The following is a 70,998-nucleotide window of genomic DNA, read 5'->3' as shown; positions in this document are numbered from 1 at the left end:
AACATTTGTACAATGAGACGATTCACTTCATGCCACAGGTCTGATACCGCTGGGCAAGGCCACCAAATATGTCACACATCTCCTAGTAAATTGCATCCTCTGAAACATTTGGGTAAATGCTATGAAGATTTGCCGGGACATGGTCTGTTCTGTGGAGAACATTCAGGGAAGTCTTCACCACAGACGTCTGGGGGTCTCCTCCTGACAGTGTATCACAACATCGCTGTCAGCTCTCCAGATATAGTGACGCCCAAATCCTCCTCTCATTGCACCAGTTTCTTCTTATCATGTGGAGGGTTGATGGCTGAGTAGACTAATGATATTGTTCCCCTTCCCAGGGGGTCAGTAAGATACTTTTGTTGTGTTTTCTATTTTTAAATCATAATGACCAATCTCCCCCTTATAGCCACAGTTCCCCCATAGTCACCAGGTGCCCTCCTTATAGCCACAGTTCTCCCATAGTCACCAGGTGCCCTCCTTATAGCCACAGTTCTCCCATAGTCACCAGGTGCCCTCATTATAGCCACAGTTGCTATGGGAGCATTGTGACTATAAGGGGGGTCTTGGTTGCTATGGGAGCACTGTGGTTATCAGGTAGGCACCTTGTTACTATGGGGGCACTGTGGCTATAAGGGGGGTCTTGGTTGCTATGGGGGCACTGTGGCTATCAGGTAGGCACCTGGTTACTATGGGGGCACTGTGGCTATAATGGGGGTCTTGGTTACTATGGGGGCACTGTGGTTATCAGGTAGGCACCAGATTACTATGGGGGCACTGTGGCTATCATGTAGGCACCTGGTTACTATGGGGGCACTGAGGCTATAACGGGGGTCTTGGTTGATATGGGGGCACTGTGCTATCAGGTAGGCACCAGATTACTATGGGGGCACTGTGGCTATAACGGGGGTCTTGGTTGATATGGGGGCACTGTGCTATCAGGTAGGCACCTGGTTACTATGGGGGCACTGTGGCTATAATGGGGGTCTTGGTTACTATGGGGGCACTGTGGTTATCAGGTAGGCACCTTGTTACTATGGGGGCACTGTGGCTATAACGGGGGTCTTGGTTGATATGGGGGCACTGTGCTATCAGGTAGGCACCTGGTTACTATGGGGGCATTGTGGCTATAATGGGGGTCTTGGTTACTATGGGGGCACTGTGGCTATAACGGGGGTCTTGGTTACTATGGGGGCACTGTGGCTATCAGGTGGGTCTTGGTTGCTATGGGGGCACTGTGCTATCAGGTAGGCACCTGGTTACTATTGGGGCACTGAGGCTATAACGGGGGGTCTTGGTTACTATGGGAGCACTGTGGCTATCAGGGGGGTCTTGGTTGCTATGGGGGCACTGTGGCTATCAGGGGGGGGGGTCTTGGTTGCTATGGGGGCACTATGGCTATCAGGTAGGCACCTGGTTACTATGGGGGCACTGTGGCTATCAGGGGGGTCTTGGTTACTATGGGGCACTGTGGCTATCAGGGGGGTCTTGGTTACTATGGGGCACTGTGGCTATCAGGGGGGTCTTGGTTGCTATGGGGGCACTGTGCTATCAGGGGGGTCTTGGTTACTATGGGGGCACTGTGGCTATCAGGGGGGTCTTGGTTGCTATGGGGGCACTGTGGCTATCAGGGGGGTCTTGGTTGCTATGGGGGCACTATGGCTATCAGGGGGGTCTTGGTTGCTATTGGGGCACTGTGGCTATCAGGTAGGCACCTGGTTACTATGGGGGCACTGAGGCTATCAGGGGGGTCTTGGTTACTATGGGGACACACTGTGGCTATAATGGGGTCTTGGTTGCTATGGGGGCACTATGGCTATCAGGTAGGCACCTGGTTACTATGGGGGGCACTGTGGCTATCAGAGGGGAGACTGGTTACTATGGAGGCCCTGCAGCCATAAGGGGGCACTGTCTCTCAGCACACACTGTAGCTGCCGTCATTATCACACATAAATAAAATGGACAGCGGAGCCTGCGATTCAGTGCGGGGGGACTACAAGTCTCCGCTCCTCCGGCTCCACCCACAACACCCATCTCTTTGACTAGCTATAGCTAAGCTCATGTTATTGTCCACGTGACCAGACTACTATGGGGCCGTCCGGGGGCGGAGTCAGCTTCAGGCCCCCTGAACCGCTAAGCATCACGGGATTTGTAGTTTACTAAGTCTTTAACCAGCTACTGCCTGTTGCGGGCAGAAGAAAACCTCAATATTTTAAACATGAAATCATCCGCATGTCGCCTACATAATATATGAATATTGTCCAGTCAGACACCAGGGTGTAATGGAGGCCTAGAGAGCAATACCGGCGATAACGTGGGTGTTTCTGGATCAGGCATCGCTGAGGACGGCCTTTCTGGGGTCCTGGCAGCGGCTGGGTCTCTCGGTGGCTTCTGGGAATCGGTCTTTCCGCAGTCGGCCCTGAATCAGGCAGGATGGGTGAGTGAGGCTGCGCGGATGAAGCGGCTGCCGTGCGGCCGGGAGGGGACCGTGCTGTTCGGGGAGCGGGCGGCGGATCCCGGGTGTCAGCGGGAGGTAGTGCGGCCGGGGCCCGGGGAGATGAGGCGCGGGGATTGGTGACTCCATGAGGCGCAGTGAGGAGGCGCCATGACACCGCCGTGTAATGTGCGGGGAGGCCGCATGGCCTTTATAGTGGGGCCACAGTGATGAGGGGCGTGAGCCGTCACCGAGCAAATGTGATAAATTCACTTTTTTTGGGAGAGAATTACATTTTTGTGGTCTGAATTGGTGGCTTAGGCTAGGTTCACATTGAGTTAGGGCAGTCCGTTTAGCGGATACACTAGCGGATTGCGCTAACGCAATGTCCCAAAAGGGATTGCGTTTGGCGATCCCGCTAGCGCAGATACCCGATCTGCGCTAGCGAGAAACGGACCTCGGACGCTGCAAGCATCATCCGCTGTCCATCCGAAACTAACGGGACATCGCTAGCGCGTGCCAAAAATGGCATGCGCTAGAGATCCGTTAGCACATTGCAGTCAATGGGTGCGCTAACGGATCCGTTAGAGCGCTAATTGCGACAATTGCGCCATGTAACGGAGCCCGCTACCGGACACCCACTAACGCAATGTGAACCTAGCCTAAGGCCATGTTTCCACTGTCTGGATTCCTTCAGGATTAGCTGCATCCGCCCGCAGCGTCCAGACGTTACCGCGGAGGGGATTTTGTGACATCCCATCTCCAATATGCGTACGAGGACACAGGCGGCAGACTTGCGTATCCGGACATGCGGCGCGTCTCTCCAGACTGCAGCATGTCTATTTATCTTGCTGAGACGCTCTGTCCGTCCCCGTGAGATAAATCACTCGGTCTATGAATACAATGCGGTGATTCCAGATGTGCTCAATGAACATATCCGGAATCACCGCACGTACATCAGGGGGTGGTGCTTTGGGCGGAGCGGGGTATCTGCTACGTCCAAAGCGCAGGAATTCCTGATGGTGGAAACACACCTTTTAGAAGGTGGTTATTTCCCCCGCCCCCACCCCACAAGCAAAGAGAGAAAAAAAATCCAAACCCCCCCAAACTTGCTCAGTCACTGCTGGGTTGGAACATTCCCATCGCGATCCTCGCTGATGACTTGTGATGTGTGGAGTCTCCGGTCAGCGCTGGTGATGCTTCTGCCCGACCGTCTCCAGATCGGCTCCATCAGGGCCGCACATCAGACACATGAGGTCACCCCCCATCATAAACATTGCTGCCGGCATCATCACTTGTGGCTGCGGGCTGTCACCTCCCATCATAAACATTGCTGCCGCCACCATCACTTGTGGCTGCGGGCTGTCACCCCCCATCATAAACATTGCTGCCGCCACCATCACTTGTGGCTCCGGGCTGTCACCTCCCATCATAAACATTGCTGCCGCCACCATCACTTGTGGCTCCAGGCTGTCACCCCCCATCATGAACATCGCTGCGGGCATTATCACTTGTGGCTCCAGGCTGTATCTTCCAGCTGTCACCATCTAACAGCAGTGATCAGAGATGACTCTGATCTTGGCTATATTCTTTCATTAAATACCATGGGCCTGTCTGCAGGGGTTCCTTTACCATGGTGCCCAGCTAGTCTGCCATCCGCCCTGATGAGCTGCAGCCACCGTCAGGCTGCATCAGCCACATCAGAAGGCATTAGACCCAATTAGTGGGCAATGGGATGGAGGAGTGGTGGGGGGCGCAGAAGGTAAGTATTCGGTATATAAATGTGGCCTGAGAGATTTAGAGAGGGAAAAAAAGCTATGGGGGCAGAAAAGTTATTTACGATGTGTCAAAAATAAAAGCCACATAATTGGGGTTACTGCAAACCAAGTAAGAACTTAGTAAAGCAATGCACACAGCAGTGTCACCACAGCAAAACTGCGGATTCCCCCATTTCTCATTTACATTGGAAATGCTGTAATGTACGCCAAGAACATGCCCTCGCAGCGCTAGACCGGGGGAGGGGTGGTGTAGGAAGTTATTGCAATCACAAAGCCCTAAAATAATTCCTTATGGCAGTATACACTAACCTGTGATGCATTAAGTTGTGAAACTACAATTCCTAGCAATCCTGGGCAGCTGACATATATTTTACTAACCTATTTCTCTCTTCTCAGGTAAGTGCCGTGGTCTTCGTACAGCAAGAAAGCTGCGCGACAACCGACGTGAGCAGAAATGGCACGACAAGCAGTACAAGAAGGCCCACCTGGGGACCGCGCTCAAGGCTAATCCTTTTGGAGGCGCTTCCCACGCCAAAGGCATCGTCCTGGAAAAAGTGTAAGTGGCCGGACTCGTGTGTAGAAATTATCAATAACTTGGCAACGCTTTTGTGGTGTGAAAATGTTGCAGATTTCGGCCCAAGTCCTTTTTGTGCTATAATGTGATACTTTTCACTCTTTCAACAGTGGATTAAATCAAAGCCAATGGGGGCAGGACCACCGTTGTGCCGACATGTTTATTGCATGTGGGTTCTAAGCATTGACACTGGTTTCTAATCCTAGAATACGGCACGTATTCCACAATTTGGTGACATTTGTAGCACAGATCTGCACCTGCTTGTAGCCAGAGAGGCCCCCAAATACATTTATCAGGGTGGCTGGGTGTCCTTGTGTGCAGCAAGGAGCGACCGGTGATCACAATCCCGCTCTGTAGTCAGACTGCAGATGTGTCCGCAGCATTTATGCGCCTGTTACCTGCAGATCTGGGAAATTTCACTTTCCATTGCAAATGGTGAAATCTGCAGAATCCACAAAAACAATTGACATATTGTGCATTGCAGATTAGCTTCATGTGTTTTCTGCACTCAAATTCACATAGTGCGCCCTTCCTGCAGATATTCTATGTGAACTAAGCCTGACTGTGCGGTATTATTTTGCCATTTCAGTGTGCACTGTGTGATCCGCAGCCTGATCTTATTCTGCTCTATTCTTGTGTTTTTAGTGGTGTTGAGGCCAAACAGCCCAACTCTGCCATCAGAAAATGTGTTCGAGTGCAACTCATCAAGAACGGCAAGAAGATCACCGCCTTCGTTCCCAATGACGGCTGCTTGAACTTCATTGAGGTAATTTTGGTTGGGGGCAGCAGTCAGAGGGTCAGACTGGCTTCACACGATGTCAAGAAATACTAAAGGGATCTGGAGCTCTGTCTCCTGGACTAAAATGATCGGCTCCAAATCTTTGACCTTTGATAACTTGCTTACAGTGAACAAAATGGTTACCCTAACCAGGCAGGTTTTCTCAATCCGCAAGATGGGGGGGCAGCTTGCTAGTTACTGGGGTCTTACTGGATATACCTCTATTGATTCTGAGAACTGGGCTCTGATTGCAGCGGTCAGACCCCAGCAATCCATAATCCCCCATCCTGTGAGTAAGGGATAATTTGCCTGTTTGGAAAAAAACAAACCGGCGTTGGAAAAATCCTTCTCCAAATATATAAAACGAGAACAGTTTTATAAGTCACACGCCCTAATGTAACAGTGCCTGGTGGGTGAAATCTCACTGATGGGCTCCTTTCTCCAATTATTACATTTCATTGTTGCAAGACGAGTAAATGAAGGTTGGGCCTCGTCCTCCGGGGGCCGTGTGTAATCTGTATCATCAGTGATTCTTTGTGACACGTACATTTTCCCTTTTTCTTTTTCTCTTAGGAGAACGATGAAGTTTTGGTGGCTGGATTCGGTCGGGCCGGTCACGCTGTTGGTGACATTCCCGGTGTCAGGTTCAAGGTTGTGAAAGTAGCTAATGTGTCCCTGTTGGCTTTGTACAAAGGCAAGAAGGAGAGACCCAGATCCTAGATGTGTTCTGCCATCTCCTCGTACAATAAACAGCTATCTCACACTCGTACAATAAACCGTTTTCTCACACTCCAGGTTATCACTGTACATCTGTTTTTTGCGCTCGTGTGGTTTTTGGGGTTTGTTTTTTTTTTTTTTTACATTGGGGGTCCGACCGATCACACATGACTGCTTGGTGAGGAGGAGACCCTGTCCGCTGTCCTGTGTCGAGCTGCTCCCTGCAGTTTCCTCAGTGATTATTGGACCTGTGTACTAGTAGTGCTGTTACAGGATCAGCTCTGAGCTTCTTGCTGCATTTCTGTACATTGTAATGCAAGATTGTCTTCTATCCCCTTTAAAGTAAATCTCACTTTTTTTTTTTGCTGTCCGATGTGATTGTATTATAAAGTTGGGATAGAGATCCTGATTCTAGTGCTGTCTCCTATGAGGCTTCTTGCAGTAGTTTTGCTATATCAGTGATGAGCCCCTGTAATTGTGCACTTTGTGCCCGTCATCAACTGTCTCAATCCTTCCTATGTGCAGTAGTGTAGACAGAAACTTAAAAATTGTGAGGGTCACAGATAAAATGGAGATTTAATCAAAACTACAGCAAGAAGCTCAGTACATGATGCACTGCTGGTATCTGGGTCTATGCCGCTATCGTGCCCCAAAACAGATCTGGAGTCCAAACTATGGTGAAGTCCTACTTGTCCTTATAGGTGAAAGGAGCTGCGCTGGCTAGAAGGAAAACGCTTCCTAAATGAACCCCAGAATGGGCCTTAATGACTGGGTTTTTTTTTTTTTTGCCTGTCTTCAGCGGTCATGTCACTGTATGGGGTTTTGTTTATCCAGGACAACTTATAATTTTTTTTTTTTTTTGTGTGTGCTAGTTTGGGGTATATAATTTTTTTTTTCAAAAATACCAAACTTTTTGTTTTTCCCTCAATGTAAGTTGTGCATCAGAGGAAAGAGCCCGATCCAGTGACTGGTCGCAGGAAGGTCTGATCTGTGTCTGCTAGAAACAAGCCGCTCTGTCCCGGCAGTCCTGTGCTCGCAGGAAGGTCTGATCTGTGTCTGCTAGAAACAAGCCGCTTTGTCCTGGCAGTCCTGTGCTCGCAGGAAGGTCTGATCTGTATCTGCTAGAAACAAGCCGCTCTGTCCCGGCAGTCCTGTGCTCGCAGGAAGGTCTGATCTGTGTCTGCTAGAAACCAGCCGCTCTGTCCCGGCAGTCCTGTGCTCGCAGGAAGGTCTGATCTGTGTCTGCTAGAAACAAGCTGCTCTGTCCCGCAGTCCTGTGCTCGCAGGAAGGTCTGATCTGTGTCTGCTAGAAACAAGCCGCTCTGTCCCGGCAGTCCTGTGCTCGCAGGAAGGTCTGATCTGTGTCTGCTAGAAACAAGCCGCTCTGTCCCGGCAGTCCTGTGCTCGCAGGAAGGTCTGATCTGTGTCTGCTAGAAACAAGCCGCTCTGTCCCGCAGTCCTGTGCTCGCAGGAAGGTCCGATCTGTATCTGCTAGAAACAAGCCGCTCTGTCCCGGCAGTCCTGTGCTCGCAGGAAGCTCCGATCTGTGTCTGCTAGAAACCAGCCGCTCTGTCCCGCAGTCCTGTGCTCGCAGGAAGGTCCGATCTGTGTCTGCTAGAAACAAGCCGCTCTGTCCCGGCAGTCCTGTGCTCGCAGGAAGGTCCGATCTGTGTCTGCTAGAAACCAGCCGCTCTGTCCCGGCAGTCCTGTGCTCGCAGGAAGGTCCGATCTGTGTCTGCTAGAAACAAGCCGCTCTGTCCCGGCAGTCCTGTGCTCGCAGGAAGGTCTGATCTGTGTCTGCTAGAAACAAGCCGCTCTGTCCCGGCAGTCCTGTGCTCGCAGGAAGGTCTGATCTGTGTCTGCTAGAAACAAGCCGCTCTGTCCCGGCAGTCCTGTGCTCGCAGGAAGGTCTGATCTGTGTCTGCTAGAAACAAGCCGCTCTGTCCCGGCAGTCCTGTGCTCGCAGGAAGGTCTGATCTGTGTCTGCTAGAAACAAGCCGCTCTGTCCCGGCAGTCCTGTGCTCGCAGGAAGGTCCGATCTGTATCTGCTAGAAACAAGCCGCTCTGTCCCGGCAGTCCTGTGCTCGCAGGAAGCTCCGATCTGTGTCTGCTAGAAACCAGCCGCTCTGTCCCGCAGTCCTGTGCTCGCAGGAAGGTCCGATCTGTGTCTGCTAGAAACAAGCCGCTCTGTCCCGGCAGTCCTGTGCTCGCAGGAAGGTCTGATCTGTGTCTGCTAGAAACAAGCCGCTCCGCTCTGTCCCGGCAGTCCTGTGCTCGCAGGAAGGTCCGATCTGTGTCTGCTAGAAACAAGCCGCTCTGTCCCGGCAGTCCTGTGCTCGCAGGAAGCTCCGATCTGTGTCTGCTAGAAACAAGCCGCTCTGTCCCGACAGTCCTGTGCCTGCAGGAAGGTCCGATCTGTGTCTGCTAGAAACAAGCCGCTCTGTCCCGGCAGTCCTGTGCTCGCAGGAAGGTCCGATCTGTGTCTGCTAGAAACAAGCCGCTCTGTCCCGGCAGTCCTGTGCTCGCAGGAAGGTCCGATCTGTGTCTGCTAGAAACAAGCCGCTCTGTCCCGGCAGTCCTGTGCTCGCAGGAAGGTCCGATCTGTGTCTGCTAGAAACAAGCCGCTCTGTCCCGGCAGTCCTGTGCTCGCAGGAAGGTCTGATCTGTGTCTGCTAGAAACAAGCCGCTCTGTCCCGGCAGTCCTGTGCTCGCAGGAAGGTCTGATCTGTGTCTGCTAGAAACAAGCCGCTCTGTCCCGGCAGTCCTGTGCCTGCAGGAAGGTCCGATCTGTGTCTGCTAGAAACAAGCCGCTCTGACCCGGCAGTCCTGTGCTCGCAGGAAGGTCCGATCTGTGTCTGCTAGAAACCAGCCGCTCTGTTCCGGCAGTCCTGTGCTCGCAGGAAGGTCTGATCTGTGTCTGCTAGAAACAAGCCGCTCTGTCCCGGCAGTCCTGTGCTCGCAGGAAGCTCCGATCTGTGTCTGCTAGAAACAAGCCGCTCTGTCCCGGCAGTCCTGTGCTCGCAGGAAGGTCTGATCTGTGTCTGCTAGAAACAAGCCGCTCTGTCCCGGCAGTCCTGTGCTCGCAGGAAGGTCTGATCTGTGTCTGCTAGAAACAAGCCGCTCTGTCCCGGCAGTCCTGTGCTCGCAGGAAGGTCTGATCTGTATCTGCTAGAAACAAGCCGCTCTGTCCCGGCAGTCCTGTGCTCGCAGGAAGCTCCGATCTGTGTCTGCTAGAAACAAGCCGCTCTGTCCCGGCAGTCCTGTGCTCGCAGGAAGGTCTGATCTGTGTCTGCTAGAAACAAGCCGCTCTGTCCCGCAGTCCTGTGCTCGCAGGAAGGTCTGATCTGTGTCTGCTAGAAACAAGCCGCTCTGTCCCGGCAGTCCTGTGCTCGCAGGAAGGTCTGATCTGTGTCTGCTAGAAACAAGCCGCTCTGTCCCGGCAGTCCTGTGCTCGCAGGAAGGTCTGATCTGTGTCTGCTAGAAACAAGCCGCTCTGTCCCGGCAGTCCTGTGCTCGCAGGAAGGACTGATCTGTGTCTGCTAGAAACAAGCCGCTCTGTCCCGCAGTCCTGTGCTCGCAGGAAGGTCTGATCTGTATCTGCTAGAAACAAGCCGCTCTGTCCCGGCAGTCCTGTGCTCGCAGGAAGCTCCGATCTGTGTCTGCTAGAAACAAGCCGCTCTGTCCCGGCAGTCCTGTGCTCGCAGGAAGGTCTGATCTGTGTCTGCTAGAAACAAGCCGCTCTGTCCCAGCAGTCCTGTGCTCGCAGGAAGCTCCGATCTGTGTCTGCTAGAAACAAGCCGCTCTGTCCCGGCAGTCCTGTGCTCGCAGGAAGCTCCGATCTGTGTCTGCTGGAAACAAGCCGCTCTGTCCCGGCAGTCCTGTGCTCGCAGGAAGGTCCGATCTGTGTCTGCTAGAAACCAGCCGCTCTGTCCCGGCAGTCCTGTGCTCGCAGGAAGGTCCGATCTGTGTCTGCTAGAAACCAGCCGCTCTGTCCCGGCAGTCCTGTGCTCGCAGGAAGGTCCGATCTGTGTCTGCTAGAAACAAGCCGCTCTGTCCCGGCAGTCCTGTGCTCGCAGGAAGGTCCGATCTGTGTCTGCTAGAAACCAGCCGCTCTGTCCCGGCAGTCCTGTGCTCGCAGGAAGGTCTGATCTGTATCTGCTAGAAACAAGCCGCTCTGTCCCGGCAGTCCTGTGCTCGCAGGAAGGTCTGATCTGTATCTGCTAGAAACAAGCCGCTCTGTCCCGGCAGTCCTGTGCTCGCAGGAAGGTCCAATCTGTATCTGCTAGAAACAAGCCGCTCTGTCCCGGCAGTCCTGTGCTCGCAGGAAGGTCCGATCTGTGTCTGCTAGAAACCAGCCGCTCTGTCCCGGCAGTCCTGTGCTCGCAGGAAGGTCCGATCTGTGTCTGCTAGAAACAAGCCGCTCTGTCCCGGCAGTCCTGTGCCTGCAGGAAGGTCTGATCTGTGTCTGCTAGAAACCAGCCGCTCTGTCCCGGCAGTCCTGTGCTCGCAGGAAGGTCCGATCTGTGTCTGCTAGAAACCAGCCGCTCTGTCCCGGCAGTCCTGTGCTCGCAGGAAGGTCTGATCTGTGTCTGCTAGAAACAAGCCGCTCTGTCCCGGCAGTCCTGTGCTCGCAGGAAGGTCTGATCTGTGTCTGCTAGAAACAAGCCGCTCTGTCCCGGCAGTCCTGTGCTCGCAGCAAGGTCTGATCTGTGTCTACTAGAAACAAGCCGCTCTGTCCCGGCAGTCCTGTGCTCGCAGGAAGGTCTGATCTGTGTCTGCTAGAAACAAGCCGCTCTGTCCCGGCAGTCCTGTGCTCGCAGGAAGGTCTGATCTGTGTCTGCTAGAAACAAGCCGCTCTGTCCCGGCAGTCCTGTGCTCGCAGGAAGGTCTGATCTGTGTCTGCTAGAAACAAGCCGCTCTGTCCCGGCAGTCCTGTGCTCGCAGGAAGGTCTTATCTGTGTCTGCTAGAAACAAGCCGCTCTGTCCCGGCAGTCCTGTGCTCGCAGGAAGGTCCGATCTGTGTCTGCTAGAAACAAGCCGCTCTGTCCCGGCAGTCCTGTGCTCGCAGGAAGGTCCGATCTGTGTCTGCTAGAAACAAGCCGCTCTGTCCCAGCAGTCCTGTGCTCGCAGGAAGGTCTGATCTGTGTCTGCTAGAAACAAGCCGCTCTGTCCCGGCAGTCCTGTGCTCGCAGGAAGGACTGATCTGTGTCTGCTAGAAACAAGCCGCTCTGTCCCGCAGTCCTGTGCTCGCAGGAAGGTCTGATCTGTGTCTGCTAGAAACAAGCCGCTCTGTCCCGGCAGTCCTGTGCTCGCAGGAAGGTCTGATCTGTGTCTGCTAGAAACAAGCCGCTCTGTCCCGCAGTCCTGTGCTCGCAGGAAGGTCTGATCTGTGTCTGCTAGAAACAAGCCGCTCTGTCCCGGCAGTCCTGTGCTCGCAGGAAGGACTGATCTGTGTCTGCTAGAAACAAGCCGCTCTGTCCCGCAGTCCTGTGCTCGCAGGAAGGTCTGATCTGTATCTGCTAGAAACAAGCCGCTCTGTCCCGGCAGTCCTGTGCTCGCAGGAAGCTCCGATCTGTGTCTGCTAGAAACAAGCCGCTCTGTCCCGGCAGTCCTGTGCTCGCAGGAAGGTCTGATCTGTGTCTGCTAGAAACAAGCCGCTCTGTCCCAGCAGTCCTGTGCTCGCAGGAAGCTCCGATCTGTGTCTGCTAGAAACAAGCCGCTCTGTCCCGGCAGTCCTGTGCTCGCAGGAAGCTCCGATCTGTGTCTGCTGGAAACAAGCCGCTCTGTCCCGGCAGTCCTGTGCTCGCAGGAAGGTCCGATCTGTGTCTGCTAGAAACCAGCCGCTCTGTCCCGGCAGTCCTGTGCTCGCAGGAAGGTCCGATCTGTGTCTGCTAGAAACCAGCCGCTCTGTCCCGGCAGTCCTGTGCTCGCAGGAAGGTCCGATCTGTGTCTGCTAGAAACAAGCCGCTCTGTCCCGGCAGTCCTGTGCTCGCAGGAAGGTCCGATCTGTGTCTGCTAGAAACCAGCCGCTCTGTCCCGGCAGTCCTGTGCTCGCAGGAAGGTCTGATCTGTATCTGCTAGAAACAAGCCGCTCTGTCCCGGCAGTCCTGTGCTCGCAGGAAGGTCTGATCTGTATCTGCTAGAAACAAGCCGCTCTGTCCCGGCAGTCCTGTGCTCGCAGGAAGGTCCAATCTGTATCTGCTAGAAACAAGCCGCTCTGTCCCGGCAGTCCTGTGCTCGCAGGAAGGTCCGATCTGTGTCTGCTAGAAACCAGCCGCTCTGTCCCGGCAGTCCTGTGCTCGCAGGAAGGTCCGATCTGTGTCTGCTAGAAACAAGCCGCTCTGTCCCGGCAGTCCTGTGCCTGCAGGAAGGTCTGATCTGTGTCTGCTAGAAACCAGCCGCTCTGTCCCGGCAGTCCTGTGCTCGCAGGAAGGTCCGATCTGTGTCTGCTAGAAACCAGCCGCTCTGTCCCGGCAGTCCTGTGCTCGCAGGAAGGTCCGATCTGTGTCTGCTAGAAACCAGCCGCTCTGTCCCGGCAGTCCTGTGCTCGCAGGAAGGTCCGATCTGTGTCTGCTAGAAACCAGCCGCTCTGTCCCGGCAGTCCTGTGCTCGCAGGAAGGTCCGATCTGTGTCTGCTAGAAACCAGCCGCTCTGTCCCGGCAGTCCTGTGCTCGCAGGAAGGTCTGATCTGTGTCTGCTAGAAACAAGCCGCTCTGTCCCGCAGTCCTGTGCTCGCAGGAAGGTCTGTACACTACATGGCGCTAGCTGAGCGCTGTGTACTTGCCAACATGGACAATAGAATAGGTCGTCAATATCTGTTCAGTCAAGACACCGGCACCTCCAAGATCAACTTACGGTGGCGGCCGCTGTCTGGTACTGTAGCTCGGCCCCAGGATGGCATTGATGGACTATATAATATACTAGATGATGGCCCGATTCTAACGCATCGGGTATTCTAGAATATGCATGTCCACGTAGTATATTGCCCAGTCACGTAGTATGTAGTATATTGGTCAGCCATGTAGTATATTGGCCAGTGACATAAAATAAAAAATAAACATATACTCACCTTAGTCCCGGCTCCTGTGTACGCTGCACGCAGCAGCTTCCGGTCCCAGGGTTGGTATGACTATGAGCGCAGGACCTGTGATGATGTTGCGGTGACGTGACCGTGACGTCATGGCAGGTCCTTCTCCCTTAGCACCGGAACCTGCCGGTGGACAGGACGCGACGTCGGAGGGTGAGAATAAGGTTTTTTTTTTTTTTAAATTATTATTTGTAACATTGGATCGTTTTACTATTGATGCTGCATACGCAGCATCAATAGTAAAAACTTGGTCACACAGAGTTAACAGCTGCGTATCTGGAGTGTTACACCGCGCTCCGGTAACGCTGGCATTAACCCTGTGTGAGCGCTGAGGGGAGTACGGAGTGGGCACTTACTGTGAGGAGGAAGGAGCAGCCATTTTGCCGCCGGACTGTGGCCGTCGCTGATTGGTCGTGGCAAAACGCCCACGACCATTGCCACGACCAATCATCGACTTGGATTCCATGACAGAGGCCGCGACCAATGAATATCCGTGACAGAAAGACGGACGGAAGTGACCCTTAGACAATTATATAGTAGGATATTTTTAATCCTGACTGCAGTTCTCCTTTAATTATAACCCATGCATTTCGCACCAGACACAACTCTTCATCTATTATCTCAAGTTTAAGGTTCTTTATTTTGACAATTTTATAAAATAAAAAATTGAAGACCTCATCAATGTTCATCAACACAGCAGTGATCAGAAGCTGCGGCAGTGCGGAGGATAGGACGCGGTATGACCAGCGTATATGTGCAGCTGCATGGGCACAGGATGCGGTGCCGGGGGGATATTGGTAATTAATCGGTCCCCAATGGTCCGTCCTGCCTGCTACATGTTACACATCAGTGATGACGGCGAGTAGTAAATATTCCTGAGCCCCCGGAGTCTGGGCAGGGTGAGGGGCTCCTGCCCCATCTGTGCTTATAAGTAGAATTGGGCAAATTTTCAATATTCAGTTCTGATTATGATCAGAATATAGTTTTTGCAATATTTGCCAAACAAATATGAATGTCAATGGGAGTAGAAATGACCAAATCTGTTAGGAAGTGATCATCAAACAAATTCTGCACAAATATGGAACTGATACGGCAAATTCAGACTCGGTGGCCGATTCCGCACACATTCGCTCAGCCACATTCACACCCGTCTGCTGTTTCTTGGACGATGCACGGACCGGTCGTGCTTCCATTTGTTTTTAAAGCATTAAGAGTTGAAGGATAAAAAGGTTTGTAACTTCAGTTTATAAAAAAGGATGCAATATTGAGGCACAACGGATGGCGAGTCAGGAGGAGGGTGAATGTGGCCTGAGGCTGCTGTATTTGGGGCACGACACCTGCAGCCGGTCTGGACATTGGGGTCCGTACTTGCACCATGGATGTTGGAGATGTGAGGTTGGCCTTATGTTCTCGGCACTTTCTGGAAACCAGGAGAATCTGAGCTGGGGCGTGCTCCAAACACAAGTGGGGGCATCGGCAGAGACCCTCTGTGTTATAAAAGCTGCAGTTCCTCTTTAAGAGCCCAGCACAGAGTATTGGGGCTGTGAAATGTTTGGAGCAGACAGAACATCGCGCTCTTTGCAGGACGGGCCGGCCCAGTATATACCGTAGGCAAGTTTCTGTGACTGGTTCTGGGACATCTGACGGAACGGCACCAGTGCTGGACCTCGCGCCACTAGAGGGCGCCGTGCTTGTGCTGCCGCAGGGCCTGGAGGAAGATCTGCTTCACCTGGGTGATCATGTCCTGGCAGAGCCGCAGGTCGTCCTCCTTGGTCTTCAGCGCGCTCCTCAGGGCCGTTTTCAGAGCTTCGTTTTCATCGACCTGAATGTCGAGCCTGAAATACAGATGTGACGGAGAGGACGATTATTGAGCTGCTCGCGGGCACCGCTGTGTATGGGAACTAACACTGCCTCTATTACAGCTCATGGTCATACAGAGTCCGTCACAAGGCCGATATCCAGGAGCAGGCAAGGGATTACAGATCAATGCATTTAAAGGGGTTTTCTAGGATTTAGAAAAACCAAGAGCAGAGAGTAGGGTATAAAAAAAAAAAAAATCCCCCTTATTCACCATTTCTCACCCTCTTGCTGCAGCGTCGCTGCTCTGGTCACAGACAACAATCTGCTCACTGCTGTAGCCAATCAATAGCCTATGTGGTCATGTGACTGCTGTAGCCAATCACTGGCCTCGGTGGTCACGTGCCACACATGCAGGCCTGGGATTGGCTGCAATAACCACCTGAACACACACGATTGTAGCAAGAAAGTAGAGAATAGCAGAGGATTGAAAAGCCGAGGTGGTTTGTTTTTTACTGCACAAATTCCCACCTTTTTGCTTAAACCCCTTTAACTAAACACCCTGTACTAGGCCTTGTCTCCTGCACTGGATGCCGCCTGCTCCAGAGATGACCTCTACATGGCGGGGTTTTCAGTTGCAAAATCTACAGAATCTCGGCTGAGGTTTTCCCGATGGTTAAGGGGTTGTTCACAGAAGGCAATCCCTTTAAAACACTCCATAATTAAAATAGATCGGGAAGAGATGCCACAGAGCGCGCCTGGGCGGAGGGCGGCCTCACTGTGCGCGGAGGGCGACCTCACTGTGCGGAGGGCGGCCTCACTGTGTGCGGAGGGCGGCCTCACTGTGGGCGGAGGGCGGCCTCACTGTGCGCGGAGGGCGGCCTCATTGTGCGCGGAGGGCGGCCTCACTGTGCGGAAGGCGGCCTCACTGTGTGCGGAGGGCGGCCTCACTGTGTGCGGACAGCAACTTTAGTGTGTGCGGAGGGCGGCCTCAGTGTGGGCGGAGGGCGGCCTTACTCTGTGTGGAGGGCGGCCTTACTCTGTGTGGAGGGCGGCCTCACTGTGTGCAGAGGTTGCCTTACTGTGTGCGGAGGGCGGCCTCAGTGTGTGCGGAGGGCGGCCTCACTGTGCGGTGGGTGGTGTTGTGAGTTCTGTTTTTGGGCTCCCTCTGGTGGTTACTGATGGCACTGGGTGACTTGTCTTTTCTGGGTTTCTGGGTTCCACCTGTTCCATCAGCATATGGGAGTTTCCTATTTAACCTGGCTTTGCTGGCATTTCCTCGCCGGTTATCAATGTATCCAGTGTGTCTTGTTACCTCTGCTCCCTGCTCCTAGAACCTTCTGGACAAGCTAAGTTTGGATTTTCCTGTTTTGTGTTTTGCTTAATTTGGTTTTTAGTCCAGCCTGCAGATATGTGATTCTCTGCTGCTGGTTGCTCTAGTGGGCTGAAATTGCTTTTCATGTACCATGAGTTGGCACATGAGTTCAAGTAATTTCAGGATGGGTTTTTTTAAGGGTTTTTCGCTGACCGCGCAGTTCACTTTTGTATCCTCTGCTATCTAGCTTTAGCGGGCCTCATTTTGCTGAAACTGTTTTCATACTACGTATGTGCTTTCCTCTCATTTCACCGTCATTATATGTGGGGGGCTGCTATTTGCTGTGGGGTATTTCTCTTGAGGCAAGAGAGGTCTGTGTTTCTTCTGATAGGGGAAGTTAGATCTTCGGCTGGAGCGAGACGTCTAGGATCATCGTAGGCACGTTCCCCGGCTACTTTTATTTGTGTGTTAGGTTCAGGGTCGCGGTCAGCTCAGGTTCCATCGCCCTAGAGCTTGTTTGTATCTGTGCTTGTCATTTTTGTGATCCCCTGCCATTGGGATCATGACAGTATAACCGGCCCACAAAGTGTTAATTGTATTGGCTGAAGTAGGAGGATAAGTAGTCTGAGGAAGTTTTTTTTTTTTTTTTCCCCTTTCCCTCAGAGTTTGCTGCCTAGCCTTATTGCAGCCTGGCTACTTCCTCCTCCTCTTAATCTTTGAATGGCTCTGATCTCAGCTGTTTATCATGGACGTCCAGAGTTTGGCTTCCAGCCTGAATAATCTTGCCGCTAAGGTTCAAAATATACAGGATTTTGTTGTACATGCTCCTATGTCTGAACCTAGAATTCCTGTCCCAGAGTTTTTTTCTGGAGATAGATCTCGTTTTCTGAATTTTAGGAACAATTGCAAGTTGTTTCTTTCTTTGAAATCTCGCTCCTCTGGAGACCCTGCTCAGCAAGTCAAGATAATTATATCTTTCCTGCGGGGTGACCCTCAGGATTGGGCATTTGCATTGGCACCAGGGGACCCTGCGTTGCTTAATGCGGATGCGTTTTTTCTGGCATTGGGTTTGCTCTATGAGGAACCTAACCAAGAGATTCAGGCTGAAAAAGCTTTGTTGGCCCTCTCTCAGGGGCAAGATGAAGCAGAAATTTGTCAAAAATTTCGGAAGTCGTCGGTGCTTACTCAGTGGAATGAGTGCGCTCTGGCTGCAAAGTTTAGAGATGGCCTTTCTGAGGCCATTAAAGATGTTATGGTGGGGTTCCCTGCGCCTGCTGGTCTGAATGAGTCTGACTATGGCTGTTCAGATTGATCGGCGTTTACGGGAGCGCAAACCTGTGCATCATTTGGCGGTGTCGTCTGAACCGTCACCTGAGATAATGCAATGTGATAGAATTCAGTCCAGAAGTGAACGGCAAAAGTATAGGCGGAAAAAAGGGTTGTGCTTTTATTGTGGTGATTCAGCTCATGTTATATCAGCATGCTCTAAACGCACAAAAAAGGTTGATAAGTCTGTTGCCATTAGTACTTTACAGTCTAAGTTCATTCTGTCTGTGACTCTGATTTGTTCATTATCATCCATTTCCGTCGATGCCTATGTGGATTCAGGCGCTGCCCTGAGTCTTATGGATTGGTCATTTGCCAAGCGATGTGGGTTTAGTCTTGAGCCTCTGGAAGTCCCTATTCCTTTGAAGGGAATTGACTCTACACCTTTAGCTATGAATAAACCTCAGTACTGGACACAAGTGACCATGCGTATGACTCCCGTTCATCAGGAGGTGATTCGCTTCCTGGTACTGTATAATTTGCATGATGTTCTAGTACTTGGTCTGCCATGGTTACAAACTCATAATCCAGTCCTTGACTGGAAATCAATGTCTGTGTTAAGCTGGGGTTGTCAGGGGGTTCATGATGATGCACCTCCGATTTCTATCGCTTCATCTTCTCCTTCTGAGATTCCTGTGTTTTTGTCTGATTATCGGGATGTTTTTGAGGAGCCTAAGCTCAGTTCGCTTCCTCCTCACAGGGATTGCGATTGTGCTATAAATTTAATTCCAGGCAGTAAATTTCCTAAAGGTCGTTTGTTCAATCTGTCAGTGCCAGAGCATACTGCTATGCGGGATTATGTTAAGGAGTCCTTGGAAAAGGGACATATCCGTCCATCTTTGTCCCCTTTGGGAGCAGGTTTTTTTTTCGTGGCCAAAAAAGATGGTTCCTTGAGGCCTTGTATAGATTATCGTCTTTTGAATAAGATTACCGTAAAATATCAGTATCCTTTGCCATTGTTGACTGATTTGTTTGCTCGCATTAAGGGGGCTAAATGGTTCACTAAGATTGATCTTCGGGGTGCGTATAATCTTATACGAATAAAGCAAGGTGATGAGTGGAAAACCGCATTTAATACGCCTGAGGGCCATTTTGAGTATTTGGTAATGCCTTTTGGACTTTCTAATGCTCCTTCAGTCTTCCAGTCCTTTATGCACGATATTTTCCGTGAATATCTGGATAAATTTATGATTGTGTATTTGGATGATATTTTAGTTTTTTCTGATGACTGGGAGTCTCATGTTCAGCAGGTCAGGAAGGTGTTTCAGGTCCTGCGGGCCAATTCCTTGTTTGTAAAAGGCTCAAAGTGTCTCTTTGGAGTCCAGAAGATTTCTTTCTTGGGGTATATTTTTTCCCCTTCTACTATTGAGATGGATCCCGTCAAGGTTCAGGCTATTTGTGACTGGACGCAGCCTACATCTCTTAAGAGTCTACAGAAGTTCTTGGGCTTTGCTAATTTCTATCGTCGTTTTATAACTAATTTTTCTAGTGTTGTTAAGCCTTTGACGGATTTGACTAAGAAGGGTGCTGATGTTGCTGATTGGTCTCCTGCGGCTGTGGAGGCCTTTCAGGAACTTAAGCGCCGGTTTTCTTCTGCTCCTGTGTTGCGTCAGCCAGATGTTTCGCTCCCTTTTCAGGTTGAGGTTGATGCTTCCGAGATTGGAGCGGGGGCGGTTTTGTCACAGAGAAGCTCCGGTGGCTCAGTGATGAAGCCATGCGCGTTTTTTTCTAGAAAGTTTTCGCCGGCTGAGCGGAATTATGATGTTGGTAATCGGGAACTTTTGGCCATGAAGTGGGCATTTGAGGAGTGGCGTCATTGGCTAGAGGGTGCTAGACATCGTGTGGTGGTCTTGACTGATCACAAAAATTTGATTTACCTTGAGTCTGCCAGGCGTCTGAATCCTAGACAGGCTCGTTGGTCACTGTTTTTCTCTCGTTTCAATTTTGTGGTTTCATACCTGCCAGGTTCAAAGAATGTGAAGGCGGATGCTCTTTCTAGGAGTTTTGTGCCTGACTCCCTTGGAAATTCTGAGCCCTCTGGTATCCTTAGGGATGGGGTGATTTTGTCTGCTGTCTCCCCAGACTTGCGACGTGCTTTGCAGGAGTTTCAGGCGGGTAAACCTGATCGTTGTCCGCCTGAGAGACTGTTTGTTCCGGATAATTGGACCAGTAGAGTCATCTCCGAGGTCCATTCTTCTGCGTTGGCAGGTCATCCTGGAATATTTGGTACTAGAGACTTGGTGGCCAGGTCTTTTTGGTGGCCTTCCTTGTCGAGGGATGTGCGTTCTTTTGTGCAGTCTTGTGAGGTTTGCGCTCGGGCTAAGCCTTGCTGTTCTCGGGCCAGTGGATTGTTGTCACCTTTGCCTATCCCGAAGAGGCCTTGGACGCACATTTCCATGGACTTTATTTCGGATCTCCCTGTCTCTCAAAAAATGTCCGTCATCTGGGTTGTGTGTGATCGCTTTTCTAAAATGGTTCATCTGGTACCCTTGCCTAAGTTGCCTTCCTCCTCCGAGTTGGTCCCTCTGTTTTTTCAGAATGTGGTTCGTTTGCATGGGATTCCTGAGAACATCGCTTCTGACAGGGGATCCCAGTTTGTGTCTAGATTTTGGCGGACGTTCTGTGCTAAGATGGGCATTGATTTGTCCTTTTCGTCTGCATTCCATCCTCAGACGAATGGCCAGACTGAACGAACTAATCAGACCTTGGAAACTTATTTAAGGTGTTTTGTTTCTGCTGATCAGGATGACTGGGTTACCTTTTTGCCGCTGGCCGAGTTTGCCCTTAATAATCGGGCTAGTTCTGCTACCTTGGTTTCTCCTTTCTTTTGTAATTCGGGGTTTCATCCTCGTTTTTCCTCTGGTCAGGTGGAACCTTCTGATTGTCCTGGAGTGGACATGGTGGTGGATAGGTTGCATCGGATTTGGAGTCATGTGGTGGACAATTTGAAGTTGTCCCAGGAGAAGGCTCAGCAGTTTGCTAATCGCCGTCGCCGCGTGGGTCCTCGACTTCTTGTTGGTGACTTGGTGTGGTTGTCTTCTCGTTTTGTTCCTATGAAGGTCTCTTCTCCTAAGTTCAAGCCTCGGTTCATCGGTCCCTATAGGATCTTGGAAATTCTTAACCCTGTGTCGTTTCGTTTGGATCTCCCGGCATCGTTTGCTATTCATAATGTGTTCCATCGGTCGTTGTTGCGGAAGTATGAGGTACCTGTTGTTCCTTCGCTTGAGCCTCCTACTCCAGTGCTGGTGGAGGGAGAATTGGAATATGTTGTGGAGAAGATCTTGGATTCTCGTGTTTCCAGACGGAAACTCCAGTATTTGGTCAAGTGGAAGGGTTATGGTCAGGAGGATAATTCTTGGGTGGTTGCCTCGGATGTTCATGCTGATGATTTGGTTTGCGCTTTTCATAGGGCTCATCCTGGTCGCCCTGGTGGTTCTCGTGAGGGTTCGGTGACCCCTCCTCAAGGGGGCGGTACTGTTGTGAGTTCTGTTTTTGGGCTCCCTCTGGTGGTTACTGATGGTACTGGGTGACTTGTCTTTTCTGGGTTTCTGGGTTCCACCTGTTCCATCAGCATATGGGAGTTTCCTATTTAACCTGGCTTTGCTGGCATTTCCTCGCCGGTTATCAATGTATCCAGTGTGTCTTGTTACCTCTGCTCCCTGCTCCTAGAACCTTCTGGACAAGCTAAGTTTGGATTTTCCTGTTTTGTGTTTTGCTTAATTTGGTTTTTAGTCCAGCCTGCAGATATGTGATTCTCTGCTGCTGGTTGCTCTAGTGGGCTGAAATTGCTTTTCATGTACCATGAGTTGGCACATGAGTTCAAGTAATTTCAGGATGGTTTTTTGAAGGGTTTTTCGCTGACCGCGCAGTTCACTTTTGTATCCTCTGCTATCTAGATTTAGCGGGCCTCATTTTGCTGAAACTGTTTTCATACTACGTATGTGCTTTCCTCTCATTTCACCGTCATTATATGTGGGGGGCTGCTATTTGCTGTGGGGTATTTCTCTTGAGGCAAGAGAGGTCTGTGTTTCTTCTGATAGGGGAAGTTAGATCTTCGGCTGGAGCGAGACGTCTAGGATCATCGTAGGCACGTTCCCCGGCTACTTTTATTTGTGTGTTAGGTTCAGGGTCGCGGTCAGCTCAGGTTCCATCGCCCTAGAGCTTGTTTGTATCTGTGCTTGTCATTTTTGTGATCCCCTGCCATTGGGATCATGACAGGGTGGCCTCACTGTGTGCAGAGGTTGCCTCACTGTGTGCGGAGGGCGGCCTTACTGTGTGCGGAGCTCCTCCATCTGTGTCTCCAGGGGGACGTTGGACGACAGCTCGCTCATTTCACTGAAATTCAGGAAGTGTCTGGAGTTGTTGAGAGACGGAGCTGCGGAGAGAAGAGACGGATTCAGTGGGTGAACGCTCCACGCTTGGCTCGCTGTGTATGTCTATGGAGCCAGGGGAGCACTGAACCAGCAGGGGGCGCCAGGAATACATGCGTGATTGGAGTACATCCTGTGAATTAGGATTTATGACGCCCATATTAACCCTGGGTGAGTTCACACCACATATATAATAGTTGGTTACACAACAGCCCCCTGAAATTCCCGTACTTTCCTGGCTTTTTTCCGCACAGATTTTGGGTACGTACCGGCCTTGCCGCGAGCAGACGGCTTTTGCGTACTTCCGTTCCTGCCTGCCTCCATCTTCATCTTCTCCAGCTGCTGTTCCAGCAGGACGCAGCGTTTCCTCTCCTCCTGAAGCCTCTTCTCTGCCTCCAGGACCTTCATGTTACTTTCCTCCACCCTCCGCTGCAGGACGGACACAAACTCCACCAGGCGGTCCCTCTCCACCTCAGCGGCCTGGCACAGCGCTCTGAATTCTGCCGCCTGTGCCCGCCAAACCCGCAGCTCCGAGCTGTCACTGAGAGAGACAACACAATTACTGCATGACACGTCATCACGTCAACTAGTAATGCCTGCAATGTCATCATGTGCACTAGTCATGCCTGACATATAATGTGCACTAGTAATGCCTGATGTGTCATCATGTGTACTAGTCATGCCTGACATATCATATGCACTAGTAATGCCTGCAATGTCAGGCATTACTAGCACACATTATGAAATTACTAGTCCCTGTGATGACATTCCAGGCATTGCTAGTGTACATGATGACATGTCAGACATTACTAGTGCATATATGTCATGTGCACTAGTAATGCCCTCATGTGTACTAGTAATGCCTGCAAAGTCATCATGTGTACTAGTAATGCTTGGCACATTGTCACACGCACTAGTAATACTTGGCATGTCGTCATGGGTGCACTAGTAATATCTGGCATGTCGTCATGGGTGCACTAGCAAGGCGCTTACTCTGGGTGTGATACAATAATGACTCCGTCTACCTGTGAGGTGCGGGTCCGGAGCGTAGAACCGCGGAGGAGGCCGTCGCTGTCTCTATTAGTTCATGTCCCAGTTTTGATACCGTCCTGCATGGAATAAGGAGACATAACTAACGTCACGTATGCGGCGCATGTTCACTTCTCGCTCACATTACTGAGTGCAGGGGACTGAGGCGCAGTAACGGCAGCAGCACCGACCATCCTCATCATCGAGGCCGGAGTCACGCTGCGACCATGACAGCAGTGCATAGATGGAACGACTGGACGGCGACATGATACACTGCTGTGGGCACAAGGTGGCTCAGTGCTAGCGCGACTCCGTACAGCGGGGCACAAGGACAGGACGTTCTGCTCCCTCCATTACTTCCAGGTTCAGGCAGTCTGGAGGTGATGTCCAGCAGAGATCTTCCTGCAGGATGGGGGTCCCTGCCCCAGAGGTGGCTGCCATCAGAGGCATAAACCCCAGAAGGTGGAGCAGATCCCAGGGGTTGTCACCGATCCTGTAGAGAGTACATACATTCCCGACTGATGGAGGCCTGAGCTCTCCCATGATAATCCAACATAGTAAGAAAGGATTGCAAATGCACTCACCGACTGCAGTTCAAAGTGTTTATTCCAACAACAAGTGAAACATCTTCACGGCACGGGGGAAAGGAAATTAGCCAGGGAGAGTGCGGCAGACGAGACGACGGCCGTTTCGCGCTGCACAAGAGCGCTTCTACGGGTCCATCCCATGATAATGAATGGGAGCGGCAGTGAGCATGATCCACCACCGCTTCATTCATGCTTGATTCTCAGGATCAGTGGGGGCCCCAACTGTCAGAGCCTTAACGATTGGGAGGTTCTCCTCTATCCCAATGATAGAGACTCGGGATGGAATCGATCGATCACAGATCTGCGTAATCCATATCATAGAAAAGTCCCTGACCCTGATAACGATCACTATCAGGCCGGCGTCACACTCAGCGTATAAAAATACGGTCTGTAATTTACGGCCATAATACGCAGAAAAGTCCCCAAAATAGTGGTCCGTATCTCCTCCGTAGGCAGGGTGTGTCAGCGTATTTTGCGCATGGCATCCTCCGTATGTAATCCGTATGGCATCCGTACTGCGAGATTTTCTCGCAGGCTTGCAAAACCGACATACGGACATACAAGGGATCCATGTGCTCAAAAAATAATAAAAACATATATATATATATGTCATTGAGACACACATATATATATATATATATATATATATATATATATATATATATATATATATATATATATATTAATATTTACTTCAGTGCGATATAGCAGAAAGCCGCTAATTCAATTACCGGCTTTTGCTATCTCCTTCCTAAACCCGACATGATATGAGACCTCGTTACATACAGTAAACCATCTCATATCCCCATTTTTTTGCATATTCCACACTACTAATGTTAGTAGTGTGTATGTGCAAAATTTGGGCGCTCTAGCTATTAAATTTAGCGGGTTAAATGGCGGAAAAAATTGGCGTGGGCTCCCGCGCAATTTTCTCCGCCAGAGTAGTACAGCCAGTGACTGAGGGCAGATATTAATAGCCTGGAGAGGGTCCACGGTTATTGGCCCCCCCCTGGCTAAAAACATCTGCCCCCAGCCACCCCAGAAAAGGCACATCTGTAAGATGCGCCTATTCTGGCACTTGGCCACTCTCTTCCCATTCCCGTGTAGCGGTGGGATATGGGGTAATGAAGGGTTAATGTCACCTTGCTATTGTAAGGTGACATTAAGCCTAATTAATAATGGAGAGGCGTCAAGTGTGATTTTACTGTACACCGCACTGAATTGCCGGCTTTTCTCTCTAACACCGCTGCGTATTTCTCGCAAGTCACACTGCTGGTCCGTGTGTAATCCGTATTTTTCTCGCCCCCATAGACTTTCATTGGCGTTTTTTGCGCAATACGCTGACAAACGCAGCATGCTGCAATTTTCTACAGCCGTAGAAGACCGTATAATACGGATCAGTAAAATACGGCTGATAGGAGCTGGGGCATAGAGAAGCATTGTACCGTATGCAATCCGTATTTTCAGCGCCTCTCTTACATCCGTAAAACACGGTAGTGTGAGGCCGGCCCCACCCGGGTGTTGTATGTTACCTGGCTGAGCCGAGGGAGTCCTCGCTGTCTGATGGTGACCGCACCGGGCCGCCGCTCCCACGTCTCATCCCCTCTGCCGCCTTTATGGTCTCAGCGCTTTTACTTCTCACTTGCTTGTCACTGGGGCTCTGTAAATGGAAAACCTGACATTATTTATAGATATACACAGGTGCTTGTCACAAAATTAAAATATCATCAATAAGTTAATTTATTTCAGTTCTTCAATATAAAAAGTGAAACTCATATATTACAGTGCCTTGCGAAAGTATTCGGATCAATGGAACTTTTCAATAATATTGCACGCCCCACTTTTCAGTTTTTGTGAATTTCCACAAAAATTTAAAATAACCAATAAATTTCATTCAACTTCACAATTGTGTTCCACTTGTTGTTGATTCTTCACCAAAAATTTACATTTGGTATCTTTATGTTTGAAGCATGATATGTGGGAAAAGGTTGGAAAGTTCCAGGGGGCCGAATACTTTCACAAGGCAATGTAAATAGAGTCATTACACAGAGTGATCTATTGTGTTTATTTCTGTTAATGTTGATGATTATTGCTTACAGCCAATGAAAACCCAAAAGTCATTATCTCAGTAAATTAGAATACTTTATAACACCGGCTTGAAAAATTATTTTAAAATCCGAAATGTTGTCCTACTGACATGTATGTTCAGTAAATGCACTCAATACTTGGTCGCGGCTCCTTTTGCATCAATTCCTGCACCAATGTGGTGTGGCATGGAGGCGATCAGCCTGTGGCACTGCTGGGGGGTTATGGAAGCCCAGGTTGCTTTGATAGCAGCCTTCAGCTCATCTGCATTGTGGGGTCTGGTGTCGCTCATCTTCCTCTTGACAATACTCCATAGATTCTCTATGGGGTTAAGGTCAGGCGAGTTTGCTGCCAATCAAGCCCAGTGATACTGTTGTTTTCACACCGGGTATTGGTACTTCAAACTAAATAAAAAAATATAAGTCTAAGGGGGTCAGATCAGGAGACCTTGGTGGCCATTCAACTGGCCCATGACGACCATCATGATGATGTGTTGCCCTCTTTATGCACTGAAGATGGCACGTTCCCTGAGTTTTTCCAGCAAGATGGTGACCACCACATTATGGGCGTCCGGTCCGAACATTCCTACATGAACAGTTTCCTGGAAAGTGGATTGGTCGTCGTTGGCCAGTTGAATGCCCACCAAGGTCTCCGATCTGACCTCCTTAGACTTTTATCTTTGGGGTCATCTGAAGGCAATTGTCTATGCTGTGAAGATACGAGATGTATACAACGGATACTGGAAGCCTGCGCTAGCATTTCTTCTGCGGTGTTGATATCAGTGTGTCAAGAGTGGGAGAAGAGAGTTGCATTGACAACCCAACACAATGGGCAGCACTTTGTACACATTTTATAAGTGGTCATAAACTTGTAAATAACTCATGAAAGAATAAAGTTACGTTAAAACCAAGCACACCATTATTTTTCTTGTGAAATTCTCAATAAGTTTGATGTGTCACATGACCTTCTTCCCATTGGAAATAAAGTTGGATCCAAAAAGGCCAAATTCAAAATGGCCGCCATGGTCACCACCCATCTTGAAAAGTTTCCCCCTCCCATATACTAATGTGCCACAAACAGGAAGTTGATATCACCAACCATTCCCATTTTATTTAGGTGTTTCCATATAAATGGCCCACCCTGGACATTCTGACTATAAGACGCACCCCCGTTTTCTCCCTAAATTTTTAGGAAACAAAAAATGTTTCAGTAGGACAACATTTTGGATTTTAAAATCATTTTTTCAAGCCGGTGTTATAAAGTATTCTAATTTACTGAGATAGTGACTTTTGGGTTTTCATTGGCTGTAAGCCATAATCATCGACATTAACAGAAATAAACCCGTGAAATAGATCACTCTGTGTGTAATGATGCTATAGAATGTAGGAGATTCACTGTTTGCATTGAAGAACTGAAATAAATTCACTTTTTGATAATATTCTAATTTTGTGAGAAGCGCCTGTATATAAACAAGTGTACAAACACATTATGTGGAGAAAAGTAGTGTGCCGCACATCCCGACCCCCAGTGTATAACCTCCGGCTCCCTCCCGTCTGCCTTTACTACCATGTGACAGGTCCTGTAATAGGAGCCTCCGGGGTAACAAGTCCGTCCATGACATTTCTTCCTCCTAAATCTTCCCCATCACCTGTGAGTGATATTATTGATAACTGGAAGGAGCCGCAGCAACTCAGCCACAAAGTGGAGACCCCATAATGTTACAGAGCGGGGGGCCAAGTACGGAGGGCAGAAAAGAGTCCAGACCTCCTCTATTATCAGCACAAACACTGCGCCCCCGCCGGGAGCTTCATGGCCGAGCAGCTGCATGCAGCCGTACATCACCAAGCACAATGCCGAGCGTCGGATGGAGTGGTGTAAAGCCGCCACCGCTGGACTCTGGAGGAGACGTGTCCTGTGCAGTGACGGATCGCACTTCTCTATCTGCGTCTGATGGAGGGGTCTGGGTTTGGTGATTGCAGGAGGACGTTGCCCCCTGACTGCATTGTGCCCGCTGCGGTGGAGGAGGATGATGCTCTGGGCTGTTATCAGAGCAGGAGCCGCTATATCTGCAGAGGAGCGACTCCATATTGACATCTAAGAATATGGATGGGAGGTCAGCTCAGCTCTAGGAGATGGATGTGTGTGGGGGGCACATACTATAATTAGCCGGACGTCTCACCTTCAGGGTCAGCTGCTGCACCTCCTTTTCCAGGTCCTTCACCTTCGCCTCTCTCTCGGCCACCATCCCCTTCAGTTGGGCGACCAGAGCGTTCTGCTTTTGGCTCTCGCTGTTGAGCTGCAGGTTCAGGGTCTGCTGGGAGTCTTTGTGCTTTTCGTCCTGCTGACTGAGACGACGTAAGATCTCCTGCATGTTCTTCTGCTGGTCCTGGAAGGAGATGCTGGTTACTACCTGTGTGAGGCACGGCATTACAGGCCTAAGATGTTCTCCATGGTGGGTATGTGGTGAAAAGTCTCAGTGTCTGAGAGTGTGGAGTCGTTTATGAAGACCACCAGGTAATTCAATCTGAAGCACCCTCTCTCCTTAAACCACCAGGTATTAATGACTTCTGCTACCCTAGACCATCAGGTAAAAAAACATTACCACCAAGGAATAAAATATCTGAGGCCCCTCTTTTGGCTTTAGACCACCAGGGAAAATCTGACTCGCTGTCGTCAGCCAGTGTCAGCCATGTTGTGCCGAGTAATGACTGGGGCGTTACCAGTAAAGCGTCGATCAGCTCGTCGTCGTGCTTCCCCTTCTCCAGCAGCGTCGCCGCCTGCATCTTCAGGGTCTTCAGCTCATTACACAAGGACTTGTTCCTGGCTTTGGAGCCATCAAGCTTCTTTTTCAGTTCCTCGTGTTCTTTCTTCAGAGCGTCGTGTTCTCCGGTCAGCCGCTAGGATCAGACACAAGAATGGAGTCTCCGTGCTGCAGAGACAATGTAATGTGCTGCCATATTGTGCCACGCTGGCGGATCACTCACCTCCAAGGTTTCCTTCCTTTCTTTCTCCAGGTTGCGGATCCTGATTAGGTTCTTCTCCTGAGCAGCGAATCTCTTGGGTACAGAAATGCCCAACATCTCCTCTTCTAGGCTGAGCTCAGAGACCGGACTCCTCGCCTGCCCCAGCTGAGTCTCCAGCTCCCGAACCTCGGGGAGAACAAGAATGGAGGTCACATAAAGGGAGAAAGGAAACGCTCTAGATCTTCATGGAGCACTCATCACTTTTGCTCCTTGAAGACCTGACTGGTAACATCTCCCCCTTCTCACAGCTCCACTCATTCTTTATGGGGGCTGCAGAACACTGTTCACCTAGAGAATGAATAAAATGGTGGCCAGGCGTCCGACCTACCGCCCCATTTTGTAACGAGTATACCTATCCTATTAATAGGCTATCACTTGTTTTAATCCCTTAGAAGCAAGAGCTCAAAAAAGAATAAAGAAACACAGTGAAAAATGCTTGTGACAACACAGCATTTTATCTTAATTAACCAGACGGCTATTTTCAGTCAGCCAGGAGGAATAAACCAATATCTATTTGTTAACTTTTGAATGCATGAGTTTCTTTCTTTTTGGTCAAGAAAACAAAGGCTTTTGTTCGTATAAGCCTGTAATATTGACTTTTTTGTAACATACAGTATTGTGCTGTTATCCTTGATGACAGAGAAGCCGGTTAATTGAACAAGGATGTTTGCTGATATGTTGATTACACATTGTCCAGGCCAACCAGTTTGTTGACTTGCAAACATTGAAGGATAAACTATAAATAATCAACCAATGCTAGTCAACCTTATTACATCTTTCTCTTGACTTCTAGATGCTTGCTTGAAGGATAAAAAAGAGGATATGCCCCTCTGCAACCATACAGATCTACATCCAGAGATCCAAAGAACCAGACTCTACAGGACAGCGCGCAAGACATCATTGCTCCATCACGAGTGACACATTTGTTATTCTACAGGATGCCAGCTTAGGGGACCACGGCCCCGATTGAAAGAATACAGATCTGCTCCATTAATCATCACTGAACCCATGGATACATTTAGGGTAGTTTGGATTTAGACCCACCGGTCCATGGATACGTTTGGAGAAAGCCAGGATTGGGACCCACCCTCCAGTCACCTGGCCATGCTCCTGAATGGACTGTCAGCTTCCTCATCTTCTCGCTACCTCCTCTCTGTACTTGCCATACATGGAGGTAGTTGGCTCTGGAAGATCTGAAGTCACAGCTGCTCTTCTACCGGCGAGTCAGTGGAGGGGTGAGACTGTAATGTGCACCATATTGGGTATTGTGCCGGGACTGTTCTATGTGTTATCTGCCTGTTTTATGGTACAATAAAGTATTGTCACATCGTTTTACCCTCACCCTGTGCTGTCTGACTAGTATTATGCCTACGGTAAAAGGAAAGGAGAGCGGGTGTTCGGCGGGATGATCCCTGGTCCACACTGTTTCGACTAGCGGACCAGGGCACCCGCTGACCCCCCCCCCTCCCCCGTGTCTCCATAGTGCCTATTCCCAATACCTGGTCACAATACCAGTATAATTGCAATATACTGCAACCAGATATTGGTAATCAGACTTTTTTCAGTGATTTTTTGGGGGGTTGATGTCCTTTTCAGTGAATACTTGCCAGAGCTGCAGTTCACATTACAGCTATTAGGAAGCAGCACACATTGCAGCCATTAAGTGGCGATACACATTGCAGCCATTAGGAAGCAGCACACATTGCAGCCATTAAGTGGCGATACACATTGCAGCCATTAGGTGGCGGTACACATTGCAGTCATTAAGAGGCAGTACACATTACAGCCAGTAGATAGCAATACCCACTACAGCCATTAGGTGGAGGTACATATTGCAGCCATTAGGTGGTGGTACACATTGCAGCCATTAGGTGGTGGTACACATTGCAGCCATTAGCGGGAGGTACACATTGCAGCCATTAGGTGGAGGTACACATTGCAGCCATTAGGTGGCGGAACACATTGCGGCCATTAGGTGGTGGTACACATTGCAGCCATTAGCGGGAGGTACACATTGCAGCCATTAGGTGGAGGTACACATTGCAGCCATTAGGTGGTGGTACACATTGCAGCCATTAGGTGGAGGTACACATTGCAGCCATTAGGTGGCGGTACACATTACAGCCAGTAGGTAGTAATACCCACTACAGCCATTAGGCGGAGGTACATACTGCAGCCGTTAGGTAAAAGTACACACTGCTGTTATTAAGTGGCAGTACACATTACAGCCATTAGGTGGAGGTACACATTACAGCCATTAGGTGGCAGTACACATTACAGCCATTAGGTGGCAATACACATTACAGCCATTTTTTGGCAGTACACATTGCAGTTGTTAGGTTGCAGTTCACACACCGATTCCTCCTCTTATCTGCACATATCCCTGATTCTACTCACCCGTCCTTGTAACGCCAGTATCTGTTGTGCTCGCCCCCTCCAGCCGCCCGCTGAGGAAAGCAGCTGAGAAATGGTCACCTCTTCACCGACCTCGCTGACTAACACCTGTAGGTCCATGTGACAATAAGAATCCTTCATTCTTAGGAAGCGCAAACATTAAAGGGGTGTTCCAAGGATGACAACATATTACTCAGCATTAGAACAGGTGATAAGTATCTGTCCGCTGGGGGTCCGACTGCTGAGCCCCTCACTGGTCACAAGTCCCCAGTTTCAAGGCAGCAGCGGTTGCACATGATGCAGATCGGGGAGCGCCATCTATCAGTCCTTTACACTTAGCATGCACATCCGCCACTCCACTGACACCTCACGGACCTCCATTCTTCAGATCAAGACCCCCAGTGATCAGACAGTTATCAGCTACTCTGTGGATAAGTCCAGTTTACAGGAACGCACCTTTTACGGGAACCTGTCACCAGAAACATGCTGCAGATAAGGGGTTAATCTGCAGGTTAATAGCGTTATGATGCTGCCCGGTGCCTGCACGTAGCCGAATCCAGCGGGGATAAAGTTACCTTAATTTTCCCCGCCAGCATTCGGTTTTCAGTCATGGAGGCGTGGGCGGGCTGGTTCAGTCACCGCTCTGCCGCTGAAAATGCGCCCCCGACCCTGACTGATGGCTGATCCCCGCTGCACTCGGCTGCTGGACAGCATCAGAACGCTGTTACCCTGCAGACTAACCCCATATGTGCTGGTGAACAGCGTTATTCCTGGTGACAGGTTCCCTTTAAGTTACATCACATGTACCTTGTGCGCCATCTTCAGCTCCTGCCTTGTGGTCTGGATTTGGTTACGATATTCGGACAGTTTCAGGTTGGCCGCCGCCAGCTTCTCTTGCACAGCCTTCAGCTCAGAGCTGTCCTGCTGCAGACATATAAAAGGTACATTAAAAAGTAAAGGACCAAAGATCCTTCCCTTTCTCCATTCTGCTTCACAATAGTCAGAGCTCAGCACCCCTGACACAGGCACGAACTACGGTAAAAATGGCCTTTTGCAGCCACCACTAGGGGGAGCTGACTACATACAGATTTATACAGTCACCACTAGGGGGAGCTGACTACATACAGATTTATACAGTCACCACTAGGGGGAGCTCACTACATACAGATTTATACAGCCACCACTAGGGGGAGCTCACTACATACAGATTTATACAGCCACCACTAGGGGGAGCTCACTACATACAGATTTATACAGCCACCACTAGGGGGAGCTCACTACATACAGATTTATACAGCCACCACTAGGGGGAGCTCACTATATACAGATTTATACAGTCACCACTAGGGGGAGCTCACTATATACAGCTACATACAGATTTATACAGCCACCACTAGGGGGAGCTCACTATATACAGATTTATACAGCCACCACTAGGGGGAGCTCACTACATACAGATTTATACAGCCACCACTAGGGGGAGCTCACTATATACAGATTTATACAGTCACCACTAGGGGGAGCTCACTACATACAGATTTATACAGCCACCACTAGGGGGAGCTCACTACATACAGATTTATACAGCCACCACTAGGAGGAGCTCACTACATACAGATTTATACAGTCACCACTAGGGGGAGCTCACTATATACAGATTTATACAGTCACCACTAGAGGGAGCTCACTATATACAGATTTATACAGTCACCACTAGAGGGAGCTCACTACATACAGATTTATACAGCCACCACTAGGGGGAGCTCACTACATACAGATTTATACAGTCACCACTAGGGGGAGCTCACTATATACAGAATTATACAGCCACCACTAGGGGGAGCTCACTATATACAGATTTATACAGCCACCACTAGAGGGAGCTCACTACATACAGATTTATACAGCCACCACTAGGGGGAGCTCACTATATACAGATTTATACAGCCACCACTAGAGGGAGCTCACTACATACAGATTTATACATCCACCACTAGAGGGAGCTGACTACATACAGATTTATACAGTCACCACTAGGGGGAGCTCACTATATACAGCTACATACAGATTTATACAGCCACCACTAGGGGGAGCTCACTATATACAGATTTATACAGCCACCACTAGGAGGAGCTCACTACATACAGATTTATACAGTCACCACTAGGAGGACCTCACTATATACAAATTTATACAGCCACCACTAGGGGGAGCTCACTACATACAGACGTATACAGCCACCACTAATCAGATGGCATTAGGCTATGTGCCCACGTTTCGTTTTTTCAGCATTTTTGCCGCTTACCAACAGCATTATTTTCTAATGCATTCCGCAATTTATGTGCCCATGATGCGTTTTTTTTCCGCGGGGGAAACGCATCGCTGAAAAAAAAAAGCAGCATGTTCATTATTTTTGCGAAATCGCGGCAATTCAGCACCCATAAACATGCGATTTACAAGCAATTTTGTAATGCATGCAAAACGCATCAATTATGGGTAACAGATCAGATCTGTAGAAATGGATTTTCCTTTTACGTGGAAGGATATATCTTTGTACTGTGTTAGCCAGAACAATAAAATAGAGACATCCCTGTACCAGAAGCCAATCGACCGTCCAACATACTTTAAATGGGACAGTTTCCATCCAAAACACATAAAAAACTCCATTGTCTACAGCCAAGCCATCAGATACAATCGTATATGTTCCACCCCATGGATAGGGATGAACACCTTGGTCGCCTCAGAAAGACCTTTTTGAATCAGGGCTACCATCCAAGAACAATTGAAAACCAGATTACAAGAACCACCAGAATATCAAGGAATCACCTGCTACATTACAAATCTAAAGAAGAAAATAACCGGGAGCCTCTAGTAGTTACCTACAATCCAAATCTGGAGGTGCTGAGGGGGGCTGCACGGAAATTACAACCTTTACTACAAAAAGATGCCCGCTTACAATCCATTTCTCCAGACCCCCCACTACTGTGTTTTAGGCAGCCCCCAAATCTAAGAAGCATCATTGTCAATAGCTCCCTGTCCTCTCCAACAGCTGCAGGAACCTTTCCCTGCAACCAGAAAAAATGTAAAACCCATCCATTTATAATGACCACGGACAAGATAAAGATCCCAACTCACATCAGGACTACAAGATCCCAGGTACTTTCACCTGCGACACTTCTAATGTGGTGTACTTAAAGGGAACCTGTCACCCCCAAAATGGAAGATGAGCTAAGCCCACCGGCATCAGGGGCTTATCTCATTCTGGAATGCTGTAGATAAGCCTCCGATGTATCCTGAAAGATGAGAAAAAGAGGTTAGATTATACTCACCCAGGGGTGGTCCCGCTGCGGTCGGGTCCGATGGGCGTCGTGGTCCGGTCTGGGGCCTCCCATCTTCTTACGATCACGTCCTCTTCTTGTCTTCACGCTGCGGCTCCGGTGCAGGCATACTGATCTGTCCTGTTGAGGGCAGAGCAAAGTACTGCAGAGCGCAAGGAAAGGTCAGAGAGGCCCAGCGCCTGCGCATTGCAGTACTGCCCTCCACAGGGCAGACACAGTACGCCCGCGCCGGTGCCGCAGAGTGAAGACCAGAAGAGGGCGTCATCGTAAGAAGATGGGAGGCCCCGGACCGGACCAGCAGCGGGACCGCCCCTGGGTGAGTATAATCTAACCTCTTTTTCTCATCTTTCAGGTTACATCGGGGGCTTATCTACAGCATTACAGAATGCATTCCAGAATGCTGTAGATAAGCCCCTGATGCTGGTGGGCTTAGCTCATCTTCCATTTTGGGGGTGACAGGTTCCCTTTAATTATTTGTACCAAATGTCCAGCTGGGGGTCTGTATGCTGGGGAGACAGGGCAGAAACTGAGAACAAGGATAAATTCTCATCGCCACACAATAAGAGAAAAAAGAATAGATCTAGCTGTGGCAATACATTTTTGTCTCCCCAATCATAACATTATGGACATGAAATTACTTGTATTGAAGGGTAACTTCAAATCTAAGAGAGACAGGAGAATTTGGGAGTATAAACTTATGACAACCTTTGACACTCTCAGTGCAGGAATGAATGTGTTGCATGGATTTATGCCTTTTTACATCAATTAAGGAATTTGCACTTTAGACCTTATGGGCCATCATAACAGAACCAGACCCCAATCAGAAGACAACAAAACATTCACTCCTTATCTAGGAACTGTTCCAATATTTATGGACACAACTGTTTATCACTCTCCCATAATCACAGTTTTGTGCTTTGTTGTTTATAAATACGTGATTCTTCAGATTTTGCATTAGTCTCTGCCTGATGAAGAGGCCTGTGTAGTCTCGAAAGCTGCAATTTGTTACCATCTTTTCAGTTAGCAATTACAAGGTATCAACTAGTGATGAGCGAGTATACTCGTTGCTCGGGTTTTCCAGAGCACGCTCAGGTGGTCTTCGAGTATTTATGACTACTTGGAGATTTAGTTTTCATCACCGCAGCTGAATGATTTACAGCTATTAGCCATGTTGATTACATGTGGGGATTCCCTAGCAACCAGGCAACCCCCACATGTACTCAGGCTGGCTAATAGCTGTAAATCATTCAGCTGTGGTGAAAACTAAATCTCTTAGCAGTCATAAATACTCGGGGACCACCCGAGCATGCTCTGGAAAACCCGAGCAACGAGTACACTCGCTCATCACTAGTATCAACCACTGAGGACTCTCAATTCTAAATATTTGGTAAACTCACCGGAGTGACTTCTGCAGAGTGGGAGACTTTGAGCCCAGGTCCTGCGTTCTTCCCAAAATTTTCTGCAAGATTTGCATTCTGAAGCTGCAAAAAAAGTTGACACACCTCAAGTGACATTCACTGTATGCGCTCACCCCCCATAATAAGGGAGGAATAATACGAGTACAGAGACAGTGGTCAGACCCTGCAATGGTGTCTTACCCCACACCCTTCAATAGATGGCAGGAGAGGAGACAAGGAGGGTGAGGGAAAGCACGTCTGCGGGATCACACTGTATACGGTTAATCTGTAACTATGAAGACACATTGGTCTGCATGGGAGCTGTATACACAAAACAGTAGGAATGACTAGTTATGATGGAGATGTGGCCTGTGGTATTCAGACTGGACACTCTGTGCTTTCTCATCCGCCATGTTGTTACCTCTCTCTCCAGCGCCTTCACTTTGTTATTCAGCTGTCTCACTTTGCTTTTCTCGCTTTCCATTTCGGAGCTCAGTTCTCGATTCTTTTTGGACAATTCTACGATTTTGGTGGCTGCGACATCTCCAGCGAGGCCGGCCGTCCCTGCAGGCAGACGTACAGAGGTGTGATTCCATGTGGCTAGTAGTCACAAGAGGTGGCCAGGTTGCCGGCATTACACTGCCGCCCTGATCTCGCTGCCATGGAGGACTATACTGGTCAAAGCTATTAACCGTTATTAGTAACATCTATTCTTTCCGGTGGGTTTGGATGTGGAAGGGGTTAATGCCATTCTCTGCAGTGGTCTACAGAGGAAGGATAAAGCCCAATGGGATCGTGCTGGTTTCCTGAACTGTGGCGCTCTGGACCACCCACAGAGGAGGGTCCACAACGCTCAGGATCAGTGACTGATAGTGACACTTTAACCACAGAATACGCCATCTGCGCTGTTACGTTACTGTGGCCAGGGAGCAGTCACCTGTCAGCGCCATCTTGCTTTCTTCTACTTTCCTCCTGAGATGTCGGATCTCGAAGTCTTTCTCCTTGAGGAGTTTGTGGAGCCGCCCGTTCTCATCCTGCAGCTCCCGGATCTGGCCCTGCAGCTGCTCGTTCTCATCTTCCAGGAGCCTGTAATGTGGGGAAGGGTTAGTACACGGGGCACATAGACAGTGGGCTCTGTAGGATAAATCAGCTTCATGCAGATGAGTCGATAGGTGGCGCTGGAGAGCAGAGGCGTGAAAGGGCTTTTACATTTTTGTTATGGTACCTTGTGTGTAAGAATAATATCAGTGCTACTTATTGTCTGTCGCCCCCGCACCATCTCTCCACCACTGACGCATTTCAGCACATTTTCTTAACCTGCCACATATTTTGTGGGGACGATATGTGGAAAGACAGAGGATTAGCCCCAGTGAATGATCAGAGGGTCAGCCTTGGATTTCAGCTGGAGGATCCACATATATGCAGCAGGGCCGAGAGGGAGGTCGTACCTCTCAGGAGAGGGGGAAATGCATCTAAGGCCTCCTTCACACGTCAGTGTGTCCGGTACGTGTGGTCACAGTTTTCACATATACAAGAATATGTGTGAATGAGTGTGCACGTCAGTGTGTTTCCACAGATTGTGTGTCCGTGGGCAAAGCATGCTGACCGGTCCGTTTTTAACAGCAGAAAGGGCTGCAAAATGTCCTACATACGTGCACACTGATGATATACATGTGTCATCAGTGTGACATGTACCGGTGCCTGGGAATCAACGGTACCGTTCACGTTGTTCCCCAGCGCCGGGTGCTGAAGACGGCTCACATCATTGTCCCCTGCTCTGCCTGTGATCAGCCGTAACCCATTTCTGCGATAAATAGTTTTCAACGTGGACGGTGCTAAGATGTCACCATCAAGGCTGAGAATCACTGGAGAATGAGCTGCTGCGAGCGCAGCGTCAGTGACCAGCGGTGATCTCAACGAGGTTACTGCAGGTCACCGAGTCTGCTTTCCCCAGTGAAATTCTCATGGGGAACTGCGGTGAACTCGCTGAGCTCAGCTCTGCACAGTTAGGCTTTTTCTCACGGTGCTAGCAGTGATCTCATTGTGGTCACCACAGTTCACCGTGAGGCCCGGTCTCACTGCAGCGAGCCATTCTCCCCAGCTCTTCAGCGTGAGCGGTCGCCTCCGACCTCCAGTCATACTGATGAGCAAATGTTGCACAGGCGAATTACGACGTGGGACACCATGGATTCTTTCAACTTCAGACAGGTGAGGGATATTGTTGTTTATTATTTTTATGTTTACAGGGGACAATGTGATTTTTCATTTTATTCTTAATTTTACACTTGAATACAACTCTCAACACTGTGCCCTGCTCACGCTGATCGCAGGCGGACCAGGGGACAATGATGTGAGCCGTCTTCAGCACCCGGTGCCTGAGAACAGCACAAACTGAGCAGGCTTTTCTCAGGCACCGGTACGTGTGACACGGTTGCCGCTTGTATGGAACACACGGACACTGATATCTCCGGTACTAGTTTTTCCAGTACCAGAAATATCCGGATGTGTGAAAGAACCCCAAGAAAGGCAGATTCTCATTACTGTGGGTTGGGAGGAAAGCACAAATAAGGCAAAGATAAAGCAAAGCATCTGGGGCAGACTCTGCAGGGGACGGATGGGAAATCACTCCAGGAATGAAGCTGTGCTGATATACGGGGGGATGGTGAAGGCAGCAGAAGGCAGGAGCCGGGTTTGGCAGTGATGCTCACTGACATGTCCTAACGTTACAATAGTAATGTCGCCGCACACTCCAGCGATGCCACCATGCATGCAGGATCACCTCTGGAGGGACTGCTGGAGAGGTGGCATCCAGCCGGACGGTCTCACCTTCTCCCCAGCTCACCGGAGGCCTCGGCGTCAGTCTGCAGCAGGTTCATCCGGTCCTGGACTCCGAACGTGTCGGCCTTCTTGTCTTCCTCGCTGAGTTTCTCTCTCTTTCTCTCCATCAGTCTCTGCAGACGCTTCTGCTGCTGTTCCTGCAGCGCCCGGAACTGCAGCCGCAGGTTCTCGTTCACGGCGGCATCCGACTCCATGATGATCCTGGAGGGAGAGAGAAAAAACAGCAGAGATTCACTAGTTACAGAAGACCCCAAAGCCTAGAGGAAGCCTCGGAGGGATGGGGAACCCCCGCCTATCACCGCTAAGCTGGCGGGAGGTTGTCAGCTGTTGTCAGCAGCTATTCTTCCATCCTCCAACTGTCTGGGCCCATAACAAGTCGTCTGGGCCGGTCCTAAAGGGTCCAATATGGCAGGGGGGCTGGACACGGGCACAATAGGGGGGCTGGACACGGGCACAATAGGGGGGCTGGACACGGGCACAATAGGGGTTCTGGCATCTGCCCAAATCTGATGATGTCAGAGGACAAATATATGTCCAATCCAAGTATAGGGTACACGAGGCTCCTATGGGGGCACTGGATTATTATGGGGGCTCCTGATTATTATGGGAATCCTGATTATTATGGGAACACCTAATTATTATGGGGGCTCCTGATTATTATGGAGGGTCCTGAGTTTTTCCACTATGGTGGCCCCTAATTAATAAGGGGGCTCCTGAGTTTTTCCAATATGGGGGTTCCTGATTATTATTGGGTCTCCTGATTATTATGGGGGCTCCTAATTATTATGGGGGCTCCCGGGTATTATGGGGGACATATTATTATTATTATAGGGGCTCCTGATTATTAAGGGGGCTTCTGATTATTATGGGGACACCTGATAATTATGGGGGCTCCTGATTATTATGGGGACACCTAATTATTAAGGGGGCTCCTGATTATTATGGGGACATCTGATTATTATGGGGGCTCATGATTATTATGGGAATCCTGATTATTATGGGGGCTCCTGATTATTATGGGGGCACCTGATTATTATGGGGGTAATGATTATTATGGGAATTCTGATTATTAAGGGGGCTCTTGATTATTGTGGGGGACTCCTAATTAATAAGGGGGCTCTTGATTATTATGGGGGACTCCTAATTAATAAGGGGGCTCCTGATTATTATGGGGGCGCTTTAGTTTTTCCACTATGGGGGTTCCTGGTTATTATGGGGTCTCCTGATTAAATACGGGGCTCCTGACTATTAATGGGGTTCCTGATTATTAAGGGGGGCACCTAATGAAGGTGCCAGAGTAGGATCCCACACTGTTAGCATATAACAAGAAACTCGGCACTCAACTTAAGTGATCAAACGATAATTTAACCCCTTAGTGACCGAGCCAAATTTTTGAAATCTGACCAGTGTCACTTTATGTGGTAATAACTCTGCAACGCTTCAACAAATCCCAGTGATTTTGAGAATGTTTTTTCGTGACACATTATACTTTATGATAATGGTAAATTTAGTTCAACATTTTTTGTGTTTATTTATAAAAAATATAAAAAATTTGAGAAAAATGTTAAAAAATTAGCAATTTTCTAAATTTGAATGATTATCCCTTTAATCCAGATAGTCATACAACAGCAAACCATTAATAAATAACATTTCCCACATGTCGGCTTTACATCAGCACCATTTGTAAAATGTTATTTTATTTTGTTAAAATTTTAGGAGGTTTAAAAATGTAGCAGCAATTTTTCATTTTTTCAAAGAAATTTACCACATTTATTTTTTTTAGGGACTTATCCATGTTTGAAGTGACTTTAGTGGTCCCATATATTGGGAAACCCCCAAACGTGATACCATTTTAAAAACAGCACCCCTAAACATATTGAAAACTGCTGTCAGGTAGTTTATTAACCCTTCAGGTGCTTTACAGGAATTAATGCAAAGTGGCATGACAGAAATGAAAATGTGTATTTTTACCACCTAAATGTCGGTAACTTCTAAACAGATTACTACAGCCGTCAGACTCTAAGGCCGCTATTTGGCCATGAATTGCCATCGCAAACATCAGGACAACAAAATCATGATCTGAGGGCACCGATTGGGATAAAGAAGAAGCCCCCACACTCTGTTAACCATTTATAATAATGTAGTCACTATTGACAGCAGCATCTAAGGGGTTAAACAGATTTAGATGGTGCAAATACTGATCGTGGCTGGTACAGCAAGTTGTCAGCTATAGTGTACAGCCGACAGATGCTGGATTGTCACCTGTATGGGGAGGCTATTCTCTTATATCTCAGGTCAGTTAAAAGACGTATTGGCGGTCATTAAGGGGTTAATGTTGTCCGCTGCCGTAGTAAACAAAACGTTTCGGTTTGACATCAGACCTTCAGTTACTGATTAAAGTGAGTCTATAGGTCAGGTGGACCAACAGATACAGATGTAGATCACTAGAGCAAATGACTTTCCGTCATGCAAAAAGGAAGTGGATAATTATGGGGGCCCTTGAGTTTTTCCACTATGGGGGCTCCTGATTATTATGGGGGCATCTATTATGGCGGGCTCTGGATTATTATGGTGATTCCTAATTATTATGGCGGCTCCTGATTATTATGGGGGTATCTGATTATTATTGGAGCTCCTGATTATTAAGGGGGCTCCTCATTAGTATGGGGGGTTCCTGAATATTATGGGGTCTCCTGGTTATTATGGGGGTATCTGATTATTATGGGGGATCCTGAGTTTTTCCACTATAGGGGAGGGGGATGGATGTTTACACTCTTTATACCAGCCTTCATCCTCACACACTGTCCCGCATCCTCAGCGGTGTAGTCACTGCTGTACAGAGGCTATGACCGGTTACCCCATCTCCTCCGATCACTCACCCGTTCCCCAGTTTTCACCGTCCTTAGGAGGAGGACGCGTATCCAAGGTGACCGGCTCCATAGAAACGGCGCCACAACGTCATCATCCAGCGCCTCTCCTCTGGGCCGCGTGAAGGCCGCGACCGCGGACGTCGCATTGTCACGAACTGTAAACAGGCAGTAAAGAGGACACCTCATCCGGGGTCCTGCTCTCTGAGGGAAGTTCGACCGTTCTGCGCATGCTCTTTCCTTTCCTCATCAGGCCTCCAAGAAAGCAGCAGAGGTGAGTTTCAGCCGGCTCCCGGTAATCCAGTGTACGTGGCCGCCATCCGGTGCTGCTCGGTGTTTATTGACGGTGCAGTGTGTATAGGAGCTAGGGAGGGAGGGGAGCCGCCGTATATGTGAGGATAACGTGGAGTGGGGTGATAATGGAGAAAGAGTCTGCGGCCTCCCGGACTGGCGGCTGAGAGCCGGGGGGGAGCAATCCTGGGTATGTGGATCGGGGGTCTGCGTTTTCCTGGCTTGTTCTGGGGAGGGGGGGGGGTCTGCGTTTTCCTGGCTTGTTGAGGGGGGGGGGGGGGGGGGTCTGCGTTTCCCTGGCTTGTTCTGGGGAGGGGGGTCTGCGTTTTCCTGGCTTGTTTTGGGGAGGGAGGGGGGGGGTCTGCGTTTTCCTGGCTTGTTTTGGGGAGGGGGGGGGGGTCTGCGTTTTCCTGGCTTGTTTTGGGGAGGGAGGGGGGGGGGTCTGCGTTTTCCTGGCTTGTTTTGGGGAGGGAGGGGGGGGGGTCTGCGTTTTCCTGGCTTGTTTTGGGGAGGGAGGGGGGGGGGTCTGCGTTTTCCTGGCTTGTTTTGGGGAGGGAGGGGGGGGGGTCTGCGTTTTCCTGGCTTGTTTTGGGGAGGGAGGGGGGGGGGTCTGCGTTTTCCTGGCTTGTTTTGGGGAGGGAGGGGGGGGGGCTGCGTTTCCCTGGCTTGTTTTGGGGGGGTCTGCGACCCTGGCTTGTTTTGGGGGGGGTCTGCGGCCCTGGCTTGTTTTGGGGGGCATTGTCGGTCCGCGGCCCTGGCTTGTTTTGGGGACGGGGGGTCGGTCCGCGTTTCCCTGGCTTGTTTTGGGGGGGCATTGTCGGTCCTGAGGCTCACGGGATTCTCGCAGTGTGACGAGTATCAATGGCGCCATATTGGGGTCACCTGTAATGTTGATGGGCAGAGGGCGGCATTGTGGGGGTTTCTCGCCTTTCTACCTTCTCCAGCAGTGACGCGCTGCTTTCTCCTTTTATGCGATCGCTGTAGAGCTTCTTTGATAGATTTTTCCCTTTACACTTTGGTTTTTTTGTCACATTACTCTGAGTCTCGATCTCTTTTTTTGCTTCGATACTTTGTGATACTTTAGACTTTTTATTGTTTCTGGTGAAGTAACGCCACCATTATTTGTTGGGATCACTGTGCGTTACCATTATTACTCGGGACGTTATGGATAATTTAGTTTTTTTGATGTAAAAAAAAGTGTTTGTGCTTTTTAACCGCTTTAAAGGGGTTGTCTAGTGAAAATGAGGACTGATGTAAAAGGTGTCCAACTATTGGCACTGGCACCGATTCGCAGAGTGTAACATCCCTGCTGCAGGTTGGACGCCTGACCGCTGCTGCAACTATTCCCTATGGGGCTGACGGTCACAGCCGAGCACCAGGGGAATGAATGGAGCTGCACTCAGAGCGTGTGATTTGCTGCTCCATGTTATAAGGGGGTTAAGTTTCCCATTCTGCTTTCCAGAGCTTCTTCCAGCAGTTGGACGTCCACTGATCTGTGTTAGTACCGTGTGTTTGGATAGGTGATGGATAACTTGTTTTCACTGGACATCCCCTATAAGTCAGGAATTGATCAAAATCTCACAGAAGAGGCGCACGTCTCTTAAAGCGATTATGCAGCGTGGTCCAAAATCACGCTGAGGCCTTTGTGAGATGTTCACACTAGAGATTAGCAAAAACATCTTCAAAACTCTGGGCGGCGGCCATGTTTGGAGTCTGTTGCCCGACCCCTGCGACCGTCCTCCCGGCTGTAGGGATTCCCGGCGTCTCTTTTGATTAGTAGTTGGGGTAAGACGTTATATGCACATCACAGCGATTACATCAAAATTTACAATCTGAAATTATGTTGGTAGCTAGGAAATGTTCAGGGCTCTTGTCTGCAGCCGTGGACAACCAACAGGCTGCCTGGCCCCCGTGTGGCGGCTGTGAGCCCCCTTGCCTCTGTGTTCCTGCTTTGTTAATGAGCCTTAATTCTGTCTGATCTGCCGCCATGTCTTATCTAGATCACCAGTATTGATTTTCTTTTTCTTTGCCCTTAGATGTTGATGCCCAAGAAAGATCGCATTGCCATCTACGAGCTCCTGTTTAAGGAGGGAGTTATGGTGGCCAAGAAGGATGTCCACATGCCAAAGCACCCAGAACTGAGTGACAAGAACGTTCCCAACCTCCATGTGATGAAGGCCATGCAGGTCCGTGCCCATGTAACGGCGCAGGGTTCCTATACTGGTTTGTTGTTGTGCTGGGGCTGAATGTCTTACGCTTTTGTGCTTCTCCCGCAGTCTCTGAAGTCCCGTGGGTATGTGAAAGAGCAGTTTGCCTGGCGTCACTTCTACTGGTACCTGACAAATGAAGGGATCCAGTATCTGCGGGATTTCCTGCATCTGCCCCCAGAGATCGTCCCCGCTACTCTAAGAAGGAGTCGTCCTGAGACTGGCAGACCACGACCTAAAGGTGAGCAATGGCCGTCAATATGGTGCCTATTGGAGCAAATGTGCCGGCTCCAGGAAAGGGGCGCAAGACATGGGGGTCACCAGAAAGAGCCCCTGTCAGTGGACTGTGCAATCGATATAGCACGGTATTAAAGCTCCATTGTATTGGCGAACAGTGTCCTCTCCTATTGAAGGCTGGATTCACACAGCGCTAATGTATGGGGCACCAGTGGGTCTCCCACACCGGTGCTGATGGGCTCTTTTTTTTTTTTTTTTGGCCTATGAGTTGATTGTTCAGGTCAGACGACCTACCTGCATCCAGACCTAATGTTTTGGGGTCTTGAGTGTGGGCCGTATAGTTCAGGCTTGTGACTCTGGCTAAGTTTCTGCAGATAAACCTCCAATCTCCACCATAGCATTATACGCAGTATCAGGTTTTGTAACGTTGCCAGTCTCCAAATTAGTGTCCTTTTCAGCATAAAGTGATTAAGATCTTACTGTGCTAGGAGGAATAGTCCGGCAGGCCTTGTCCCATGATCAGTCCGGACTGTCTGCATCTGTTGCCTGTACATTGAGGTGAGGTGTGCTGACTTCCGGTGACTGTGTGTAAGCCAGAACTAGTCCTGAGATCGGGACCCCCCACATGACTGCTTACAGGCAATGCTGTTACTTAGCTCTATTTATCTTTCCACATTTATGCCTTAAGTGACATTTTTATTCACTTTAACCTCTCGTCTTGGGATTGTTCCGATGAGACGCTCTTTAGCAATCCGGAACTCTTATCTGCAGCAATGGGAGCGATCCACAATCACTAGAGTAAGGGTACCGTCACACAGTGGCATTTTGATCGCTACGACAGCACGATTCGTGACATTCCAGCGATATCCTTACGATCTCGCTGTGTCTGACACGCTCCTGCGATCAGGGACCCCGCTGAGAATCGTACGTCGTAGCAGATCGTTTGAAACTTTATTTCGTCGCTGGATCTCCTGCTGACATCGCTGAATCGGCGTGTGTGACACCGATTCAGCGATGTCTTCACTGGTAACCAGGGTAAACATCGGGTTACTAAGCGCAGGGCCGCGCTTAGTAACCCGATGTTTACCCTGGTTACCAGCGTAAACGTAAAAAAATCAAACACTTCATACTTACCTTCAGCTGTCTGTCCCCGGCGCTGTGCTTCTCTGCACTGGCTGTGAGCGCCGGCCAGCCGGAAAGCAGAGCGTAGGGTACCAAGCATAGGGTACCCTGTGAGCATAGGGTACCAATGGGTTGCCAACTAAAGACCCCCCCCATGTCTGCCATGTTAGTCTGCCTATGAGACCCAGCCAGGTCTGAGCCTTATCCCTAACAAAGTCTGCAGTAAAGTCCTGGCATAGGAAATAAATGCCGACATTGATATAGGCATCGCTCTCCTCCCCGCTGTGTACAGGTCACAAGGCTCCTTCGGGGCTCGGAGGATTTGATGCCGTGACACAGATAATCCCTGAGAAATCTGACAAATGGGATTTGCTCTATTTTTATGAAGCGCATAATAAAAGGATTTTCTTTTAAACGTTTCCTTTTTCTTTTTTTAATAACTGCAGTCAGTAAAATTCCTGGGATCTGTCGGGATCATGAATCTTACATGAATTTGCCTGCTTTCTCTTAGGTTTGGAGGGCGAGCGTCCTGCCCGCTTGTCCCGTGGTGAGACAGACAGAGACACCTACAGACGCAGCGCTGCTCCACGTAAGTCTCCGGTGAAATGATTGCTACCTCTGGACCGGTTGATGCTATGATCTTTAGATTTACTTTTTTTTTTTTTCCTTGCAGCTGGTGCAGACAAGAAAGCAGAGGCCGGCGCTGGAGCTGCCACAGAATTTCAGTTTGTAAGTTTTATCAACCACCAGCTTTAGATTTCTGTGTTGGGATGGGGATTCTGGTTCTCCCCCTTCCATCCTCTTAAAATAAAAAATAAAAAACACACTTCATGCCCCTCCAAAAAAAATAAAAAATTGCAACTTATGTACAGATCTAGCAAGGTGGGTAAGATGTATGCAAACCTCATGTACACTGTGGGGGTGCTTGTTTTTGTTTTTTACTCTGCAAAAATTGGTTTCTGGTGTCTCTATCTACAGCAGGTCTGTTTCTGTAAATGTGGGTTTATTTATGGATGAATTTTTATCAATGGTTTTATCACATTAAAGTGATACTGCTTCCAAACAGTTGCTTTATTTAAAACCTGACAAACAGAAAAGATGACAAAAGCTGCAGCTGAAAAAACCTTCAGAAAAAGGCATAATAAAAACTCCCACAAGAGCAGATAATCGGTGCATAAGATCTGCAGCATTATATTCGCACCATATACTGATGGTGGGAACTTGGCTGCATTTCTGCCGTACGTTTGAACTGTTAATTGACCTCTAATAATAAAGTCCTCCGTGTCTTATCATTGCCGTCTTGTATTGCAGAGAGGAGGCTTCGGACGCGGTCGCGGACAACAACCCCCACAGTGATGCGGCTCTGTATTCTTTCTCAATAAAACATTTTGCGACACAACAGTATTTTCTGCCTTTTGTTTATCCCACCACATCTGCCATATAAAGGGTCCATGTTGAATATTAGTGTATAGTATTGTGCAATTAAAGGAGCTGTGTTCTGATAGTATGGTGCAGGTGGGGGTCTGCGCTGTCCCCTAGCCGCACTAGTACAGGAGCCAGATCTGGGTGCTGCCGCTCTGCTCGCACAATCCTGAGCTGAACCTGGGAGACCTGACCTCAGATCTCCTGTGTATGAGGCTTGTGCGGATCCTCCATGTGGTCACAGACAGACGGGACGATGAGAGAGATCAGGGCTCCGGGGCCGGATCATCACCCCCAGGACTACTCATAATCACATTAGCTGGATGTTGGGGGTCGTTGTCCGGCTGCAGAAAAAATGTGGGGCCGATCAGATGCTTCCTGATGGTATTACATGATGGAGAAGGGATTTCTCATTACTAATGACACCATTAATCCTGACTAAAGCCGTAATATAATTTGCAGAAATGCAGCCGCTAACTTGTCGGACCCCCCACTTGCTGCTCCTGCAGACCCTCTATTGTGCGACTCTCCTGCCCTTCAGTAAAAACCCTATTCCAGGTGAATATTTTGCATTTGTGTGACTTCTTGGTCCATGGTGCAGTTAGAGGGGTGTTCTGACTTTATGCCAATTTGGGGAACGTTATATATAACTATTCGTTTGGAGCAGCGACTGAAGAACCACAGTTCTGTCGTGTCGATATTCCTCCCACAGCCTCCATCGTCGGAGTTATTTAATATTATGCTTTTATTGTATTTTTGGGATGTGGTAATACTTGTTCTGTATCTGTAATAGAGAGCAGTAATGATTTGACTTGTTACTCAGGGGTACTTGAACCTGCCGTCATCTGATCACTTCAACTCTACCACAGTATTAGGCAGGAAGAATGGCATTCCTGGGGAAAAATGGAGGTAAATGGACACAAAGTTGAAGAATCTGGTACTTGGTGAGTTTTATTGAATTCTAAAGTCCTCTAGAGGTGGAAAAAAACATTTTCAGTGATCAGACCTTCATCAGTTTGTACACGAATGAATTTTCATGAATTATTTGGTGTATAAACTGATAGATGACAAACATTTTCTTTTTCCTATACGCTGTAATATTCAATAAAACTCCAAAAAGTATTGGATTCCTCAATTATTTTATTTTTTTTGGTATGGCGTTGCGTTATACAGTGACATTTCGGTCTCCTATGCAGACTGGCCTGTTTGAGTTTTGCAGGATGCCAAGATGGCAGTGGTGCTCCGCTATCACTTTAAGTGAGCCATTGAAACCAGGGGTGAGGAACCTCCAGCCATGGACTGTTTATGGCCTGCTATGTCACGTTCTTTCACCCCCAGGCAGATTCCTGAGGATTGCAGTGCTTCAGCACCTGGACTTCTAAACTCGCACTGCAAGTGCACTTGGCGTTCACTAATGATCGGTGTGGCGCATGCAAAAAAGGATTATGTGCTGACACCAGCCAGTGCCCCGACCCTCTGAAGAAGCCAGGCGCCGCAGTGTCCTTTGTGATGTAGAACCAAGCACCAATGTCTCGTGATGTTTATCCACCTGCCCCACTATCTCCTGTGCATTGTGTATACAGCAGTCTCCTGTGTGATGTGTATATGGCAGCGTCTTGTGTGACGTGTGTTCGGCGGCCTCTCCTGTGTGATGTGTATAGGGCGGTCTCGGCCTCTCCTGTGTGATGTGTATACGGCAGTCTCGACCTCTCCTGTGTGATGTGTATAGGGCGGTCTCGGCGGTTCCTGTGTGATGTGTATAGGGCGGTCTCGGCAGCTCCTGTGTGATGTGTATAGGGCGGTCTCGGCGGCTCCTGTGTGATGTGTATAGGGCAGTCTCGGCGGTTCCTGTGTGATGTGTATAGGGCGGTCTCGGCAGCTCCTGTGTGATGTGTATAGGGCAGTCTCGGCGGCTCCTGTGTGATGTGTATAGGGCGGTCTCGGCGGCTCCTGTGTGATGTGTATAGGGCGGTCTCGGCCTCTCCTGTGTGATGTGTATAGGGCGGTCTCGGCAGCTCCTGTGGGATGTATACTGCAGAGCTCATCGCAGAAAATCTGTGCTCCAGACTGATGCAACTCTGGAAAAGCAGCTGTGCGTAGCCCTTTACAACATTGATTTAGCGGGAAACCACTGGATAAAAAGATTCATTAAGGCCTCAACCAGATCTAGACCAGTGGTACAACATACTACACCTCCCTGGGATTTAAATTTGGTCCTATCTGCATTGACTAAAGCACCGTTTGAGCCACTGTGATAAGCCTCTTTAAAAATAATATCTCTCAAAACCTCCCTCCTGGTGGCGCTAACGTCAGCACAGAGGATTAGTGACATGCAGGCCCCATCAGCGCACCCACCTCTGACATGCATACTAGATGACATAGTAATTCTTAAAACCGATCCAGCTTGCCTTCCTAAAGTGGCATCACGTGTCCATAGATCTCAGGAGATCTCGTTACCCTCCTTCTGTCCAAACCCCAGAAACGAGAAAGAGGAACATCTACACACACTAGACGTTAAGAGATGTTTAGTCCAGTATCTAGCGGCCACAAGGGACTATAGGATGGATAGGGCTCTGTGTGTTTCCAGGGTCCAAATAAAGGGCATAAAGCATCGAAGGCCACACTTGCAAGATGGATAAGGAACGCCATCATCCTCTCGTATTCGTCAAGTACTGAGAACATTCCAGAGGAAGTCAGAGCTCATTCAACCAGATCGGTGGCGACCTCCTGGGCAGAGAGAGCAGGAGCATCAATTGAGCAGATATGTTGGGCGGCCACTTGGTCATCTCCTTCCACTTTCCTTAGGCGCTACCAACTAGACCTGACTCCCTCTTCAGACCTCACCTTTGGCAGAAGGGTCCTGGAGGCGGTGGTCCCTCCCTAATGTACATCTATGAAATTCTCTCCGTGGTGCCGTCATGGGGGTAAGAGAATATCGTAGTTACTTACTGATAACGGTATTTCTCCGATCCCATGACGGCACCCGTACATTCTCTCCCTTCACGTGTGAGTGTGAACACGAGTTAGTCTTAATACTTAGTCACGCGGTGCCTCTAATAAGTTAAAAATGTAAAAGGTTTTCTTTGATAACATTTAAGTTACAGCTGAAGTTCTGTTAAGGCTCTGTAACCAACTGATGTGGGAGACCTTTTTCACCTGTAGGTTTCCTGTCCCTCTCTCTCCGTGGTGCCGTCATGGGATCAGAGAAATACCGTTATCGGTAAGTAACTACGATATTTCAGAATTCCCCCCCAATTTACTTTCCTGTTGCGGCGTCCTCTGGTGACCATTCTGGGCACTGCACAGTAATTTGTGCTTCTCAGAAGTTCCTGTCAATCCTTGTGGAGATCCAGCTGGTATGCAAAATAGTTCTTACACGGAAGGAAGACAAGACCTCGCTCTATTGCCACCTCTAGAAGCCTGTACAAGCCGATTCTGATGTTAGAGTGAAGAGACACCCACCTGTAGATAGCATCGCTTCATAGCTGAGGATTTTCTACAGGACAGAGTATTTAATGTCACTTGCAAAGCCAACCCGACCATAGATGTTAACTAGACCATAGATGCCTTGCAAAGTAGACCAGAAAAAGAGATTTATTGCGTTTATTGAATTAGGGGCTCATACAAATAAATGCAACCATTGACAGAGTATATACAATTGACTTTGCCCCCTAATTGACCCATCAAGTCCACCACAGCCCCCCCCCCCATTTATTGCACCCTGTTCCTCTAATCGAAGACCTTGTGCTCTGCCTTTGCTCTATGAAACCATTCTGACCAAGAGCCGTCATAGACGGCCACATCTTCTTTTCCTAGTACGAATGCAGCCAGAGCCAGGTGGCAGGCGGTGATCCCCCGGCGACAGGAGGCGGTCAGAGGCTTGGTCAAGTCGATGCCTCGCTCCTCAAACAGCTGCCGGATCTCATGCACTGGTTTCTCGTAGCCGTCCGGCGTCAGGAAGACGGAGAAAGGAAGATTCACAGATCCTGGAAAGTGTCCGGGCTCAATGCCTAAAGAAAAGGAGAAAATGTTAGTAATCTTCCTCCAAAATAACAGCAGAAATTGAGAATTACAACCAAAAGTGGTGCTGTGCAGTGTATATATACAGGAAGAAATTTTTGAACCACTCTCCCTAATCTTTGAAAATTCTTAGGGTACCGTCACACAGTGCAATTTTCATCGCTACGACGGTACGATCCGTGACGCTCCAGCGTCGTAACAATATCGCTCCAGCGTCGTAGACTGCTGTCACACTTTGCAATCTACGACGCTGGAGCGATAATTTCATGACGTATGTGCGATGTAGAAGCCGTTGGTTATTATGCGCACATCGTATACGATATATGTTACACCATGCAATCATGCCGCCACAGCGGGACACTAGACGACGAAAGAAAGTTTCAAACGATCTGCTACGACGTACGATTCTCAGCGGGGTCCCTGATCGCAGGAGCGTGTCAGACACTGCGATCTCGTAACTATATCGCTCGAACGTCACGAATCGTGCCGTCGTAGCGATCAAAATTGCACTGTGTGACGGTACCCTTAGAGAACAGGAGAAGTCCTTGAAGACTGGAGAAGAGCAAATGTTGTTCCTATCTTCAAAAAGGGGAAGACGGTGGAGCAAGGGAACTATAGGCCGGTGACTCTGACTTCCATATCAGGAAAGATCTTTGAACAAATTATTAAACAACATGTATGTAAGTACCTGGATAAGAATGAAGTGATTAAACAGTCAGCATGGGTTTGTAACTAATAAGTCATGTCAGACTAACTTAATTCCCTTCTATGACAGAATCACTGACTGGGTGGATCAGGGAAATGCTGTAGAAATACTATATCTCAGCTTCAGCAAAGCATTTGACAAAGTATCTCACACAATCCTTATTGAAAAAATGACTAAGTATGGAATGGACAAGGCAACTGTTAGATGGATTCATAACTGGCTTAGTGATCGGACCCAAGGAGTGATCGTAAATGGCTTCACATCCAGTTGGAAGAATGTCTCAAGTGGGGTAACCTAGGGCTCTGTCCTGGGCCCTGTATTGTTCAATATCTTTATCAATGATTTAGATGAAGGAATTGAGGGTACACTGATTAAATTTGCCAATGACCCAAAGCTAGGGGGGATAGCTAAAACTAGAGAACAGAGAGAGAGGAATCAAAAAGATATAAATAAACTGGAGCAGTGGGCAGCAACTAACAATGTTTTTTAACAGAAAAATGCAAAGTACTACATCTGGGCAATAAAAATGAAAAAAGCATATACAGAATGGGAGGAATAGTGCTAAGTAACAGCATATGTGAAAAAGACTTGGGTATGGTAATAGATCACAGACTGAACATGAGTCAACAGTGTGATGCAGCAGCAAAAAGGGCAAATACAATTCTGGGATGTATTAACAGAAGCATAGAGTCTAGATCACGTGAAGTCATTATTGCCCTCTACTCCTCTTTGGTCAGACTTCACCTGAAATACTGTGTCCAGTTTTGGGCACCACATTTTAAAAAATACATCAACAAACTGGAGCAAGTTCAGAGAAGAGCGACCAGAATGGTGACCGGTCTGCAAACCATGTCCTATGAGGAACGGTTACAGGATTTGGGAATGTTTAGCTGCAAAAAAGAAGACTGAGAGGAGACTTAATAGCCGTCTACAAATATCTCAAGGGCTGTCACGTTGTAGAAGGATCATCTTTATTCTCATTTGCACAAGGAAAGACTAGAAGCAATGGGAGGAAACTGTATTGGAGGAGACACAGATTAGATATTAAAAAAAACTTTTTGACAGTGAAGGTGATCAACGAGTGGAACAGGTGGCCACGAGAGGTGGTGAGTTCTCCTTAAATGGAAGGCTTCACATAGAGGCTGGACAGACATCTGTCTGGGATGATTTAGTGAATCCTGCTTTGAGCAGGAGGTTGGACCAGATGACCCAGGAGGTCCCTTCCAACTCTACCATTTTATGAGAGAAGTGGTACTGAGCAGTGTATATACAGTGGGGCAAAAAAGTATTTAGTCAGTCAGCAATAGTGCAAGTTCCACCACTTAAAAAGATGAGAGGCGTCTGTAATTTACATCATAGGTAGACCTCAACTATGGGAGACAAACTGAGAAAAAAAAATCCAGAAAATCACATTGTCTGTTTCTTTATCATTTTTTTTGCATATTATGGTGGAAAATAAGTATTTGGTCAGAAACAAACAATCAAGATTTCTGGCTCTCACAGACCTGTAACTTCTTCTTTAAGAGTCTCCTCTTTCCTCCACTCATTACCTGTAGTAATGGCACCTGTTTAAACTTGTTATCAGTATAAAAAGACACCTGTGCACGCCCTCAAACAGTCTGACTCCAAACTCCACTATGGTGAAGACTAAAGAGCTGTCAAAGGACACCAGAAACAAAATTGTAGCCCTGCACCAGGCTGGGAAGACTGAATCTGCAATAGCCAACCAGCTTGGAGTGAAGAAATCAACAGTGGGAGCAATAATTAGAAAATGGAAGACATACAAGACCACTGATAATCTCCCTCGATCTGGGGCTCCACGCAAAATCCCACCCCGTGGGGTCAGAATGATCACAAGAACGGTGAGCAAAAATCCCAGAACCACGCGGGGGGACCTAGTGAATGAACTGCAGAGAGCTGGGACCAATGTAACAAGGCCTACCATAAGTAACACACTACGCCACCATGGACTCAGATCTTGCAGTGCCAGACGTGTCCCACTGCTTAAGCCAGTACATGTGTGGGCCTGTCTGAAGTTTGCTAGAGAGCATTTGGATGATCCAGAGGAGTTTTGGGAGAATGTCCTATGGTCTGATGAAACCAAACGGGAACTGTTTGGTAGAAACACAACTTGTCGTGTTTGGAGGAAAACGAATACTTACGGTAGTTGCATCCATCAAACACCATACCTACTGTAAAGCATGGTGGTGGAAACATCATGCTTTGGGGCTGTTTCTCTGCAAAGGGGCCAGGACGATTGATCCGGGTACATGAAAGAATGAATGGGGCCATGTATCGTGAGATTTTGAGTGCAAACCTCCTTCCATCAGCAAGGGCATTGAAGATGAAACGTGGCTGGGTCTTTCAACATGACAATGATCCAAAGCACACCGCCAGGGCAACGAAGGAGTGGCTTCGTAAGAAGCATTTCAAGGTCCTGGAGTGGCCTAGCCAGTCTCCAGATCTCAACCCCATAGAAAACCTTTGAAGGGAGTTGAAAGTCCGTGTTGCCAAGCGAAAAGCCAAAAACATCACTGCTCTAGAGGAGATCTGCATGGAGGAATGGGCCAACATACCAACAACAGTGTGTGGCAACCTTGTGAAGACTTACAGAAAACGTTTGACCTCTGTCATTGCCAACAAAGGATATATTACAAAGTATTGAGATGAAATTTTGTTTCTGACCAAATACTTATCTTCCACCATAATATGCAAAAAAAAATGTTAAAAAAACAGACAATGTGATTTTCTGGATTTTTTTTTCTCAGTTTGTCTCCCATAGTTGAGGTCTACCTATGATGTAAATTACAGACGCCTCTCATCTTTTTAAGTGGTGGAACTTGCACTATTGCTGACTGACTAAATACTTTTTTGCCCCACTGTATACAGGACAGGAGGAGTGATACTGAGCAGTGTATATATACAGGAGGAGTGGTACTGTGCAGTGTATATATACAGGAGGAGTGGTACTGTGCAGTGTATATATACAGGACAGGAGGAGTGGTACTGTGCAGTGTATATATACAGGACAGGAGGAGTGGTACTGTGCAGTGTATATATTCAGGACAGGAGGAGTGGTACTGTACAGTGTGTATATATACAGGACAGGAGGAGTGGTACTGTGCAGTGTATATATACAGGAGGAGTGATACTGAGCAGTGTATATATACAGGACAGGAGGAGTGGTACTGTGCAGTGTATATATTCAGGACAGGAGGAGTGGTACTGTACAGTGTGTATATATACAGGACAGGAGGAGTGGTACTGTGCAGTGTATATATACAGGAGGAGCGGTACTGTGCAGTGTATATATACAGGACAGGAGGAGTGGTACTGTGCAGAGTATATATACAGTAGGAGTGGTACTGTGCAGTGTATATATACAGGACAGAAGGAGGGGTACTGTGCAGTGTGTATATACAGGACAGGAGGAGTGGTACTGTGCAGTGTATATATACAGGAGGAGCGGTACTGTGCAGTGTATATATACAGGACAGGAGGAGTGGTACTGTGCAGTGTATATATACAGGAGGAGTGGTACTGTGCAGAGTATATATACAGGACAGGAGGAGTGGTACTGTGCAGTGTATATATACAGGACAGGAGGAGTGGTACTGTGCAGTGTGTATATACAGGACAGGAGGAGTGGTACTGTGCAGTGTGTATATACAGGACAGGAGGAGTGGTACTGTGCAGTGTGTTTATACAGGACAGTAGGAGTGGTACTGTGCAGTGTATATATACAGGAGGAGCGGTACTGTGCAGTGTATATATACAGGACAGGAGGAGTGGTACTGTGCAGTATATATACAGGACAGAAGGAGGGGTACTGTGCAGTATATATATACAGGACAGGAGGAGTGGTACTGTGCAGAGTATATATACAGTAGGAGTGGTACTGTTCAGTGTATATATACAGGACAGGAGGAGTGGTACTGTGCAGTGTATATACAGGACAGGAGGAGTGGTACTGTGCAGTGTATATATACAGGAGGAGTGGTACTGTGCAGTGTGTATATACAGGACAGGAGGAGTGGTACTGTGCAGTGTATATATACAGGACAGGAGGAGTGGTACTGTGCAGTGTATATATACAGGACAGGAGGAGTGGTACTGTGCAGTGTGTATATACAGGACAGGAGGAGTGGTACTGTGCAGTGTATATATACAGGACAGGAGGAGTGGTACTGTGCAGTGTGTTTATACAGGACAGTAGGAGTGGTACTGTGCAGTGTGTATATACAGGACAGGAGGAGTGGTACTGTGCAGTGTGTTTATACAGGACAGTAGGAGTGGTACTGTGCAGTGTATATATACAGGAGGAGCGGTACTGTGCAGTGTATATATACAGGACAGGAGGAGTGGTACTGTGCAGTATATATACAGGACAGAAGGAGGGGTACTGTGCAGTATATATATACAGGACAGGAGGAGTGGTACTGTGCAGAGTATATATACAGTAGGAGTGGTACTGTTCAGTGTATATATACAGGACAGGAGGAGTGGTACTGTGCAATGTATGTATACAGGAGGAGTGGTACTGTGCAGTGTATATACAGGACAGGAGGAGTGGTACTGTGCAGTGTATATATACAGGAGGAGTGGTACTGTGCAGTGTGTATATACAGGACAGGAGGAGTGGTACTGTGCAGTGTATATATACAGGACAGGAGGAGTGGTACTGTGCAGTGTATATATACAGGACAGGAGAAGTGGTACTGTGCAGTATGTATATACAGGACGGGAGGAGTGGTACTGTGCAGTGTATATATACAGGAGGAGCGGTACTGTGCAGTGTATATATACAGGACAGGAGGAGTGGTACTGTGCAGTATATATACAGGACAGAAGGAGGGGTACTGTGCAGTATATATATACAGGACAGGAGGAGTGGTACTGTGCAGAGTATATATACAGTAGGAGTGGTACTGTTCAGTGTATATATACAGGACAGGAGGAGTGGTACTGTGCAGTGTATATACAGGACAGGAGGAGTGGTACTGTGCAGTGTATATATACAGGAGGAGCGGTACTGTGCAGTGTATATATACAGGACAGGAGGAGTGGTACTGTGCAGTATATATACAGGACAGAAGGAGGGGTACTGTGCAGTATATATATACAGGACAGGAGGAGTGGTACTGTGCAGAGTATATATACAGTAGGAGTGGTACTGTTCAGTGTATATATACAGGACAGGAGGAGTGGTACTGTGCAGTGTATATATATAGGACAGGAGGAGTGGTACTGTGCAGTGTATATATACAGGAGGAGTGGTACTGTGCAATGTATATATACAGGACAGGAGGAGTGGTACTGTGCAGTGTATATATACAGGACAGAAGGAGGGGTACTGTGCAGTGTATATATACAGGACAGGAGGAGTGGTACTGTGCAGAGTATATATACAGTAGGAGTGGTACTGTGCAGAGTATATATACAGTAGGAGTGGTACTGTGCAGTGTATATATACAGGACAGGAGGAGTGGTACTGTGCAGTGTATATATACAGGACAGGAGGAGTGGTACTGTGCAGAGTATATATACAGTAGGAGTGGTACTGTGCAGAGTATATATACAGTAGGAGTGGTACTGTGCAGAGTATATATACAGTAGGAGTGGTACTGTGCAGAGTATATATACAGTAGGAGTGGTACTGTGCAGTGTATATATACAGGACAGGAGGAGTGGTACTGTGCAGTGTATATATACAGGAGGAGTGGTACTGTGCAGTGTATATATACAGGAGGAGTGGTACTGTGCAGTGTGTATATACAGGAGGAGTGTGAACTGTGCAGTGTATATATACAGGAGGAGTGGTACTGTGCAGTGTATATATACAGGACAGGAGGAGTGGTACTGTGCGGTGTATATATACAGGACAGGAGGAGTGGTACTGTGCAGTGTATATATACAGGAGAGGAGGAGTGGTACTGTGCAGTGTATATATACAGGACAGGAGGTGTACTGTGCAGTGTGTATATACAGGAGGAGTGTGAACTGTGCAGTGTATATATACAGGACAGGAGGAGTGGTACTGTGCGGTGTATATATACAGAACAGGAGGAGTGGTACTGTGCAATGTATATATACACCGGACAGGAGGAGTGGTACTGTGCAGTGTATATATACAGGAGGAGTGGTACTGTGCAGTGTATATATACAGGACAGGAGGAGTGGTACTGTGCAGTGTATATATACAGGACAGGAGGAGTGGTACTGTGCAGTGTATATATTCAGGACAGGAGGAGTGGTACTGTACAGTGTGTATATATACAGGACAGGAGGAGTGGTACTGTGCAGTGTATATATACAGGAGGAGTGATACTGAGCAGTGTATATATACAGGACAGGAGGAGTGGTACTGTGCAGTGTATATATTCAGGACAGGAGGAGTGGTACTGTACAGTGTGTATATATACAGGACAGGAGGAGTGGTACTGTGCAGTGTATATATACAGGAGGAGCGGTACTGTGCAGTGTATATATACAGGACAGGAGGAGTGGTACTGTGCAGAGTATATATACAGTAGGAGTGGTACTGTGCAGTGTATATATACAGGACAGAAGGAGGGGTACTGTGCAGTGTGTATATACAGGACAGGAGGAGTGGTACTGTGCAGTGTATATATACAGGAGGAGCGGTACTGTGCAGTGTATATATACAGGACAGGAGGAGTGGTACTGTGCAGTGTATATATACAGGAGGAGTGGTACTGTGCAGAGTATATATACAGGACAGGAGGAGTGGTACTGTGCAGTGTATATATACAGGACAGGAGGAGTGGTACTGTGCAGTGTGTATATACAGGACAGGAGGAGTGGTACTGTGCAGTGTGTATATACAGGACAGGAGGAGTGGTACTGTGCAGTGTGTTTATACAGGACAGTAGGAGTGGTACTGTGCAGTGTATATATACAGGAGGAGCGGTACTGTGCAGTGTATATATACAGGACAGGAGGAGTGGTACTGTGCAGTATATATACAGGACAGAAGGAGGGGTACTGTGCAGTATATATATACAGGACAGGAGGAGTGGTACTGTGCAGAGTATATATACAGTAGGAGTGGTACTGTTCAGTGTATATATACAGGACAGGAGGAGTGGTACTGTGCAGTGTATATACAGGACAGGAGGAGTGGTACTGTGCAGTGTATATATACAGGAGGAGTGGTACTGTGCAGTGTGTATATACAGGACAGGAGGAGTGGTACTGTGCAGTGTATATATACAGGACAGGAGGAGTGGTACTGTGCAGTGTATATATACAGGACAGGAGGAGTGGTACTGTGCAGTGTGTATATACAGGACAGGAGGAGTGGTACTGTGCAGTGTATATATACAGGACAGGAGGAGTGGTACTGTGCAGTGTGTTTATACAGGACAGTAGGAGTGGTACTGTGCAGTGTGTATATACAGGACAGGAGGAGTGGTACTGTGCAGTGTATATATACAGGACAGGAGGAGTGGTACTGTGCAGTGTGTTTATACAGGACAGTAGGAGTGGTACTGTGCAGTGTGTATATACAGGACAGGAGGAGTGGTACTGTGCAGTGTATATATACAGGACAGTAGGAGTGGTACTGTGCAGTGTATATATACAGGAGGAGCGGTACTGTGCAGTGTATATATACAGGACAGGAGGAGTGGTACTGTGCAGTATATATACAGGACAGAAGGAGGGGTACTGTGCAGTATATATATACAGGACAGGAGGAGTGGTACTGTGCAGAGTATATATACAGTAGGAGTGGTACTGTTCAGTGTATATATACAGGACAGGAGGAGTGGTACTGTGCAATGTATGTATACAGGAGGAGTGGTACTGTGCAGTGTATATACAGGACAGGAGGAGTGGTACTGTGCAGTGTATATATACAGGAGGAGTGGTACTGTGCAGTGTGTATATACAGGACAGGAGGAGTGGTACTGTGCAGTGTATATATACAGGACAGGAGGAGTGGTACTGTGCAGTGTATATATACAGGACAGGAGAAGTGGTACTGTGCAGTGTGTATATACAGGACAGGAGGAGTGGTACTGTGCAGTATGTATATACAGGACGGGAGGAGTGGTACTGTGCAGTGTATATATACAGGAGGAGCGGTACTGTGCAGTGTATATATACAGGACAGGAGGAGTGGTACTGTGCAGTATATATATACAGGACAGGAGGAGTGGTACTGTGCAGTATATATACAGGACAGAAGGAGGGGTACTGTGCAGTATATATATACAGGACAGGAGGAGTGGTACTGTGCAGAGTATATATACAGTAGGAGTGGTACTGTTCAGTGTATATATACAGGACAGGAGGAGTGGTACTGTGCAGTGTATATATACAGGACAGGAGGAGTGGTACTGTGCAGTATATATACAGGACAGAAGGAGGGGTACTGTGCAGTATATATATACAGGACAGGAGGAGTGGTACTGTGCAGAGTATATATACAGTAGGAGTGGTACTGTTCAGTGTATATATACAGGACAGGAGGAGTGGTACTGTGCAGTGTATATATACAGGACAGGAGGAGTGGTACTGTGCAGTATATATACAGGACAGAAGGAGGGGTACTGTGCAGTATATATATACAGGACAGGAGGAGTGGTACTGTGCAGAGTATATATACAGTAGGAGTGGTACTGTTCAGTGTATATATACAGGACAGGAGGAGTGGTACTGTGCAGTGTATATACAGGACAGGAGGAGTGGTACTGTGCAGTGTATATATACAGGAGGAGCGGTACTGTGCAGTGTATATATACAGGACAGGAGGAGTGGTACTGTGCAGTATATATACAGGACAGAAGGAGGGGTACTGTGCAGTATATATATACAGGACAGGAGGAGTGGTACTGTGCAGAGTATATATACAGTAGGAGTGGTACTGTTCAGTGTATATATACAGGACAGGAGGAGTGGTACTGTGCAGTGTATATATATAGGACAGGAGGAGTGGTACTGTGCAGTGTATATATACAGGAGGAGTGGTACTGTGCAATGTATATATACAGGACAGGAGGAGTGGTACTGTGCAGTGTATATATACAGGACAGAAGGAGGGGTACTGTGCAGTGTATATATACAGGACAGGAGGAGTGGTACTGTGCAGAGTATATATACAGTAGGAGTGGTACTGTGCAGAGTATATATACAGTAGGAGTGGTACTGTGCAGTGTATATATACAGGACAGGAGGAGTGGTACTGTGCAGTGTATATATACAGGACAGGAGGAGTGGTACTGTGCAGAGTATATATACAGTAGGAGTGGTACTGTGCAGAGTATATATACAGTAGGAGTGGTACTGTGCAGAGTATATATACAGTAGGAGTGGTACTGTGCAGAGTATATATACAGTAGGAGTGGTACTGTGCAGTGTATATATACAGGACAGGAGGAGTGGTACTGTGCAGTGTATATATACAGGAGGAGTGGTACTGTGCAGTGTATATATACAGGAGGAGTGGTACTGTGCAGTGTGTATATACAGGAGGAGTGTGAACTGTGCAGTGTATATATACAGGAGGAGTGGTACTGTGCAGTGTATATATACAGGACAGGAGGAGTGGTACTGTGCGGTGTATATATACAGGACAGGAGGAGTGGTACTGTGCAGTGTATATATACAGGAGAGGAGGAGTGGTACTGTGCAGTGTATATATACAGGACAGGAGGTGTACTGTGCAGTGTGTATATACAGGAGGAGTGTGAACTGTGCAGTGTATATATACAGGACAGGAGGAGTGGTACTGTGCGGTGTATATATATAACAGGAGGAGTGGTACTGTGCAATGTATATATACACCGGACAGGAGGAGTGGTACTGTGCAGTGTATATATACAGGACAGGAGGAGTGGTACTGTGCGGTGTATATATACAGGACAGGAGGAGTGGTACTGTGCGGTGTATATATACAGGACAGGAGGAGTGGTACTGTGTGGTGTATATATACAGGAGGAGTGGTACTGTGCAGTGTATATATACAGGAGGAGTGGTACTGTGCGGTGTATATACACAGGACAGCAGGAGTGGTACTGTGTGGTGTATATATACAGGACAGGAGGAGGAGTGGTACTGTGCAGTGTATATATACAGGACAGGAGGAGTGGTACTGTGTGGTGTATATATACAGGACAGGAGGAGGAGTAGTACTGTGCAGTGTATATATACAGGACAGGACGACGAGTACTGTGCAATGTATACAGATGGTGAAATAATTATTGAACAGGTCACCAATTTTCTAAGTAAATCTATTTCTAAAGGTTCTATTGACATGATATTCTCTCGAGATGTTGGTAACATCCCATCCAATCCACACAGTCATTAAAGTCACCCTAGTTGTCCATAAATGATGTCTTATAATGAGAAATGACACAGGGAAAAATAAAGAACACATGAAGAAAGAAAGGTGCAACTAGACCTGGAAAGTCCTGATACCAGCTGAAATCTATCAGTAATTAGAAAGCAATCCTGCCAGTTAATAACATATAATATCAGCTGGTGCAACTGATGTCTATAAAAAGGTGTCTCATTACTAAGTGCCACACAAAAAAAAATCTCATGATGGGGAAAACCAGTGAGCTATCTCAAGACCTTCACAGCCTTATTGTTGCAAAACAAACTGATGGAATTGGTTACAGAATTTCTAATCTACTGAAGTTTCCAGTGAGCTTTGTTGTGGTCATAATCTAGAAGTGGAAAGAAAATAATTTCACCATAAACCGGCCACGACTAGGTGCTACCCACAAGATTTCAGACAAAGGAGTAAAATTAATTATCAGAAGAGTTTTCCAAGAGCCAAGGACAATCTGTGAAGAGCTACAGAAAGACCTGGAATCAGTAGGTACAATTGTTTCAAAGAAAACTATGAGGAATGCCCTCAACCTCCATGGCCTGTATGCACGCTCACTATGCAACCTCCATGACCTGTATGCACGCTCACCGCGCAACCTCCATGGCCTGTATCCACGCTCACCGCGCAGCCTCCATGGCCTGTATGCACGCTCACTATGCAACCTCCATGGCCTGTATGCACGTTCACCATGCAACCTCCATGGCCTGTATGCACGTTCACCACGCAACCTCCATGGCCTGTATGCACGTTCACCACGCAACCTCCATGCCTGTATGCACGCTCACCACGCAACCTCCATGGCCTGTATGCACGCTCACCACGCAACCTCCATGGCCTGTATGCACGCTCACCACGCAACCTCCATGGCCTGTATGCACGCTCACCACGCAACCTCCATGGCCTGTATGCACGCTCACCATGCAACCTCCATTGCCTGTATGGTTTGTATATTTAGACAAGACTGTAGAATAATATAGTCTGGTCAGATGAGACAAAATGTGAACTCTTTGGATGCCATAAAACATGATGTTTGGAGGCCAAAAGGCACCGTATATCACCCCAAAAACACCATACCAACAGTGAAGTTTCGTGGTGTTGGGCTGTTTTTCAGTATACAGCACTGGCAAATTTTATGTAATTGAAGGAAGGATGAATGGACAAGTGTACTGAGATATTCTTGATAAAAAAAAATCTGCCATCTATCAGGATGATGAAGATGAAACAGGGGAGGACATTTCAGAATGACAATGATCACAAACACACATCCAAGGAAACTCACAATTGGTTTCAAAGAGAAAATGTATGTAAGTAACTAAAGCTCAGAGTTCATAGAAGGAACCATGGAAGCTTCAGGATGTGAAGAAAGTTTGTGAGCAAAATCCCACCTGAGCAATGCCTGCGACTAGTTTCTCCATTCATTAGGTGTCCTGAAGCTTCATCACCAACAAAGGCTTTTATACAAAGTATTAAATACATTTCAATAACCTGTTCAGTACTTTTCCCTGCGTCATTTCTCATTATTACACATAAATTATGGACATATATGGATGATTTCTTGTCCTTTGTGGATTGAATAGGTTGCTAATGACATCTTAGGAGTATTTCATGTCAATAGCACCTTTTAGAAATATATTTGCTTAGAAAATTGGAGACGTGTTCAATACTTATTTCACGCGTTGTATATATGTATATATTTATACACTTCATCATTTTCCCCTTAGTCCTCACCTTCTCCGGGCTTTGGCTCTGGGCCCTGGTATCTCCCTTTGGACCGGGCGTCCACCACCTGGAACCTCTTGCTGGTGATGTTCTCCTCTATGTCCTCGAAGCTCTTGAGCAGAGTGCGGTTCATTGTCACCTGGAACGTCTCGGGCGTCACATTTGTGTCCTCAGATGTCACCGGGTGCCCCTGCTTCATCCAATTTGTGAGACCCCCGTCCAGCACCGACACATTGTCATGGCCAAAAAGACGGAACATCCACCACAGCCTGGGGGCATAGAGCATGCCCGAGCTGTCGGAGTCGTAGACCACCACGTGGGAGTCATTGCTGATGCCAAGCTCACCAGCGTACTTGGCGAACTGGGCGGCACTGGGCAGCATCATCTCATAGGGCGACTGCTGGTCTTTGCAGTGCTCCAGGTCGAAGAAGGAGGCTCCTGGTATGTGCCGCTCTGCAAACTCCTTCCTGGCATCTTTACCCCCTGGTGAGTACCAGGTTGTGTCCAGCACCCTTAGGACTGGGACTTTCTTGGCTTTCAGGGCTCCTGCGAGCCAACCAGCGGAGACCAATGCCCGGTTCGCCATGGCTGCTTCAATGGGTGAAGAAGACGCTTGCCCATAGTTTTTATTCTAAGGCGGAGGAGGCTCCTGGGGCTTATGCAGATCTAGCAGTTAATTATTTCCTTGCGGCATCCTGGCATCGGTGGAGGTGGCGCGTAGAGTCTGAGCTACTATTCACCTTTAGGTTAGGACGCTTATCAGCCGCTTATCAGGTCATTATCATTAGTGAAGTGACAGCCACAGAAGGCAAGTTGCACAGTCATTAGATAGGCAGGGCTGAGAGCACAGGAGCTACCAAACATCCGTGACCCTGGATAATCTATGGCATTGTTCATCCTGGGCCTCCTGGTTCATGAATACAATGCCAGATATACAGTGCAGACTGTCACCCATGGAGATTAGTAGAAGAGTGGATGCAATGATAGATGATATTTAGAGGATAAAAGAAGTGCCTTGTATGAATGGAGCCGTGGTGACCGCCGCTCCGTTCACTTCTATGGGACAGACGTGGACAGGGTGAAATGGACGGCTATGGCAGCTATGGATGTGTTATACTGATAAGGGGCTCTCAGAGGCTTTTGATTAAATTAAATGCTTAGAAATATTAAAAAGAGGAAAAAACACAAAAAAAGTTTATTCTACAATTCTACCACAATTGAAAGGACAGGACATAACTTACTGATCACTGAGGGTCTGATTTAGGGACCCCCAATAATTTCAAGAACTGGGCTCAGAAAAGCTCAATTAAATGGGGCGGCGGTCCCCCAAACAATGAATGGAATGGAGGTGCGCATGCGCGACCCTGGCTCCTTTCAGAGGGGTCTTCTGAGTGTCGCTCTACGCTCATTTGGGGGGTTCCACTTGTTCAGCCCCCATTAAGCAGTGACTTACCCCTTTCCTAAAGATCGGGGATAACTTTATAAACCACTTTAATAGGAATAAATAATAAACACAAAATGTGTATTTTGGCTTCTAGAACGTCCTCAGTTGTTAGCGGCGATTAACGCTTTAGTTGCTGAATGCACCCTGGTCCATACCAAAACATAAAAAAAGCAAAATAAAAGAAAACAAAAAAAAAATAATCACCCTGCCTAACAACAACATGGAAGATAAGTAATCAAACAGTTATATGTTCCCCCAAAATGACAGCAATAAAAGGTAACCGTAATCCACCTAAAATCACATTCTGGATCGGAATATTATCACTTATAATAATTGTGCAAAACATAAAACAGCCGATATAAACCTGGCGTCTGTACCACGAGTTATCGCCTCACTTGTGCCCATAAAATTGCAGAATTTGCTGTAATATTCACCTTCCCTCACACAACAACAAACAACTTTGTAAAAGTTTTTAAAAACTTTGTATGTCCTCTAAAAATGTTCCATTAAAGAAAAAATAACTCTAAAAAAAACGTAAAACTTGGATTAAAACCATCTAACGTAATTAGGTTCCTGAAGGTGGTGACATGGCCCGATACATTCTGGAGTCTGACGGAGCGGGGGGTCACCGGGTCGTGGTCTCAGGAATCAGGGAAAGTTGGGTTAAAATGTGACTTGTCTCCCTGTAGCTGGGACTGCTCACAATCCATCCTCTTGTTGACAAACTTCTTGTATCTTGCCCAATTGTGACCTCATAACTGATTATTGCAAAATATATTGTTTCTAACTGATTAGTGGCAATTAACGCTTTTGCTGCTGAACACACCCCTGTCCATACCAGCAATTGCACAATCACTAATGACAGTTATCCCGGGTGAATCCTCAGGTCATACAGACTGGGAGGGTAATGATGAATTTGACATTTGCAATGATTGCAGGTGAGATTTTCCCATTTTTGCCCTTTTCCCAGTGAAACCCTGGCAGTATCATCAGCACATAGCTGGAGAGTGTGGAGGTGCTGCCACACAGTGGCCAGATATCAAACTGCACTTTTGTATAGGATACCTTTGTCTTCTCTCCACTTGACTGTATCACCAACACTTGGCTGGAGAATTAAAGGGGTTGTCTTGTGACAACTTGCTGATCATTGGGTGTCCGACTGCTCAGTCCCTCACTCCTCTTTCTACATATCTGCTCCTGGGAAAGCTGAGTGTCGCAGAGATTATCACTTAATGGTGACACCGCCCAACCCCACAGAGCGGCCATTCAGGAAACGCAGAAGCAAATGTGGAGAAGAATGTGGCTGTCACTCAGCTTTCCATAGTGCAGATATGGCGGTAGATCACAGAGGCCGGAATTATTTACGATTATTTGTTTCTCTGCGACCCTGATAACGAAGACGTTAATTTGTTAATGATTAATCTGATAATATTAATTAATAGGTACTTTGTCCGCTGCTAAGGAAATCAATAAATCCATACTGCACGGAAGATGTAAATATGTTTACTGCTCGAGTAAAGTCTGACGTAAACACAGCAAGATAGGAAAATGTACAGCCGCTATAACCTGGGCATCTCCTGTATATAATTATATATGTACAGCCGCTATAACCTGGGCATCTCCTGTATATAATTATATATGTACAGCTGGTATAACCTGGGCATCTCCTGTATATAATTATATATGTACAGCCGCTATAACCTGGGCATCTCCTGTATATAATTATATATGTACAGCCGCTATAACCTGGGAATCTCCTGTATATAATTATATATGTACAGCCGCTATAACCTGGGCATCTCCTGTATATAATTATATATGTACAGCCGCTATAACCTGGTCATCTCCTGTTTATAATTATATATGTACAGCCGCTATAACCTGGGCATCTCCTGTATGTAATTATATATGTACAGCCGGTATAACCTGGGCATCTCCTGTAAACAAATTATATATGTACAGCTGCTATAACCTGGGCATCTCCTGTAAACAAATTATATATGTACAGCTGGTATAACCTGGGCATCTTCTGTATATAATTATATATGTACAGCCGCTATAACCTGGGCATCTCCTGTATATAATTATATATGTACAGCCGGTATAACCTGGGCATCTCCTGTATATAATTATATATGTACAGCTGGTATAACCTGGGCATCTCCTGTATATAATTATACATGTTTAGCCGGTATAACCTGGGCATCTCCTGTATATAATTATACATGTTTAGCCGGTATAACCTGGGCATCTCCTGTATATAATTATACATGTACAGCTGGTATAATCTGGGCATCTCCTGTATATAATTATATATGTACAGCTGGTATAACCTGGGCATCTCCTGTATATAATTATATATGTACAGCTGGTATAACCTGGGCATCTCCTGTATATAATTTTATATGTACAGCTGGTATAACCTGGGCATCTCCTGTATATAATTATATATGTACAGCTGGCATAACCTGGGCATCTCCTGTATATAATTATATATGTACAGCTGGTATAACCTGGGCATCTCCTGTATATAATTTTATATGTACAGCTGGTATAACCTGGGCATCTCCTGTATATAATTATATATGTACAGCCGGTATAACCTGGGCATCTCCTGTATATAATTATATATGTACAGCCGGTATAACCTGGGTATCTCCTGTATATAATTATATATGTACAGCTGGTATAACCTGGGTATCTCCTGTATATAATTATATATGTACTGCCGGTATAACCTGGGTATCTCCTGTATATAATTATATATGTACAGCTGGTATAACCTGGGTATCTCCTGTATATAATTATATATGTACAGCTGGTATAACCTGGGACATCTCCTGTATATAATTATATATGTACAGCTGGTATAACCTGGGCATCTCCTGTATATAATTATATATGTACAGCCGGTATAACCTGGGTATCTCCTGTATATAATTATATATGTACAGCTGGTATAACCTGGGTATCTCCTGTATATAATTATATATGTACTGCCGGTATAACCTGGGCATCTCCTGTATATAATTATATATGTACAGCTGGCATAACCTGGGCATCTCCTGTATATAATTATATATGTACAGCTGGTATAACCTGGGCATCTCCTGTATATAATTTTATATGTACAGCTGGTATAACCTGGGCATCTCCTGTATATAATTATATATGTACAGCCGGTATAACCTGGGCATCTCCTGTATATAATTATATATGTACAGCCGGTATAACCTGGGTATCTCCTGTATATAATTATATATGTACAGCTGGTATAACCTGGGTATCTCCTGTATATAATTATATATGTACTGCCGGTATAACCTGGGTATCTCCTGTATATAATTATATATGTACAGCCGGTATAACCTGGATATCTCCTGTATATAATTATATATGCACAGCCGGTATAACCTGGGCGTCTCCTGTATATAATTATATATGTACAGCCGGTATAACCTGGATATCTCCTGTATATAATTATATATGCACAGCCGGTATAACCTGGGCACCTCCTGTATATAATTATATATGTACAGCCGGTATAACCTGGATATCTCCTGTATATAATTAAATATGCACAGCCGGTATAACCTGGGCATCTCCTGTATATAATTATATGTACAGCCGGTATAACCTGGGCATCTCCTGTATATAATTATATATGTACAGCTGGCATAACCTGGGCATCTCCTGTATATAATTATATATGTACAGCTGGTATAACCTGGGCATCTCCTGTATATAATTTTATATGTACAGCTGGTATAACCTGGGCATCTCCTGTATATAATTATATATGTACAGCCGGTATAACCTGGGCATCTCCTGTATATAATTATATATGTACAGCCGGTATAACCTGGGTATCTCCTGTATATAATTATATATGTACAGCTGGTATAACCTGGGTATCTCCTGTATATAATTATATATGTACTGCCGGTATAACCTGGATATCTCCTGTATATAATTATATATGCACAGCCGGTATAACCTGGGTATCTCCTGTATATAATTATATATGTACAGCTGGTATAACCTGGGTATCTCCTGTATATAATTATATATGTACAGCCGGTATAACCTGGATATCTCCTGTATATAATTATATATGCACAGCCGGTATAACCTGGGCGTCTCCTGTATATAATTATATATGTACAGCCGGTATAACCTGGATATCTCCTGTATATAATTATATATGCACAGCCGGTATAACCTGGGCACCTCCTGTATATAATTATATATGTACAGCCGGTATAACCTGGATATCTCCTGTATATAATTAAATATGCACAGCCGGTATAACCTGGGCATCTCCTGTATATAATTATATGTACAGCCGGTATAACCTGGACATCTCCTGTATATAATTATATATGTACAGCCGCTATAACCTGGGAGTCTCCTGTATATAATTATATATGTACAGCCGGTATAACCTAGGTATCTCCTGTATATAATTATATATGTACAGCCGGTATAACCTGGGCATCTCCTGTATATAATTATACATGTTTAGCCGGTATAACCTGGACATCTCCTGTATATATATGTACAGCTGGTATAACCTGGGCATCTCCTGTATATAATTATATATGTACAGCTGGTATAACCTGGGCATCTCCTGTATATAATTATATATGTACAGCTGGTATAACCTGGGCATCTCCTGTATATAATTTTATATGTACAGCCGGTGTAACCTGGGTATCTCCTGTATATAATTATATATGCACAGCCGGTATAACCTGGGCATCTCCTGTATATAATTATATATGTACAGCTGGTATAACCTGGGTATCTCCTGTATATAATTATATATGCACAGCCGATATAACCTGGGCATCTCCTGTATATAATTATATATGCACAGCCGGTATAACCTGGGCATCTCCTGTATATAATTATATATGTACAGCTGGTATAACCTGGGCATCTCCTGTATATAATTATATATGTACAGCTGGTATAACGTGGGCATCTCCTGTATATAATTATATATGTACAGCCGCTATAACCTGGGCATCTCCTGTATATAATTATATATGTATAGCTGGTATAACGTGGGGATCTCCTGTATATAATTATATATGTACAGCTGGTATAACCTGGGCATCTCCGGTATATAATTATATATGTATAGCTGGTATAACGTGGGCATCTCCTGTATACAATTACATATGTACAGCTGGTATAACCTGGGCATCTCCTGTATATAATTATACATGTTTAGCCGGTATAACCTGGGCATCTCCTGTATATAATTATATATGTACAACTGGTATAACGTGGGCATCTCCTGTATATAATTATATATGTATAGCTGGTATAACGTGGGCATCTCCTGTATATAATTATATATGTACAGCTGGTATAACCTGGGTATGTACAGCTGGTATAACCTGGGCATCTCCTGTATATAATTATATATGTACAGCCGGTATAACCTGGACATCTCCTGTATATAATTATATATGTACAGCCGGTATAACCTGGGCATCTCCTGTATATAATTATATATGTACAGCTGGTATAACGTGGGCATCTCCTGTATATAATTATATATGTACAGCCGCTATAACCTGGGCATCTCCTGTATATAATTATATATGTATAGCTGGTATAACGTGGGGATCTCCTGTATATAATTATATATGTACAGCTGGTATAACCTGGGCATCTCCGGTATATAATTATATATGTATAGCTGGTATAACGTGGGCATCTCCTGTA

General features: G+C 47.4%; 4 protein-coding genes across 5 annotated transcripts; 2 read left to right on the top strand and 2 right to left on the bottom strand.

Moving 5' to 3' along the window:
• Window positions 1-2,310: 2,310 nt before the first annotated feature.
• RPS23 (ribosomal protein S23) lies at window positions 2,311-6,350 on the top strand. The gene is made up of 4 exons (XM_069729262.1): window positions 2,311-2,434; window positions 4,606-4,765; window positions 5,429-5,549; window positions 6,135-6,350. The coding sequence occupies exons 1-4, from the start codon at window positions 2,431-2,433 to the stop codon at window positions 6,279-6,281; spliced, it is 432 nt and encodes a 143-aa protein (XP_069585363.1). The 5' UTR covers window positions 2,311-2,430; the 3' UTR covers window positions 6,282-6,350.
• A 7,639-nt stretch (window positions 6,351-13,989) lies between these two features.
• Window positions 13,990-41,887, bottom strand: CCDC13 (coiled-coil domain containing 13). 2 transcript variants are annotated; one of them, XM_069729259.1, is made up of 15 exons: window positions 41,744-41,887; window positions 38,853-39,065; window positions 36,964-37,112; window positions 36,448-36,590; window positions 36,027-36,110; window positions 32,099-32,215; window positions 31,295-31,399; window positions 28,859-29,023; window positions 28,595-28,771; window positions 28,054-28,260; window positions 25,322-25,449; window positions 23,199-23,282; window positions 22,443-22,714; window positions 22,076-22,178; window positions 13,990-15,200 (listed from the first exon to the last, which is right to left on the bottom strand). In XM_069729259.1, the coding sequence occupies exons 2-15, from the start codon at window positions 39,056-39,058 to the stop codon at window positions 15,041-15,043; spliced, it is 2,100 nt and encodes a 699-aa protein (XP_069585360.1). In that variant the 5' UTR covers window positions 39,059-39,065; window positions 41,744-41,887; the 3' UTR covers window positions 13,990-15,040. The 2 variants fall into 2 exon arrangements, with proteins under 2 accessions (XP_069585360.1, XP_069585361.1); XM_069729260.1 differs by having other exon boundaries at window positions 32,099-32,212; window positions 41,744-41,879.
• On the top strand, window positions 41,888-46,987 carry RPS10 (ribosomal protein S10). The gene is made up of 6 exons (XM_069729261.1): window positions 41,888-42,005; window positions 44,059-44,208; window positions 44,299-44,470; window positions 46,100-46,177; window positions 46,262-46,317; window positions 46,900-46,987. Exons 2-6 carry the CDS (start codon window positions 44,059-44,061, stop codon window positions 46,942-46,944), a joined length of 501 nt encoding a protein of 166 aa, XP_069585362.1. The 5' UTR covers window positions 41,888-42,005; the 3' UTR covers window positions 46,945-46,987.
• A 3,638-nt stretch (window positions 46,988-50,625) lies between these two features.
• LOC138641675 (thiosulfate sulfurtransferase-like) lies at window positions 50,626-64,430 on the bottom strand. The gene is made up of 2 exons (XM_069729258.1): window positions 63,825-64,430; window positions 50,626-51,020 (listed from the first exon to the last, which is right to left on the bottom strand). Exons 1-2 carry the CDS (start codon window positions 64,399-64,401, stop codon window positions 50,740-50,742), a joined length of 858 nt encoding a protein of 285 aa, XP_069585359.1. The 5' UTR covers window positions 64,402-64,430; the 3' UTR covers window positions 50,626-50,739.
• Window positions 64,431-70,998: the final 6,568 nt, after the last annotated feature.

This window comes from Ranitomeya imitator, chromosome 6 (assembly GCF_032444005.1).
Source record: "Ranitomeya imitator isolate aRanImi1 chromosome 6, aRanImi1.pri, whole genome shotgun sequence".
In the NCBI taxonomy this organism is placed as follows: Eukaryota; Metazoa; Chordata; class Amphibia; order Anura; family Dendrobatidae; genus Ranitomeya; species Ranitomeya imitator.
This window is presented reverse-complemented; position numbering and strand designations above follow the sequence as displayed.

Coding starts and splice junctions, on each gene's coding strand:
- RPS10 (XM_069729261.1), top strand. CDS start 44,059: ATGTTGATGCCCAAGAAAGATCGCATTGCCATCTACGAGCTCCTGTTT. Junction 44,471..46,099: donor TGGCAGACCACGACCTAAAG/GTGAGCAATGGC, acceptor GCTTTCTCTTAG/GTTTGGAGGGCGAGCGTCCT. Junction 46,318..46,899: donor CTGCCACAGAATTTCAGTTT/GTAAGTTTTATC, acceptor CTTGTATTGCAG/AGAGGAGGCTTCGGACGCGG.
- LOC138641675 (XM_069729258.1), bottom strand. CDS start 64,401: ATGGCGAACCGGGCATTGGTCTCCGCTGGTTGGCTCGCAGGAGCCCTG. Junction 51,021..63,824: donor AGAGCCAAAGCCCGGAGAAG/GTGAGGACTAAG, acceptor CCTTTTCTTTAG/GCATTGAGCCCGGACACTTT.
- CCDC13 (XM_069729259.1), bottom strand. CDS start 39,058: ATGGAGTCGGATGCCGCCGTGAACGAGAACCTGCGGCTGCAGTTCCGG. Junction 29,024..31,294: donor TACTGGCGTTACAAGGACGG/GTGAGTAGAATC, acceptor GTTCTCCCCGAG/GTTCGGGAGCTGGAGACTCA. Junction 22,715..23,198: donor TCCGGACCCGCACCTCACAG/GTAGACGGAGTC, acceptor TGTCTCTCTCAG/TGACAGCTCGGAGCTGCGGG.
- RPS23 (XM_069729262.1), top strand. Junction 4,766..5,428: donor GGCATCGTCCTGGAAAAAGT/GTAAGTGGCCGG, acceptor TTGTGTTTTTAG/TGGTGTTGAGGCCAAACAGC. Junction 5,550..6,134: donor GCTGCTTGAACTTCATTGAG/GTAATTTTGGTT, acceptor TTTTTCTCTTAG/GAGAACGATGAAGTTTTGGT.